Consider the following 72,089-nt stretch of genomic DNA (forward strand, 5'->3'; position numbering starts at 1 on the left):
TTCACCACAGTTTCAAAGCGAAGCTTACTTCTGTCATTCTTTTAAATTGTCTGCTTAGCTCACTAGATAGTGAGTGGAAGGAGAGTTAGACAATGTCTCCCCCACCTCCCCCTGCCTCACTCTCCCTTGTCACTGAGACTCTAGAACTAAAGACGGTGCTTAACAGCGGTCAAGTAAAACTTGTTGGATAAATGAACAAATGAATGAATAAGTGAAGCAATGAAACTGTGAACCCTGAAGATGGATCATGAACAATTAAGTCTTTCTACAGATCTTATAACCATAGAAAAACCTAACAGCTCATATGAAAGTGATCTCTCTTGGCCAACCCGTAATTTTACATGAAAGTTTTTCAGATGCCCAATGGCAAAGATTCTTTGTACATTGTCCTAGGCATTGATATCAGCTTATTATTTAAGATTTTACTATTAATTCTTGTCATAAACACTATGAGCATAATGTCCTCAATTACTCAAAAGGATTTCATTTTTAAGGAGTGTTCCAAGAAACATATCTCCCAAATGCTTATAGTGCTAATAATAAAATGAGATGTAAACAACCTTTGCTTGAAATGTGCATACAAGCTAATGGTAAAGATACTTTTAACACTGTCTATTTTTATCCAATGCAAATGAAGATTCTTCTTCATTAAGGTCCTAATATCTAAAAGTTGTGTTATCTTTGCGGTCTTCTTTCCTGGATGCTACTATGACTCTTAAAGAAGAGCAGAGTACCCTGCTGAAAGATCTAAAAATTCCATATATTTTAATGTGTGCTGCCACCTGATATTGTGGCATATTATACATCTTTAAAAAAATGTTTCATCTTCTTTCTCTACTAGGAGGTGATTTTTACCCTGGAGGGGACTGTTTCATGAATTCAATATCAAATATTACAGTAGGCCTAGAAGGGGCCTTGGAGGCTTTTCTTGATCTATTCTTGAATCTTCAAACAGGAGAATATCTTAACCATTACATAAACACGTACTGGCCCATGTGCTGATGCCTTAATGAATTCAGGACAGGACTAATGAGAGTTAAGCAGTAGATGTTAAATTTTAAGCACATCTAATGCTTTAATTCCTTTCATTTTGATTTTTCATTGGATGCTGAGTGAGGCAGAATGCCAACGTATGGGTTGAACTGATTTAGAGATACAGAGAACAGTATAAAGAAACATGAAAAGTTGTAACGGGAGCTTGAAGGTCCAGCAACCCCCCTTTACCTTGATAAGAACAGGATGCTGCAAGCCTACTAGGGAAGCCATTGTCTAAGTTCACAAATTTAAAAGAAGAGAGCGAGAGAAATAAATAATATATTCTCTTTCAAATATCATCAGAGTATAGACATCAGCCAAATGTTCAATCAAAATCTCATATTGCATTTTAATGTCATTTTCTTGTCTAGTCTTTATCTGCATTTCCTGGATATTTTTATCATTCTTTTCCATGAAGTGAAAGTGAAAGTTGCTCAGTCATGTCCGACTCTCTGTGACCCCATGGACTATACAGTCCATGGAATTCTCCAGGCTAGAATACTGGAGTGGGTAGCCATTCCCTTCTCCAGGGGATCTTTCCCCTGGAGAAAGATTTGCATTCCCGCCAACAGTGTAAGAGGGTACCCTTTTCTCCACACCCTCTCCAGCATTTATTACTTGTAGACTTTTGGATAGCAGCCATCCTGACCGGCGTGTAATGGTACCTCATTGTGGTTTTGATTTGCATTTCTCTGATAATGAGTGATGTTGAGCATCTTTTCATGTGTTTGTTAGCCATCTGTATGTCTTCTTTGGAGAAATGTCTGTTTAGTTCTTTAGCCCATTTTTTGATTGGGTCATTTATTTTTCTGGAATTGAGCTGCAGGAGTTGCTTGTACATTTTTGAGATTAATCCTTTGTCTGTTGCTTCGTTTGCTATTATTTTCTCCCATTCTGATGGCTGTCTTTTCACCTTGCTTATAGTTTCCTTTGCTGTGCAAAAGCTTTTAAGTTTCATTAGGTCCCATTTGTTTATTTTTGCTTTTATTTCCAATATTCTGGGTGGTGGGTCATAGAGGATCCTGCCGTGATTTATATCAGAGAGTGTTTTGCCTATGTTCTCCTCTAGGAGTTTTATAGTTTCTGGTCTTACATTTAGATCTTTAATCCATTTTGAGTTTATTTTTGTGTATGGTGTTAGAGTGTTCTAGTTTCATTCTTTTACAAGTGGTTGACCAGTTTTCCCAGCACCACTTGTTAAAGAGGTTGTCTTTTTTCCATTGTATATCCTTGCCTCCTTTGTTAAAGATAAAGTGTCCATAGGTACGTGGATTTATCTCTGGGCTTTCTATTCTGTTCCATTGATCTATATTTCTGTCTTTGTGCCAGTACCACTTCTGGGCATACAGACCGAGGAAACCAGTGTTTCTGAAAGAGACACATGCAGCCCAATGTTCATCGCAGCACTGTTTATAATAGCCAGGACATGGAAGCAACCTAGATGCCCATCAGCAGATGAATGGATAAGGAAGCTGTGGTACATATACACCATGGAATATTACTCAGCCATTAAAAAGAACTCATTTGAATCAGTTCTAATGAGATGGATGAAACTGGAGCCCATTATACAGAGTGAAGTAAGCCAGAAAGATAAAGACCAATACAGTATACTAATGCATATATATGGAATTTAGAAAGATGGTAACAATAACCCTATATGCAAAACAGAAAAAGAGACACAGATGGACAGAACAGACTTTTGGACTCTATGGGAGAAGGCGAGGCTGGGATGTTTTGAGAGAACAGCATCGAAACATGTATATCATCAAGGGTGAAACAGATCACCAGCCCAGGTTGGATGCATGAGACAAGTGCTCCGGGCTGGTGCACTGGGAAGACCCAGAGGGATGGGGTGGGGAGGGAGGCGGGAGGGGGGATCGGGATGGGGAATACATGTAAATCCATGGCTGATTCATGTTAATGTATGGCAAAAACCACTACAATATTGTAAAGTAATTAGCCTCCAACTAATAATAATAAATGAAAAAAAAAAAAATAAAGTGATGGAGTATCAGTGACTCTAAAGGAAATTCTTCTCTTTGGTTAAAGTTGGCCTTTATCTGTTTAATATTTAACCTGTTCAGATGATACTCGCTGTGTTAAAATAATATTTGATTACTATTAGTCAACTGAAACAAGCACAAAAAGTATTTTTTTAAAAGGCTTAATACATCATGCTTACAATCTTTCTCAGAGAAGATAATAAAATTCCAGAGAAGTTTGAGGCCTTATGATACTTGGAAATGTTTTACACTGATAGACTAAGATCATTCAAAGAATTAGTGGACAATAAAAGCATAGATTAATTTTTATTTTAACCTAAATAATGAATTTTGTAAGACCCGAAAATTATTTACGGCTAAATCTAAGTTGAAGCAAGGGAGGAAAAAAAAAAGAGTACAAATTTAAGTACAAATAAAAGTTAAGTCAGAAGCAAGGTGCCAATGTGTATTTAAGAAGTGGCTATTCTTCTCTGTTCTTGTTGGGCTTTGGGCTTTACACTTAAACATGAAGTTTGATCACTAATAGATTTGTTGCTTAAATAAACATAATAGTGGTATGAAGGTACTGAGTGATACAGCCCTGCTCTCTCTCCTATTTAATAATGACATGAATGGACCTGAGGCTACTGTGCTTCTTCACAGAGACATCACAAATCTGCTGCAGACTTCTGAAGGAAAGAAATGGTATTTCCAAAGTTAAAACTGGATCCTGGACCTTTCCTGAAAGCAGGATCTCAGAATTCCCACAATGATAAAGCTCACTGGGAGACTTACAGGAACGATGCACTTAAGGGTGCAGCATCTTAGAACTTCAGAAAGTGTGAGGTTAAAACCATTTGCCATTTATTTAGGATTTTTAAAATCATTTTATATAATAGATTTGACTTTCAATCAGAAGCATCTCAAAATTATATACAATAAAAGGTGCATTACTGCTTTAAATGAGAACTTGAGTATAAAACAAGCATAGCACATACCTAGGAGAAGGAATGAATCAATATATTTAATCCAGTTCTGGGAAAACTATGCTTAGAAGGGTGGGAGGAAGAAAGAAGTCTTATGAATTTTAACTGACTCCTTGAAATCCTTAAAACTGATTGGTAATAACTTTATCTAATAGAAGTAATAGGTTCTATTAGGGCTATTTACTAATAGGGCTCCATCTTCAAAGTTGTAAACTTCTGTGAGTCAGAAGATTCTTTTAATTACCATCCTCTCTCAATTTATTCATCTGACCAAGAAATTGAAGTTAAATTTATCAGTAATGTTCACTCACAAAACAGGTTGTGTTTCCAAAGATAGTAGTAAGACTGTGAATTAAAACTGGATGTATAGACTGCTGGTTTAGCAATTTATTCATTAAACCACTCACTACTAAATACAGTAATATCCTGCTCACATTAATTCAATTATCCAGTACAGTTACAATAGAAACAGTTAGAACTTCAATGAGTAACATGACATTTCAATAGTTACTATGTGATGACTAAAAGCTTCAACCCAGACTACATCTGGCCATTTTTTCTCTATATGCAGCTTTGCATTCTAGGGCTTCTGCATTTGCTGTTCATTCTGCCTCAGATGCTTTTCTCCAGGCTTTCAGTGGCTGACTTCCACTAGTCACTTTCCAACTGAAATGTTGCAGAAAAGATTAATTTGATGATGAATCCATCAAAACATACTTCTCTAAAGCAATGAAAAATTACCATGTCATCTTTGATCTACCACTCATCATATCTTCATTATTTCATTCTGTAAGTTATCTTATTTGTGTATTTGTTAGTTATTAACTTCCTTTTTTAAGGTCAGAGAACTTCCATATTGTGCATTTCTATGTAACTGGGACATAGGACAATTCCTGACACATATTTGTTGACTAAATGAATAAATGTATTAATTAAAACTTAACAGCAACCTTCAACCTTCAATACTTCAAACAGGTACTAACTTTATTTTTAGACGAGGGAAATTAAGTTCAAAGACATTAAGTAAGTTGCTCAAGTTCTCATAAACAGAAAATACTAGAGCTATGATTAAAAGCCACATCTGATTAAACTTGAGAGATTGTAGAGTTAACTTCTATTACTTCAAAATTATCCCTCCTTCTGTAAATCAGAGCTCAGTTTCTTTTCTTGTTCTCCACATAGAATCTACTTTCATCTGTTTTCAGTATTGAGAAATGGACTCAACAGAAGGATAGAGGAAGAACTTTTTCTCACTTACCCTATAGTAAATTAATCGAACATCATAGTAGACTTATAGTCTCCCATCTTCATTGGATGCAATTTCTCCTTCTTCTTCCCCTGCCTCTTCTCTTCTCCTTCCCTCTCTTCTTTCCTCTCCCTCCTCCTCCTCCGCTGCTTCTCTTAGCCATCCCCTCCCTCTCATGCTCCTTCTTCTTTCCTTCTTCAGAGAATTCAGGCCTTTTCAACATCTCTTCCAAATTAACATAAATATCCACTGAGGCAGTCAAGAAACAGCACTTATCCCAATTCAAGTCCATGTGAGAATTATAAAGGAAAAAAAAAAAAGTGCTTTCAATCATATCAGGTATGTCTTGCTTAGGCACCTTAATAAGTATATTAACTAATTCTTTTCAGTGTGGCTTTTTCATTCCAAAGTGTTCTGACTAAAATAATAAAAGAAAAGGAGTCCTCCCTTCAGATAGGCTCATAATATAGAAGCCAAGGGCAATACAAGTTTGGTGAGGTAATATCTTCAGTATCCAGGATAAAATTGTAGATATATTAAGAGGTTTTATGCTGAATATGCCCTAGCACATGCATCTTTTTGGCATAAGTGGCAAAATCAGGCTTTTAATGAAATCTTTCCAATGGGCCCCTGGAGAAGTCACCTTAACTAATATCACACTGTAGATGATTCCAAGAGTACTTTCTCTTGAATAATACACAGTTTAACTTATTTTGTCCTGTTTTTTATTCTTCATTACCCAAAGAGGACAGTGTCCATTGTGTGGCTGAAGCTATTTTGAATTAATAGTCATGGTTCTGAATCTTGCCTTCACATATAAATACTAAGAAATAGGATTCGTTTTAGAGAAAATGAAACTCAATAAGAAAAAAAAGAAAAGAAAATCAAGACCAACAAAATGATACATATATTTATAACTGCACAACCAGGCTTATGGCATAATGCATTACAGTTTCACAAACAATCGATACAAATTATTGGATATAAAATTACTTTTTGATGACCACTGTGAAAATACAAGCTGTTCAAGTCATTCCTCACACTATTATTGATTTTATTCTACTTTTTCTATTGCATTTTTAAAGTACTTGGTGTCAGTTTTTAAGTCTCTAGTCTCTAGTAAAATACTAAGCAAATTCATGTAGACTGGAATTTTCTAAGGAATATCAAGGAAGAAGAGATTCTTGAGAAAACTTTTGCTTTGAATTTTCCATTCCAACAAGTATCTCTTTTTTACATTAAAATTTCTTTTTTTTTTTTTTTTTTTTACTCTTTTTTTTTTTTTTTTTTTTTTATTTTTTTTTCCCAGTGGGTTTTGTCATACATTGATATGAATCAGCCATGGATTTACATGTATTCCCAATCCCGATCCCCCCTCCCACCTCCCTCTCCACCCGATTCCTCTGGGTCTTCCCAGTGCACCAGGCCCGAGCACTTGTCTCGTGCATCCCACCTGGGCTGGTGATCTGTTTCACCATAGATAGTATACATGCTGTTCTTTTCAAATATCCCACCCTCACATTCTCCCACAAAGTTCAAAAGTCTGTTCTGTGTTTCTGTGTCTCTTTTTCTGTTCTGCATATAGGGTTATCGTTATCACCTTTCTAAATTCCATATACATGTGTCAGTATGCTGTAATGTTCTTTATCTTTCTGGCTTACTTCACTCTGTATAATGGGCTCCAGCTTCATCCATCTCATTAGGACTGGTTCAAATGAATTCTTTTTAATGGTTGAGTAATATTCCATAGATAGGAAAAGAAGAAGTAAAACTCTCACTGTTTGCAGATGACATGATCCTCTACATAGAAAACCCTAAAGATTCTACCAGAAAATTACTAGAGCTAATCAATGAATATAGTAAAGTTGCAGGATATAAAATTAACACACAGAAATCCCTTGCATTCCTATATACTAACAATGAAAAAACAGACAGAGAAATTAAGGAAACAATACCATTCACCATTGCAACAAAAAGAATAAAATACTTAGGCGTATCTCTTTTTAAGATTCAAAAATGTCTTCAAAGTCACACTACCAATAAACATTTGAAACTGTTCCAACATTTTAAGGCTAGCAGTAATTCTATTTTTGTCATTTTTTTCCCATAGTGTAACACTTTGTTGTGATTGTTGTTGCTTTTTACTCCACTAGGTCATGTCTAACTCTTGGGTAACCCGGTGGACTGTAGCCCAAGTTGAATGGGACTTGTGTTTCCCGCATTGATAGGCAGATTCTTTGCCACTGAGTCACCAAATGGTTCCCATGAAGATGGTAATGCTTTCTGTCAAACATGAAATCACAGGCAATTATCATGTTTAAATGCAGGATTTTCTATATTTTAAATGCTTATTTATCAATTAGTATTTAATATTAATTTAGGATCATTGAAAATTAGATGTAGCTGCCTCTACGACCAAATTTTGATAATGCTAGTAAGTTTCCAACAAAATGTCTTAGGCTGGGGTCCCAGAAAACAGGGCTTCCTAGATGACTCAGTGGTAAAGAATCTGCCTGCCAATGCAGGAGAAGCAAGAGACTCAGATTCAATACCTGGGTCGGGAAGATCCCCTGGAATAGGAAATGACAACCCACTCCAGTATTCTTCCCTGGAAAATTCCATGGATAGAGGGGCCTGCTTGGCTACAGTCCATGGATTTCAAAGAGTTGGACACGACTGAGAGACAGCAAACACATACACATCTTTCAAGGAAACAGACTCAGATACACTTGCACAAATTTTATCAGGGAGGGCCCTTAATATCTTCAAAAGAATTAAATAGGCAGAATTGGGCAAAGAGAATTTTCCAGGTCAATGCTAATTCCTAATTCCAGGTCAATTAGGTCAACTAATCCTAGAGGGAGTTCGGCAACTGGAAAGACCCTCTAGACATGGCTAAGTTAAGAAAAGGGGAGTCCATGAATTTGTATCATTGCCTTAAATGACTCCTCAGATGCAAGCCAACCCAGGGAAGACTGAAGGTATGACCTCACGGAGGACAACTACTTTCAAACAAAGCCAGTTTCCTAGAATAGCCTGTAAAGGAATGAATGCCTTCCTCCTCAGAGATACCTGGATGCTACACCACAGTGTACACTCTAAGTAGTAAAGGGGTACTTTTATATTATGAGATGATGCAATCTAGAATTATTTGCATATGAGAGCTTGGCCGCTCACTAGCCATTCATATCTTGCCTCTCTAATGATGCCTACTTCTCTGAAAATAATTTTTACTTAGCTCTTCATTCTGCCCATTGTTTATCCTTCCTTCAGTTTCAGTTTCTACCTGAATTTCTGTGGTTTTTTTTCTACCTATTTCAGAATTTCAATTGAACAGTGGTCTTTGAATATTTTGCTTGAGTAATGCTAAAATAATTTTCAAAATAACCATGGGCCCCTCACACATTTTAAAGATGATTTTTATAATTTTATAATTTATTTAAAAGCATGTAAAGAATATAATGTGGTGAACTTTAAATATTGAATATTATAAAAATACATTCCATCATATTAAAAGTACTACATAGCATCTAAATATAAGAAATACTAATATAAGGCATAGTTCTTAGCCTATGGTATTGCAAATTATTCTTAGATAATTGAGACATATATTTGAAAAAAACAATAATGAAAGGAAGAATATGACACTAGGGAAATGAGTTAGCATGAATATCTAGTCTATTGTGAAATGAGATGGCCATTCCACTACCTAAAACCTTTCAGTTCCTTTCCAGTGTCCTTGGGAAAAGATGTAACTTTCAGGCCACACATACTATACTCACATTTCAGCTTTTATTTCTGCTGTTTATTTCCTTACTATTGAGAGACTAATCCTAGGCAGGTAGATAAGAAGTTTGGGGTTTTAGAAGAGATCAGTTCGGTTGTGTTCAGTAGCTCAGCTGTGTCTGACTCTTTGGACACCATGGACTGCAGAAAGCCAGGCCTCCCTGTCCATCACCAACTCCCACAGTTAACTCAAACTCATGTCCATTGAGTCAGTGATGCCTCCAACCATCTCATCCTCTGTCATCTTCGTCTCCCGCCTTCACTCTTTTCCAGGATGAGGGTCTTTTCCAATGAGTCAGTTCTTCACATCAGGTGGCCAAAGTATTGGAGTTTCAGCTTCTGCATCAGTCCTTCCAATGAATATTCAGCACTGATTTCCTTTAGGATGGACTAGTTGGATCTCCTTGCAGTCCAAGGGACACACAACTGTCTTCTCAAATACCACAGTTCAAAAGCATCAGTTCCTCCATGCTTACCTTTCTTTATAGTACAACTCTCACATCCATACATGACTACTGGAAAAACCACAGAGATGGTTTGATGAGATGGACCTTGTTGGCAAAGTAACGTCTCTGCTTTTTAATATGCTGTCTAGATTGGTCATAACTTTCCTTTAAAGAAGCAAGCGTCTTTTAATTTTATGGCTGCAGTCACATCTGCAGTGATTTTGGAGCCCCAAAAAATAAAGTCTCTCACTATTTCCATTGTTTCCCCATCTATTTGCCATGACGATGGGACGAGATGCTATGATCTTAGTTTTCTGAATGCTGAGCTTTAAGCCAATGTTTTCACTCTCTTCTTTCACTTTCATCAAGAGGCTATTTAGTTCTTCTTCACTTTATGCCATAAGGGTGGTGTCACCTGCATATCTGAGGTTATTGATATTTCTCCCGGCAATCTTGATTTCAGCTTGTGCTTCATCCAGTCCAGCATTTATCCTGATGTACTATGCATATAAGTTAAATAAGCAGGGTTAAAATATGCAGCCCTGACATATTCCTTTCCCGATTTGAAACCAATCTATTGTTCCATGTTCAGTCCTAACTATTCCTTCCTGACCTACAAACAGGTTTCTCAAGAGGCAGGTCAGGTGGTCTGATAATCCCATCTCTTTCAGAATTTTCCACAGTTTATTGTGATCCACACAATCAAAGCTTTCGGCAGTCAATAAAGCAGAAATAGATGTTTTGCTGGAACTCTCTTGCTTTTTTGATGACCCAATGGATATTGGCAATTTGATCTGGTTCCTCTGCCTTTTCTAAATTCAGTTGAACATTTGGAAGTTCACCGTTCATGGACTGTTGCAGCCTGGCTTGGAGAATTTTGAACATTACTTTAATAGCATGTGAGATGAGTGCAACTGTGCGGTAGTTTGAGCATTCTTTGGCATTGCCTTTCTTTGGGACTGGAATGAAAACTGACCTTTTCCAGTCCTGTGGCCACTGCTGAGTTTTGCAAATGAGCTGGCATATTGAGTGCAGCACCTTCACAGCATCATATTTCAGGACGTGAAATAGCTCAACTGGAATTCCATCACCTCCACTAGCTTTGTTCGTAGTGATACTTCCTAAGGCCCACTTGACTTCACATTCCAGAATGTCTGGCTCTAGGTGAGTGATCACACCATCGTGATTATCTAGGTCATGAAGATCTTTTTTGTACAGTTCTTCTGTGTATTCTTGCCACTTCTTCTTAATATCTTCTGCTTCTGTTAGGTCCATATCATTTCTGTCCTTTATCAAGCCCATCTTTGCATGAAATGTTCCCTTGGTATCTTTAATTTTCTTGAAGAGATCTCTTTATGGAAGAGGAGGTAAGGGTCTGGAATTCTCAAGGAGGAGGAAAGGACATTTTCTTTTCTACATTCCTTAGTATTGAATGAGTGAATGAAGTCGCTCAGTCATGTCAGACTCTTTGCGACCACATGGACTATAGCCTGCCAGGTTCCTCCATCCGTGGGGTTTTCCAGGGAAGAACATTTGAGTGGGTTGCCATGTCCAGAGGATCTTCCCCACCCAGGGATCAAACCTGGGTCTCCAGCATTACAGGCAGACTCCTTACCCTCTGAGCCACCAAGGAAGAACAGAGAAGAATCCTTCTTCCTAGTAAGGATTATATAACAACAATGTATTCTGCCTGAGAACATGTTTCTCCTTTTTGAGAACCTTTTCACTAATCCTGTTAGCTTAAATTTTGTATTATGGGAGTGGGTCCTGTGAGATCTTTCTATTGTTAGCTCTAATCCTGTCATCTTAAAATGTAAATTGTGGGAGTGGGTCTAGTAAGATCTTTACAACCTTGAGACATTCTTTTGATTTATTGTAGTAACCAATTAAAAACACTATAACTCTCTGGCTTACAGTGAAGACTGTATATTGTCACCCTGCTTATTTAACTTACATGCAGAGTACATCATGAGAAATGCTGGGCTGGATGAAGCACAAGCAGGAATCAAGATTGCCAGGAGAAGCAATAATAATCTTAGATATGCAGACGACACCACCCTTATGGCAGAAAGCAAAGAAGAACTAAAGAGCCTCATGATGACAGTGAAAGAGGAGAGTGAAAAAGTTGGCTTAAAGCTTAACATTCAGAAAACTAAGATCATGGCATCTTGTCCCATCACTTCATGGTTAATAGATGGGGAAACCATGGAAACAGTGACAGACTTTATTTTTCTGGGTTTTAATATCACTGCAGGTCGTGACTGTAGCCATGACATTAAAAGACGCTTGCTCCTTGGAAGAAAAGTTATGACCAACCTAGCCAGCATATTAAAAAGTAGAGACATTACTTTGCCAACAAAGGTCTGTCTAGTTAAGGCTATGGTTTTTCTAGTGGTCATGTATGGATGTGAGAGTTGGACTATAAAGAAAGCTGAGCATGGAAGAATTGATGCTTTTGAACTGCAGTGATTGAGAAGACTGTTGAGAGTTCCTTGGACTGCAAGGAGATCCAACCAGTCCATCCTAAAGGAAATCAGTGCTGAATATTCATTGGAAGGATTGATGCAGAAGCTGAAACTCCAATACTTAGGCCACCTGAAGCAAAGAACTGACTCACTGGAAAAGACCCTAATGTTGGGTTGAAGGCAGGAGGAGAAGGAGATTACAGAGGATGAGATGGTCGCATGACTTCACCAACTCGATGGACATGAATTTGGTAGGTTCTGGGTGTTGATGATGGCCAGGGAAGCCTTGCATGCTGCAGTCTGTGGGCTCGCAAAGAGTTGGACATGACTGAGAGACTGAACTGAAATGACATTCTTTTGATTTATTGTAATAACCAATTAAAAAGTATATAACTCTCTTGCTTAGAGTAGCAAGGCGGGCACTCTCCATCCCCCTTCTGATGTCTATGTCAGAAGCTTTCTCTGTCCCTTTCTATACTTTAATAAAACTCTGCAACACAAAAGCTCTTGAGTGATCGAGCCTGGTCCCTGGTCCTGAAGCTAAATCTTTGGAGATCAAGAATCTGACATAGTTCACCATAAGCTATCAGTATTTTAATCCTAATGTCATCAACTCCATTTGGTACCTCAACATTGCCTTTGACCTTTCAAAGTGTTTTTTCAGCTTCCATCTTTCCTCCCTCCCTCCTCTCTCTTTCTTTTTTCTCCTCTCTTTCTCCTCCATCTCTCTTGACTTGACTTTAACCATGACACCAAAGTTCCGTGAGATGCCACCTCTCTTGTTCCCCAGCATCCCATACGCTCTTCTGCCATGGTCCTTATCACACAGAGTGTCTTTACCTCCCTGGATCTCATGTCGATTGCCAGAATCTCTGAAGCTAAGAGCCTTCTAACTTGTTCACTGTTATATATCCAAGAATTAATACACCATCTGGGAAATAGTTCAAACATAATAAATATTAATTGAATAAATTAAATAGTTACTGAATGGTAAAATTAATAAAGTTAACTATTAGAGGAGGTAACCTTTACCTTTTAAAGAATGTATGAGAAGAACTGTACTGGAAGACAAAAAGTAAAGTATTCCTGGTTTCATTTCTTGAAAGATGACTGTTTCTTTAGAAGCAGGCTACTTTTCTAGGACTACATCCTAAAACATAACACAATATTAGTAGAAAAATAACAAGTTGTGCTCTTCTGGCAAATTTAAGTAATATATCTTTACTGACAAAATATAAAGATTACATTTCTGTATCTCATCCCCCTCTTATCCCTCCGAGTACAGGACTTTCAGAAGACGGAAATAAGTTTGCCTTCTAGGAATTAAAACTTAAAACAAATACTAGATAAATAATAGATCACAGTAGTGATAAGCAAATTCATTTTTAACTGAGTACTCTCTGTTAGAAGTAGGCTTGTTTCACACATTTATGCCACACTTAATCCTGTGGCTAAAAAAAAACAAAAATTCTAAATTTGCTCTATCTCTTGGGTTCTGTCTATAAAATGTAAATATGTCTGGTTGATTGAAGTGTCCAGATGTTTTGGTGTGATATAAAAACATCCTTAGACTACCAAGTACTTCACAGCAATAATTGTACTTTAAATAGCTGATAGAATTATTTTATTGTTGACAGTTTTTGAACCTAATTTCGGTGGAATATTGTTCTCTTGGAATAAAACTATTTTCAGATTCATTTTTCTTGCAGAATATAATAAAGTGCATTTGTGTCTCCAGCTGCTTCTTACTGAAACTGTTTTTAAGGTCTGCTGATATAAAACTTTCATATCTACACTGGCTATGAGACTATCAGCATTCTTTTTTATCTCTGCCACTGACCATCTGATTGACTCTGAACAAATCATACTATGATCCTGGTCTCAGTTCTTTCATCTATAAAATTAAGACATCAGTGAGGTGATCACCAAAGCCCTTTTCAGCTCTAGTATTCAATGACACTATAATTTCAAACCCTACCTAAAACAAGATATTGTGACATTCTTAACTGAGTTAAGAATCTATGGCTTGTGCCACAGATTTTGATTCTCCTACAGGTGAAGGGAGAGGCCTCTGTAATACCATATAATCTGTTCCAGTACATCTAGACTTTGCCTCTTATTTTCAGGAGTTTCTTAAATTTTATTACGTTTATGATAAAAAGGGTATGGATTATTTGAGCATAAAGCCCATTTATAGCTCATTTATTTCCTCATTTTTATTTCAGCCTGTATCATTTTCTTATAGGTATGACTGGTAAGCAAGAATGTAGTCACTCAAGGACACATATCTTAGCTATCATGTTGGTAACAAGAATAATGAAACAACAGCTGCAAGCATTTATGAAACAAATGATTATGTGTCAGACATTAGTAATGGAACAACCCTAAGAAATATGAACTATTATCTCCATTTTTAGTGATGAACAATCTAAGTCTCAGACATATTGACAAATACTGCTAAGCAACAGGGTCAGTATTAGAAACTATTTGAAGACTTTTAACATCTCTGCAACACCATTTCTAAGGAAAGCATAGAATTTAGGGCTAATGAACACTGATTATTCTGTGTGAACTCCATTCAATTTAACCCAGTTCCACAACAGAAGTCAGAAGTAAGAACAATTGCTCTTAATATGGAAAATTTTGGTGGTTCAGTCCACAAAGAGATCAAATTGCTAACATCCTCTGGATCATCGAAAAAGCGAGAGAGTTCCAGAAAAACATATATTCCTTCCTATTGACTGTGTGGATCACAATAAACTGTGAAAAATTCTGAGATGGGAATACCAGACCACCTGACCTGCTTCTTGAGAAACCTGTATGCAGATCAGGAAGCAACAGTTAGAATTGGACATGGAACAACAAACTGGTTCCAAATAGGAAAAGGAGTACGTCAAGGCTGCATATTGTCACCCTGCTTATTTAACTTATATGCAGAGTACATCATGAGAAACGCTGGACTGGATGAAGCACAAGCTAGAATCAAGATTGCTGAGAGAAATATCAATAACCTCAGATATGCAGATGATATCACACTTAAGGCAGAAAGCGAGGAAGAACTAAAGAGCGTCTTGATGAAAGTGAAAGAGGACAGGGAAAATGTTAGCTTAAAGCTCAACATTCAGAAAACTAATATCATAGCATCTGGTCCCATCTTCATGGCAAATAGATGGGGAAAGAGTGGAAACAGTGACAGACTATTTTTTGGGCTGCAAAATCACTGCAGATGGTGACTGCAGCCATGAAATTAAAAGACGCTTGCTCCTTGGAAGAAAAGTTATGACCAACCTAGATAGCATATTAAAAAGCAGAGACATTACTTTGCCAACAAAGGTCCGTCTCATCAAAGCTGTGGTTTTTCCAGTAGTCATGTATGGATGTGAGAGTTGGACTATAAAGAAAGCTAAGCATCGAAGAATTGATGCTTTTGAACTGTGGTGTTTGAGAAGACTATTTAGAGTCCCCTGGACTGCAAGGAGATCCAACCAGTCCATCTTAAAGGAAATCTGTGCTGAATATTCATTGGAAGGACTGATGCTGAAGCTGAAACTCCAATACTTAGGCCACCTGATGCAAAGAGCTGACTCATTGGAAACGACCCTGATGCTGGGAAAGATTGAAGGCAGGAGGAGAAGGGGATGACAGAGGATGAGATGGTTGGATGGCATTACCGACTCAAAGGACATGAGTTTGAGTAAACTCCAGGAGTTGGTGATGGACAGGGAGGTCTGGCATGCTGCAGTCCATGGGGTTGCAGAGTCAGACACAACTGAGCGACTGAACTGAACTGTTTCTTCACCTGCTTTCTTGATTTAAAAAAAAAAAAATAATGAATGAAAACAGATTCAGAATTCAAGGATTTTCTGATATCCTAGTTCCTTTAGAAATATTGCCTCTTCCTTTAGCTTCATAAACTCCATCTATCAATATGAAAACCTACAATGCTGATATTCTCTCTACTGATTCCTGATGTCTTGTTCTCTATCTCCATTTCAGTCATTTTCTTCAGGTCAAAAGTAAATGAATACTATAAGCTGCTAACATAATCACTCTTATATACCCAAATTATAGTATTAAATGACAGAAGAGAGGGCAGAAAATAACAGTGTTTTTAGATGACAGAATAGAATCTGTGTTCTCCAAAACTATGAAAAACTTGACTCATGGGTATAAACAATATAAGACCGTAGACTTGGAAAACAGCAAAAACAAATCAATAAAGAAAACAAAACATAAAACAGATCATTGCAGCTACCTACATCATTACTATTAACTTCTTGACTGAAACTCTTTCCAAAATATCAAAAACAATTTCTGTAAATATCTGTTCATTTCCATTACATTGAAATGTAGCATGCAAAATTTTATTCCAAATTGAAACTTATTTAGCATTGTGTAGATACATGCTTCACATACAAAAATCAGGTATGTTAAATTTTACTTTAAAATACAAATTCTAAATAATTATATTTATTTATAAATAAACCAATATGCAACTTGGGCTGAGACTTCATTTCATATTTATTGACAACCATATATCTCTCTGATGTTTAATTAGTGTTGTTATTTATCTTATAGTCACAGATGACTGAACCAAGCAAATAACTGAACCAAGCAAATAACTGAAAAGCATACCTTTTCATTTAGCTAGCTAGACAGTTACTTTAATATAAGCTTACCTCCCCTGCTTTGTAAAATGCAAAGATCTTTCTTTCTTGTTTTTCCTACCTGTTTCATTTCATACAAGGTTTCATGTTTGAATTCTAATTTGCTAACCTTGAGAGCTGGGGTCTTCCATATATTTAATGAAGTTGGTTAATAAATCTCAGTTCTCCTCGAGTAAGCAATCCTACTGCAGACTCAGCTCTCTCTCCCTTGACTTCTCTGGAGCCCAAATAAGATTTGTGCTCTGACAGGGTGAGCATTTACTTTATCAGAAAGCATATTAGGGTGGGCATGTCTCAGCATAATGTGCACCAGAATCAGAGAGGATGACTAATTTGTTCTGCTATTAAGCTGATAATAAAATGATTTAGGCATGTAGATATGAAACAGCCAGCACTTTAAGAATTATATGTAGCATATTTCATCTTATATCTGGCCAAGACTAAAAATATTTTATGTATTAAGTGACATTTACAGGAAAGACAAGGCTTACCCAGAACTTAGAAATGTTTACCTAAGATGAGTTAAGAAGATAATAACTAAGAATTAAAGTTAGGTTCAGCTATGTGCATTTTGCAAATTTTGTTTTATACTAGCTTAGCTTTGCCAATTTCTTCCATGCCTAAATGTTTTTTAAAAACAGCACAATGTCAGGAAATACAAATCAATGCACTATAAGAACATTACTTAGAATTTTATTTGAAATAGTAACCTGTTGATCACCAAGATAACTGCTAATGTGTATGCATGCATGTGGATTTCTGTATATACAGAAAACACTAATTATCTTTAAAAACCCAGCTTATGTTTATAAGACAGGTAGTCTCTGCTAGGACTGTAAACTGGGGTACTCCTTCTCAAAATAATTTGAAACTACACATGAAGAGCCTAAAAGATGCAAAAATTCTTTGAGATGGCAATTCTACAATGTCCAAGAAATATCTGAAAAATCATCAGTGATCTTAGAGTAAGATATTCATCACAGACTTTTATCATAATAATATTTATAGAAATACTCAAAATATTTCACTAAAGAGGAATGATTAAATTTTAACATGTTCATAAATTAGAGTATCATGTTATCACTAAAAATTATATTTTCAAAGTTTTAACTGTATATAGAGAAATATATACAGTAAAATTTTAAATAAAAATCTCAGATACAAACATATGTAATTTATGAGAGCAGTACAGAAACCAAAATATTTAAAATCATTACTTTGTTTATATCTGGTTGAGAAACTTATTCTCTTCTTCAAATATTTCAGTATTTCCTATGCTACAATGAAAACATGCTTCTTAGTAATTAAAAAACAACAATAAAAATAACCGTCACATAAGTTGATTAAACTATAAAACACTTTTTTGTTGGTCACATTTCATTAAATCAAAGTATCTATTAAAGCTCCCAAATACCTTTTTGAAAAGTGATCAATTATGTAGACTGTGAGAGCCATAACTGAAAAAAATGGTTTGAAAAATGCATACAGTTTACTTGTGGTGTTTATAAGAAATTTTATAAAGAGTTAACACTCAATGCTTTAAGAACAAACTATCTACACTCAATTTTTTCAATGATTTGTTTTTTCTTTAGTTTTCACACAGTTGTTCATCACTGTGCAAGTAGTCATCATCTTTTTTATGAAGTACAGTAGTTTCAAAGCAGTCTAAAGGGCCTATACATATAGGAATCAAACTTCATTCATAAGTCTAGCAAACTATGAAAAAGTGAAATCATGACTCTTGTACAAATATAAAAAGAAACTAGTCAAAGATTTTCTTCAGTGAACTAATAAGAAAACTAACAGGCTGCTGAAACTAGTTCATATGAGAATTTGACTTACAGAGATTAATATTCTATACTGGACAAAATTCATTTTCCTTGCTATGGTCAAGAATCATTTGCATTGCCCTCAGTTTTCCACAATTTACCCTCTACTCTTAAATAGTTTAAAATGAAGTGGACAATAGAAAGTCATTCAAAAAATCAGAATGTCCTATAGTCTCCTTTGTCCATTTCTAAGCCCTCTACAATTTATCCTGACAGCCTCAAGTATTATTTCTCATGAGTTCTGGCGAAACATTAAAAATTTTCAGTTAAAAAAAATATACTTTATATCAGAACCTAAATTTATCTCTCACACAAAAGCATTAGAGTTACCTTCCATAGATCATATACCTATGTGCTACCAGCATATGCCTCTAGGTGACTGTCGCCAAATGTGTTTCCTTTTTCCCTGTATTTAAGATTAATAGGGCATGATTTCAATAACTGCCTGAGATACATGGAAAGATCTTCCATAAGCATCTAGAATGAAAGCACAGACAGTGGTTTGGAGTGTGTCTGCTTTGTTTTTCGATGCCATGTAACTGCTATAGTGGCTGCAGCACAGAACGAGCCAAATGAACACTTGGGGAATGAAAAAGGGACGTCTAAGAAATCCTCTTTGTATCTGGACACCTTGATCCCTTAGGAAATAAAGTGTAGAGGTACTACACTTCCTAGAAACTGAGGACAATGCTCTTAATCTAAACTGGTGAGTAAAATACTATTCCAAAAAGATTAGTCAATTGTAGGGAAAGGCGCCGCTAAGAAAACAGAAAACCTCCCTGGAGATAAAGAGGAACCAAAGCAGGGTAATCAAATATCAAGGTTGGGATGGTTATCAGAAAGAATTCTGCTTATAAGACAAGTTTCCACTAACTCCCCCTACATCCTAAGCTGTGAAAAATCAGGAGCAATTTTCTCAAAAAAGGAACCATTAAAAAGAAAACAATTTAGGAAGGTTATGAGAAAGTGGTTTGAAAGTATGTCATCGGTAGTAAGACTATGTAGAATGGCAGAAAGCGCTAAGGGAAACAGTCTCCTTTTCTTTGGGAGCAAAAAGAACCGTGGCCCCCAGTGAAGGAGATGGTACACAGTCAGCGATCTCATGGCCACTGAGTAGAAAACTCATTACTGTAACATCAGACAGGAGCTTGGGCATAACATTAGTGTCCTAGGAGAGAGAGAAACGGCAAAACCAGCAGTACTGCCGCCCAGAAGCCATGGAAAAGTGGCATGTTTCTCCCTCCAAACATTCTAGATAGAAATATGAATACAAAACTGGACATATGGAAGATGCTGGCCCATAGAGAAGTGGCTAATACAATTTCATTTTAATTGTAGGGATCGTAGTCTCTATTATTAGGGCCAAATTTTGATTTTCCCAGTGTTGGGCAGTGTTGAGGGATATAAGAGCTATAAGCATTTTCTTAGATGCTGTGGCCTATTTACTTTAAGTGACTGGGCCTGAGGATGTATAGTGAACAGAGCAAAAATGCAGAGCAAGCCAGTGAACCTATGCTCACGGGCTTAAATGCTGCATAGGCAGCAGCCCGAGGGCCTTAGGTGCTTGTCTTTATTTCTATTTCCAAATCTAAAACTAGCTAATATCTCAGCATCACTAAGCCTCCTGAGCAGTGAAGGAAGGAAATTAGAGACTGGAAACCTGAAGAATTGCTGTTCAAAGTCTAATCATTTTGATAATGCATGAAAAACTGCATGTGTTGATTGTCGAGTGCTTTAAATGATAAATCATGTTCTCTGTATCCTTTTATTTTCATGGAGACAATCCCAGCAGATATGGGTTACACACTCTCCCTGCGTTAATCTCTCATCTTAAATTTGAAAACCATACTCTAGGAAGGAACTGTAAACCAAAATTATCTTTATTATCCTCCAGATATTGAGGCAGACTAATATTGGCTAAAACACTTGTCAATATGACCAACTTTATGCTTCCTCTAGCATATATAGGCTGTTTCTCCATAGAGTAAAATTGCTGCTAAATACAAAGACTTAACATTATAGGATTTTCACAAATTCCCAATAAACTGAAAATCACAATATCTTTTACTAATATGTATCAATTTCCAAAACATACATATACAAAGCCTATCAAATCAGACCTTATATTTTAACATCAGATGTTCAAAAATCTCTTCAAATTGTCTTTTAAAATCATTCCAATTTGTTCTAATTGAATTGTTTCAATTCAGTTCTAATTATGGTACTTTCCTTATAATTCTTATGGTTATGGTTGTTGAAAGAAAGATGGCAAGTCAAGGCATAAACAAGGCAGTCCTGATTAAAAATGCTGAATAGGTAAACCAGGAAGTCTAGGCAGGTCCTATAGGAAATTAACTGAAGCCAGAACCAGAATCAAGAATTAAAAAGAATGGGGCATGACTGCAGAGTAACAAGTAACCACAACAGAAATATTACTTACGATCAGAAGGAATGGAATAATAAATCTTTTAGGGATGGACATTTTTTAAAAACCTAGGCATCTCCCAATAATTATTTTCATGTCTTATAAATAAGGCATTATTCTAGCTATTATAAAAAATAATATAAAAGACTGATTATAGTTTTTCATTCAAAGATTTTATCATGTATTGTGGGGAAAAGAAAACAATAATCACTGAATTTTCAACAATGATAAAGCCTAAGTTTTAACCATGATTGTAACTTAAATTATGATTAAAGTCACAGAAATCAAATTTCTATAAATTCAGCAGCTGGGAAATAAATGGCTGGTAAAACAGGATATTTGAGATCTTTCATAGCTCTGTTTCTCTTTAACATCTACTCTGAACTCAGGTGGTTACCAGAAACAATAAAATGGACAATGATATTGATTACAGATAGCAAGTTGGAAGACTGAAAAGAAGACACTGGGGTACTGACGGGGCAAATGATTTGGACTAAGACCAGTAAAAGCAGATTATAGGGAAGAAATAAAGAAGATGCTTAGACATGGTGACCAGAGAGAGGGAAGTTTAGGAGAATCACCTGATGGAATAAATCACAGGATTCAGATTTAAGGACAGAAATTCAGATCTTGATCCCATTACTACAATCTAGGTCTGCAGCTGTACGTGATAGTTATTTCGCTGAACTTAACTGGCGCTTGGACCTGCCTTACAGTGTGCTGTGTGCTAAGCTGCTTCAGTTGTATCTGACTCTTTGTAGCCCCATGGACCATAGCTGGCCAGGCTCCTCTATCCATGGGATTCTCCAGGACAGAATACTGGAGTGGGTTGCCCTTTCCTTCTCCAGGGGATCTTTCGCAACCCAGAGATCAAACCTGAGTCTCTTACATTTCCTGCATTGGCAGGTAGGTTCTTTTTTTTTTTTTTTAAGTGCACTAAATCACATTTTTTTTTCATTTATTTTTATTAGTTGGAGGCTAATTACTTTACAATATTGTAGTGGTTTTTGCCATACATTGACATGAGTCAGCCATGGATTTACATGTGTTCCCCATCCTGATCCCCCCTCCCACCTCCCTCCCCATCCCATCCCTCTGGGTCATCCCAGTGCACCAGCCCTGAGCACTTGTCTCATGCATCCAACCTAGACTGGTGATCTGTTCCACAATTGATAATATACATGTTTCAATGCTATTCTTTCAGATCATCCCCCTCTCGCCTTCTCCCACAGAGTCCAAAAGTCTGTTCTATATATGTGTATAGATGGGTTCTTTACCACTAGCACCACCTGGGAAGTTATTTTCACAAAGTTCTATAGCTCCACCTTATAGAAGTTTTTGAAAATAAAATATATGAAAATAAATATATATTAGTTACACTTGTGAAAGGGTGTTTTAATTAAATTTCTTACTTACTAAGATAATTGTATATTTTCCTCAAGAATAAAAAATCAATTTCTTTAAGAAGAAGATTCAACTTATTGAATTTATTCAATTCATTTTATCATCATTTTATTTGTCTACATATATATGTGTGTGTGTGTATACATATATATGTATATATGTATTTTATAACTAGAAATATCTGCTTGTTAAAAATGCTGATTCCAGCTCATCACCACCAAATATTCTGATTCAAAACATTTAAGATTTGAGACTCAGTCCAGAAACTTATTTATTAACATCTGAGGTGATTCTAATGTAGGAACTCTGAGTACCACACTTTGAGAATTACTGCTTTAGTGACTTTATTGCAAATGTGATCATATACTGGAATCATGTGGAGAACTTTAAAAAATACCAAAGACTGACTCTATACAGAAGGGTTCTTAAAAGGCTGGGGTGTGGCTTGGGCATTGGAATTCCAAAATCTCCCCATGTGATCAATGGGAAGCCAATACTGAGATCCACTAATTTTTAGAGCCTAATAATTGTTTTCAAAACTTAACATAGCAGATTTTGAATAATACTTAATAGTATATAGAATCTAGAATTTAACAGTCCTCTAGGTTTTAGTATGATATGGACTATAGAAAATATAACTCATTTTCACCCTTTAAATAAGAAACTTGCCAAGGAAATCAGCTTTTAATAGTCTTATTTGATTTTCTTTCCTTCCTATATGTCTCTTATGTTGCAATTTACTATCTATTTTCTCTCTTCTATTCATTTTCTATAGACTTGTGCTGCATCCAATGCTTTCTTCACTATCCCAGATGCATTATTTTACATTAATATTCATTAAGTTTAACCCCAAGACTCCATTGAACTTCCTCCATTCTCCAAATCTTCCTGTTTCTTATAGTTCTTACAACCTATTGTGGTAGAAGTGGTAAACTAAAAACTTTAGATTATTTATAAGAAAGCAAAATAAAAATAACTTTCCAAAATACACTTTCTCTTCAGAAGTTACATTCCTCAATTTTCACTCCAAATAGTCAAATGAAATTCCTAAGAGACTAGATTTATAAAGCCAATATTAAAAATATCTACTGTAATAAGAATATCCAGTTATGCAAAAAGGTCAACAACAAATTGCATTATTCAAAAAGTTTTCCTTCCAGCATGTTGAACTCCCTTTGAGGTTAATAGTTCTACATTCACAAATATACACAATTACATTAAATGAACTATCACTCTCTCATTAATACAACTAGTCAACCAAATGATTTGTTCTGGATCCATCTTTTTAACTTCCAAGATTACTGGCAAACCACAAAAGCTGACTAGCTAAGATACAAAGCATTTAGGTTCTATCACAAAGGAAACAGTTCCAACTATGTGAATTTTCATAGAACCTAGTCATTACGAGCATTGAACAATTAATTAATAGAAACACATCTCACCTAATGGGCTTCCCTGGTGGCTCAGCAGTAAAGAATCCACCTGAAATGCAGGAGATGCAAGAGACATGTGTTTGATCCCTGAGTAGGGAAGATTCCCTGGAGAAGGAAACAGCAACCCACTCCAATATTCTTGCTTAGGATACCCCATGGACAGAAGAGCCTGGTGGGCTACAGTACATGGGGTCGAAAAGAGTCAGGCACAACTTAATGACTAAACAACAAAACCATCTCATCCAACAGAAAATTACATCATCTAAGTAAATTATGTACACATATATGAATATACATGACACAAAAAATATGTCCTCTTAAAAGGAGCAATCAATCCTAACAAACAAGTTTTAAAAGACAAGGCCCCTGCTTTCTCTAAGTTTTCACTAATATCATTTCAACCATTCTGACTGAACTAAATCATATAGCTTTGAATTGAGCTTCTAAATAACTGATGAAACCAATCTTTGGCTAACTGCTATTTCTAAGCACGCAGGCATATTATCAATTAAGAAATTATTTTGCTTCTAAAAAACTTTAAGACTATCACCTAAATTTGAACTGATGTCTTCTGTAGGTAACTGAATAAGCAATTTTAACTGCTTTACTTTATGATATTTATTTTTTGTTTCACAAACTGCCTAGAATACTATGTGTTATTTTGCAAAAGAAAAATATAAATGTTACTCTTTAAAAAAAGAAAACAAAGTAATTTTACTTTCTAAAATATAAATTAAATTAGTAGGAATACTGGCAATAAAGACACCCTACACCTAATCACAAATAAGATCCTTTTTTTATACCTATCTATATAAAATTTTCACTAAGAATATATTTTTGAAAAATCCAGGAATACAACATGCCTTTTTATTTAAGGTTCTGAACATTTATAAAAATAATGCATTAAAATTAGTTACAAGTTAAATTTTCATAATAACTACATAGTCTTTTCACTTATTTCAAATATTAATTTTCATCAACAATAAATAATGAGATTCAGATATGAAAATTAATCTACATAATAGATTAATAAAGTCATCTCCAATCACTTTTTTAACTTGAAATTTTATACCCTTAAAATTTCATTTTATAACTTATTTTTACAGATGAGAGACAAAACATTTAACCTAAAGGAGAGATCTATATTAAAACAAATATACACTCAAAATTTTTTCTAACTTTATAAAATATGATTTTTATCAATTTGTCTGTAAGAAATCAAGATTTTTATGAACCTAGTACTTTTTTATGGCATAATATTTGACTTTCGAGTGATCATGTCTATTGAGTGAAGACAGTGATGATAGTGATGAAGTAAATATGTATTTTATGATACTGAATAACAGACCCAGATGGCTTCTTAAAACTTAGGTACTAGAAGTTCTTATACACAAAATCAATCTTGATATGTTAAGATAATCAGATCATGTAGTTTAATCTTGATTTCAAGGAAATTCACAGTTCTAGATTTGCAAGTCCCTCATCTTGATTTCAGCATCCTGGTAATCCTGGATGTGAGGCTTGGACCACAAAGAAAGCAGAGCGCCAAAGAATTGATGCTTTTGAACTGTGCTGTTGGAGAAGACTCTTGAGAGTCCCTTGGACTGCAAGAAGATCCAACCAGTCCATCCTAAAGAAAATCAGTCCTGAATATTCATTGGAAGGACTGAGGCTGAAGCTGAAACTCCAATACTTTGGCCACCTGATGCAAAGAACTGACTCATTGGAAAAGACCCTGATGCTGGGAAAGATTGAAGGTGGGAGAAGGGGAAAACAGAGGATGAGATGGTTGGATGGTATCACCAACTCAAAGGACATGAGTTTGAGTAAACTCTGGGAGTTGGTGATGGACAGGAAGGCCTGGCATGCTGCAGTTTATTGGGTTGCAAAGAATCAGACACGACTGACTGACTGAACTAAATTGAGAATGGAACCATGAAGTATATAAACTTTTGAGACTGGTGGTTATCATTCTAAAGAAAGACCTTGAGATCCATCTAAATGGTAATGTGTTTATCAATAGTTTGTTCCTTTTACCATACGGGTGTACCACAGTTTATCCATTCATCTATTAATAGTGATCTGAAGGCGAATTAAGTTCCTACTGGGCAATTTTGTATAGATTTGCCACCACCATCAATGTATAAGTTTTAGTGTAATCAGTTTTCATGTTTTTTGGATAAACACACAGGATTAAGATTATTGGATCATTGAGTAGTTGTGAGAAACTACTGGGTCATAGCTCAGTTGGGAAAGAATCGCCTGCAATGCAGGAGACTCTGGTTTGATGATTGTGTTGGGAAGATCTGCTAGAGAAGGGATAGGCTACCCACTCCAGTATTCTTGGGCTTCCATTGTGGCTTAGCTGGTAAAAAATCTGCCTGCAGTGTGGGAGACCTGGGTTTGATCCCTGGGTTGGGAAGATTCCCTGGAGAAGGGAAAAACTACCCCTCCAATATTCCGGCCTGGAGAATTCCTGGACTGAAGAGTCCATGGGGTCGCAAAGAGTCAGACACGACTGAGAGACTTTCACTTTCATCGTGTCACTGAAGCATACTGCTTTCTCATAAACAAAAGAGTTGCACATATTCCATACTCTAATCAGTCCTTAGTATACTCAATATTTTTTATTTTATCCCTTTTAGAAGGTGTGCAGTAATATCTTACTGTAGTTTTAATTTCCATTTTCTGATAGCTTATGACATTATACTTTTTCTTTTGTGAATATGCCATCCTTTTGTACTCTTGTAAAGTACATATTTGGCTTTAGCTTCCTTGGGATTTTCTACAGATACTTTGTGTCTGAGAACAAACAATATGTATTTCTTTTAAATTGCTTTTTCCTTCCCTCATTGCACTGGCTAAAACTTCTAGTAAAGGAGTAGTGAGAATACTATTGCCTTATTTCCAATTTGGGGGGGAAACTTCACGTATATATGGTTTTAAATAGTTTCACTTCCCCTAGTTTCCTATAGTTTCCTTTACTTTGAAGTTGTTTATGGAGTGATAATTGCTCTGACTTTTCATATGGATTCCTTTCTTAGAAAATCAAATGAATTTATGTGTTATTATCATTAGACATCAAGATTACTACCAGGGATTATATGGACCCAAGTTTAAAAACTTTTAGTTCCAGACATAAGCTAGAAGGGAAAAGGCATGGTTTCCTGTGGAAATTGGACTGCTATTTACTGTTATGATGGACCAAAATTAGCAAGTGTGTGTATGCTAAGTCACTTCAGTCATATCCAACTCTTTGCAACCTTATGGATTATAACCCGCAAGGCTCCACTGTCCATGGGATTCTTCAAGCAAGAATACTGGAGTGGGCTGCCATGCCCTCCTCCAGGTTATATTCCTGACTCAGGGATCGAACCCTCATACCTTATGTCTCCTGCACTGGCAGGCATGTTCTTTACCACTAGTGCCACCTAGGAAGTCCAATATTAGCAAGGGTCAGTGCCAGTCACCTAAGTTGATTAACATACATGGACATTAACTATTTGTTTGCAGCAATCAAATCAAAACAGCCACTGGAAAGCCACCAGGAAGAACTATGCCAAATTTAACCCATACCATAATCCATACCTATTTATTATAAGACTACACCCAAATGGATATGAGAAACCACATCTGAGAGATACTTCTATTGATATCTGATCAGATATGAAAATTAAAAAGAATGAGAACTATGTTATTTTGTATGAGTATCACTATACAATTCACAGTTAGACAAGGCCATAGGATAAACATTACTTTGTGTTATTTTGCTTCAATGGTCAGCTCATCACAACACATGCAATTAATTTTTATAGACCTCTTAATAGAAATGAGAATGACATGCTAATGAGAATTTTCTTAGTATCACACCTGATACTATACTATAAATATAAATTTATATTTATGTGATGTGCAATTTTTAAAATGTATTCCTTGAAAAAAAAAAAACAAAATGACAATTGGTTGTCATAGCTGTGCGTTGAATACAAAAGTTGATTATTTTATTCCCTTTACTTTGTGTATATTTGCTAATTTTCAAAATAAATTAAAAAACAATTTTCATGAAATCCCAAGATCCCAATAAAATCTTTCCATAAACACCATATGTGTAGACTTTTATGAAATTCTAATATGCTTGTGGAAGTGGAATAATAAAATGTTACTCAAGAAATAATTAAGGCCTCATAGAAATCAAGACTGAAATTAAGAATTTCACATGATGCAGCCTTGAAAGATTTGGCTCAAAAATGGGACAAATGAAAAATCATCCACCAGAAAAATAAGTAAAAATGAGATTGACATAAAATTTTTAAAAAGCATGAAAGTGATAAATTAAAAATTTGTAAACAAAGAGCAATATTTGAGTTGTAGTATTTTAAAGTCAGATGTTTGTTTTCTATGTTATTCACTTTATAAATGCATGTGGATGAACAAACGTGAAAGTGTTAGTCACTCAGTCATGCCCAAATCTCTCTGATCCCATGGACTATAGGCCACCAGGCTTCTCTGTTCATGGAATTCTCCAGGCAAGAATACTAGAGTAGGTAGCCATTCACTTCTCCAGGGGATCTTCCTAACTCAGGGATCGAACCCTGGACTCTCGCATTGCAGGCAGATTTCCACCATCTGAGTCACCAAGGAAGCAATCGCATGTGGGTTGTAGAGACTTAAGTAACTAAAATGGCTAGAGTCTGCTTTTAATTCATAAAAAGAGCCAAACAACTTTTCGATGGTATTATTTGTTAAGTTTCACACTCAACCAACTGCTTTTTTGGCACAATTCACTGTAATGACCTATTTATTTACAAGGGGATTTGACATATAAATTGGTGATCAATCTCCAAATAGCCAATCTAACAAACAATATAGATCATTGTCTGTGTTTAGAGTCACTGTCTAATAATAACAACCAAAATGTATTGAATACTTGTTCTAAGTCAGGAACTCTAATACATGACAGGAGCTGGAATTCCATTTAATGCTCACCACAGAAACAGCAATGTAGGTGCTATTATTCTCATTTATAGCATAAATGAGAAAATCCAGGTTTAGATATTTTGCCTTCCATGTAGTTTTAGAAGTTTTTTTTTTTTTTTTTTTTTTTAGTTTTAGAAATTTGTGTGAGTGTGTGCTAAATTGCTTCAGTCATGTCTGACTCTTTGTGATCCTAGAGATTGTAGCCAATTAAGCTCCATGTCCATAGGATTCTCCAGGCAAGAATACTGGATTGGGTTGCCATTTCCTCCTTCAGGGGATCTTCCCAACCCAGGAATCAAACGGGCATCGCTTACATCTCCTACATTGTCAGGAAGATTCTTTTCAACTGAGCCCTTCAGAAGCTTGCTGCTACTAAGTCGCTTCAGTTGTGTCTGACTCTGTACGACCCCATAGACGGCAGCCCACCAGGCTCCCCCGTCCCTGGGATTCTCCAGGCAAGATCACTGGAGTGGGTTGCCATTTCCTTCTCCAATGCATAAAAGTGAAAAGAGAAAGTGAAGTCACTCAGTCATGTCTGACTCCTAGCGACCCCATGGACTGCAGCCTTCCAGGCTCCTCCGTCCATGGGATTTTCCAGGCAAGAGTATTGGAGTGGGGCTTCAGAAGCTTACCTATGCTTAAACACATACAGAAATTAAAGTATGGAAGACTGACAAAGGAATGTAATGATAGTTTAACACTTATTGGTAAAAACACTAATATTTTCTCATTCCTAAAGTCTACTGTAATCTTTGAAAGCATTGCAGTAAAAAGCAAAATTCTAAGGAAGTTATTAAAAATTGAGTACTCTCTGCTCATGTGGGAGTATAGATTCCACCTTCTTAAGGGAGTATTATGCATATCCCTAAAATAAAATGCAAATATTACACAGAGTGGGCTGGATATCCCAGTTGGGTTTCCCTAAAAGTTATTGCCTTGAAATCTTACAATACAAGAGTAAATGTATATTCAAGCAAATGTACAATTTTAAAGGAACATCTTAATGCAAGTTAGCAGAATTATGAAACTAAGTAATTTGCTGGATATGGAAAAACAAAGTGAGATGAGTGCAAGGTGGTAGAAAGATAAGTATGAAAAATGGAGGAGAGATAACTAACAAAACAGAAAAGGACAACATTCTTTGAGTATAGGATTTATCTGGAAAATGCTGAGGTCTTTCGTTATGCAGGAAACTGACTCTTTTCACTTAAATTTATATTTTAAATGGAAGAGTAGATAATTTCTAATTTTTATATACTCCAAAACCTACCTTCATTTAAGACCTACTTTGATCTAAGAACTTTAGTGCTAAGTTACATTAAGCAGCTTAAAGCATATCATGTCTGGTATTCAAGTGCATTTTTTTCTGAAATTTTAACTCAGGAAATAATTTCAAAGATAAAAATTGATGACACAAATCAATTGCCTAAGAATAGCAAAAAATGAATTATTTGTACTTATATAAGTCATATGTGTACTATACAAATATGTTTGCATTTTTGCAAAGCGACTAATGTTATAATCATGATTTTCATATAGTTTGACAAATTCTTTACCTAATTAGATAAAGTGAGCAATTATCAATATTAATTTATCTCTTAGTTAATTTCAATTTAAAGAAAATTTACCCAGCAGAATCAGTAGCAACTCGAAACATTAAGAATTTAAAACAACTTAAGATTAAAATCAAGAATTTTACATATAATGCTCAAGCATTATGTACAAATTATATGATAAATTATTTCCATAAAACATTTTAATGTTATCAGCATAAAATCACTATCAATTATATTATGGCTCACTCACCCTTGAAGAAAGTTTTGCCATGTGCAAACAGTATTTCTTAATTTTAGTTTTCTCTTCCATTTTTCAATGCTGAAAGATTATATAAAGAAAACTGAAAAATAGCACAATATTGCTCAGTTTGTTTAAAAGGTCCACTCAATTTAAACTATATCTGCAATCTATAATGAAAATAAATGAGACTATATTAATATTATAGAAGTATTTTAATATGCTTAATTAAATGTTCTTCTCAGTTATGCTTCCTTGTTATGATTTTCTTGTATGAATTTAATGTCATATTTTATATTCATATACAATTAGGTTTAGATTTAACAAATCTCTAAAATGTATATGCATGCAATCATTTAATACTTCAAAAAGTAGAACAGTAAATCAATTTTTTAACTGTTTGGTCTACTTTAGTTGAAGAGAAATTACTCCTTATTTTATGTATAATTTCTTTCACAAATTACTACCTAGAAATTAATGTATATTTTGAGCTTATACCTTTTATAGCAATTATTTTATCATTTCTATTTTATTTTCCAAGTCAAGTTACTCAATGATATCTACTTTATCTATAAATCTGAAACACTGTGTTAATACCATGAATATGAAAACACATTTGGTGAAAAATGCTTGAAACAAAGAATATACTGAGAATAAATAAGGCTATTAAATAGTGACAATAAAGTTATTTCATCAATTGGACATAATTATAAACATTTTGAACCAAATAGCAGGACTTCAAGTACAAAGAGTCAAAAACATTAAAAATTTTGAGGGAAAGTAGACAAATTCACAGTTTTAGTTGAAAATTGCTCTCAGTAATAGAGAAAACATACAAAATCAGTAAGAATCTAGAACACATCAGTAAGAATGAAGAACTCTAGAAAGTAACTTGACCTAATTCGACATTTATAGAAAACTTTAGTCAAATGTAACAGAACACACATTCTTTTCAAGAGTACATGAAATATCTACTAAGGCAAAACATACTATGGACTATAAAACAAGAATCGTTAAATTCAAAAGGATTCAAGTCACATCAAGTATGTTCTTTGGCCACAGTGGAATTAACAAAGTCAGTTAGAGAAAGGTCACAGGAAAATCTTCCAAATGGTTCGAAACAGGGTTCTAAAAATACATATGAGTCAATGAAGGAACCACTATCGTACCCTAGATACTAGAAGTATAAAACAAATTTCCTTAAGCACACCTGGGCACCGGCGTCACTGTGGATCCTGCGCCTAACTCCACAAAACTCCACCCATATCCTAAAATTTCTATTACTGCAGAAAGCAATACTCAGGCATCTATAGAATTCTGCTCCACCTCATTTGTTCCTTGTCCTCAAAGCAAAAGATAACTGGACTAAAATATCGTATTCGGCTTGTAGTTTGCTGTAGTTTAAATTGGAGAATACTGCACAGTGCACCTTCCTTAAGACTACATCATGATATATTATTTTCTGGTGTTGTTCTGTATCCATTTACTTGCTTCTTTCTGGATTTCTATTTATTCATGGTTCTGGAGCTACATATGCATTAACAGAAGACCTAAACAGACATTTCTCTAAAGAACACACACAGATGCCCAACAAATACATGAAAGTATGATCAATATCGCACATTATTAGAGAAATGCAAGTCAAAACTACAATGCGATATCACTTCACACTGGTCAGAATGGCCATGATTAAAAAAATCTACCAACAATCAATGCTGGAGAGGATGAGGAGAAAAGGGAATCCTCTTGCACTATTAAAGTGGGAATGTACATTGATACAGCCACTATGGAGAAGAGTGTGACAGTTCTTTAAAAAACTAGGAATAGAATTACCATAAGACCCAGCATCCCACTACTGGGCAAACACCCTGATTAAACCATAACTGAAAGAGACACAAGTACCCTCAGTGTTCCAATGTCTGCTGCAGCCCTGTTTTACAATCGCTAGGACACGGAAGCAGCCTAAATGTCCACTGAAGTGAATGGACACAGAAATTGTGGTACATATATACAATGCAATGTTACTCAGCTTTAAAAAAAGAATGCATTTGAGACAGTCCTAATGAGGTGGATGAACCTAGAGTCTATTGTACAGAGGGAAGTCAGAAAGGGAAAGACAAATATTATGTATTAACGCATGTGTATGGAATCTAGAAAGATGGTACTGATGAACCTATTTGCAGGGCAGCAGTGGAGATGCAGATAGAGAGAACAGATTTGTGGACACAGTTTGGGAGGAAGAGGGTGGGACAAAGTGAAAGAATAGCATGGAAATATATATTACCATATGTAAAATAGATGGTGGGAATTTGCTGTGTAACATAGGGAGCTCAACTCAGTGCTCTGTGACAACCTAGAGTTGTGGCATGGGGACGGAGGTGGGAGGGAGGTTCAAGGAGGGGACATATGTATACCAGTGGCTAATTCATGTTGATATATGGCAGAAACCAGCACAATATTATACAGGAAATATCTGTAGTAAAAATTTTTTTAATGTACCTTGTATAGTGTTCCAGTTTCTTTAATGACTATCAGTATTGTATATCCTTTTCCATCACTTTACATTTTAATGCATTTGAGTCTTCATTTAAAGAGCATTTCTTATAGACACTATCTAGTTGTCCCACTTTTTATCTACTCACAAAATCTGGCTTTCACTTTAACTTACTTTTACATTTCGTATGATTGATATGTTTTGGTTTATGTCTGTTATCTTACTGTTGTATATTTGTCACATTTATTTCTTTGTTCCCTCTGATTATTTTTATGATTCCATAATATCTTCTTTGTTAGCTAATTAGATATAACTCTTGGCTTTTTACTGCTTTTGCTCTATTTTTTTTTTTTTTTAATTTTGGCCTTACCACCAGAATGTTCCTTGACCAGGGACTGAAGCCAGTCACAGCAGTGAAAGACGGAATCCTAATCACTAGACCTCTAGGAAACTCCCTCTATCTGTTCTGTTTTTTATTGTTGGGGTACATCTTACTTATCATTATCTTTAAGCAATATTATACCACTTCACATATAGTATGAGGAACTTAAAATAATATATTTCCATTCCCCCACCAACTGTTATACTCTAATTGTCATTCATTATATTACATGTGTACATAAGTACATAATATGTTGCCAATATTTCATATTTAAATAGTTATTTTTAAAAGAGATTGAAATAGGAAAAAGTTGGCTTTACTGTAGATTTTCAATATAAAACAACAGTGGGGAAAATAAACCTAGCTACCTATAGAAATGGCATGTTTGACTGACTATACAGTAAGCATATTAAAGAAACTCAGATAACTTCTCATTATTAAAGGATGTCATTAGTTCTTTGCTTCCTGAAATCATAATTTCCTGCATATTATTATTTTAATAAAAATTCATATTTCTGTTTGTTTCCAATTTTCAATAGCTTGATCCCAAATTTCACACTTTTATTTTCAAGTTGTCAGATGGTTCACACCTCCAGATTTAATATTCAGTTTTATCCAATAGCTCTTCTAATGTTGATAAGTATGCAAACTGAAAAAAGAAAAATTCATCCATATGCTCTTATTTTAATTGTCTTAATGGGTTGGTTAATACAGCTTTTCCATTCATTTATTTTGATGTTTCCTGCCAGATTCTCAATAACTCTCGAATAAATCATTAAGACATCAGGATCAAGAACATAATATGAGATAAACCACTTATTTTTTAAAAACTGTGATAAAGATTTGTTGTCAGCTTTCCAGATACACATTTCACGTTTTAAAAGCCTGCAATATAATGCAATTTTTAACTCTGTAAAGGTGAAGTATCAACTCAAGCTATAATTATAGCTTTGAGGAGATAAAAGAGGTTCACATTTCATAAGGAGAGACTCCTAGACATAGACACTATAAAGATTTATTCATAAGTGTCAATAAATTGAGATGGTCAAGATATTCCTTATAGTTAGAAGTCAAGCCTATATCAGAAAATATTAAAATTTTGAACTATACAAATTGCATATTATCAATTAATTAATATAACATTTACTAAAAAAAAAAAGATATAACAAGACCAAGAAATTAAATACTACAGTAGGAAATGGGGTAAAAATTTAAAATCATTAAAATCTCAGTGATGTGTTTATGTATGTTGGTATATTTAATTATCCATTACATAATTCTTTGGAATTTTGCATAAAGATTGAAATATTTAATAATTTAAAATGCAAAAACAAAAATACCTTGCTTTATGGAAAGAATAATACTAATAGGAATCCCAAAAAAGTATTCTCATTATTAAACTCTCTGTCTTTTTGCAGATTTATCATGATGAGATTGAAGATGTTGCTTTGGAAAATGTAACTTTGCTTCAGTAAAACTCTTATGGTATATGGGATATTAACCATTGGTTCCTATGATAATTAAAACACCAATTAAAAATAATCAAAAGTTGAAGGGCAGCAACTTAATTGCCAAATTAGGTCTTACCCTACAGAAGAATATCTGCAATAGTTAAGGCAAAGGAAGAGAGAAGTGCTTTTCATTTAGACCTGATTCAAAAAATAAAAAGAACACTCTATTCTAGACCTAGACATGGAGTATGCTCCTCTCTTAACATGGAACCTTAAGCAAAGTAGCCATTGTTCAAGTCCCAGAAATGCTCTTTCAAACTGTCTTTTCCATCCACAACTTCAGGTCCTATCTTGTTCCTTGACTCTTTCTCATAAGTTAGGTATCCGGACCCACAGTGTTAACAGGATTATATTCTTTACCTGTGACTAAAAGGAAAAATCTTTATTTTTTTCTTAATGGATCCAAGTTTATAACTATTAACTCTTGCAAAAATCTAGTTATGGTAGGTGATATAAAGGTTTTCCAACACTTTAAGATAGGATATTTTAAGATGCTACTATTATGACATAAAGATTGCATGCTTTTGTAATGAGAAAACAAAATGACTATGTTACATTTGTTTAGAACTATAGTTTTATAAAATATAGTCACACATTTTAGTTTTTTTCATTTTACCCTGGAAACAAGAGTATGAGATTAGAAAAAAGCAATACATTTTATTCATATTTTACAGAAGAGAAATGTGTCATTTAATAGAGGTTAAAGGCTTTGGCTGAACAAAATTCATAAAAGAATAAAATAAACTTGAATGTGAAGATTTTGGCTCACTGACAGAGGGGGACAGTAGAATCCAGAAAATATAGGTCAGGCAGTGTCACTAAGCTCTTTGAAGCAAGGTAGACTCAAATGTTACAAAGGAGCCACAAGTTTTGAATGATATTCATAGGAATCTGACCTATCTATGGGGATAAATACAAGAAATCAACATCCTTAGGGACAAGAGAGATGGACAGCCAACAGGGTACTGTTCATTCTATACAATCAAAAGAAATCAAGGACAGACAGTCAAGAAAGTAAGGCAGCAGTCTCAATATAAACATAATCCTTGACTATTTTCCAGTTCCTAGCTAGAAACTATCGACTGAGAAGACAGTCCAAGGAAGGAACAGCCCTGCAAAACCTCAGAAGGTGTATGATAGGGACTCCCCTACTCCTTTCCCAAAAGGACCCATGGCCATTTCCTTGGCTAAATATACAAGTTATATTTTATGGCTAAAGGGGAATACATAGATGTTTTGAGTGTGTGACTGCATATTTTAATTCAAGAAAACTCAGAGAGGCCATCCTAGTACCTAAACCTGGGGAATCATCTCATAGTTCAGTTGTCACTTATTGTGTCTGACTCTGCAACACTATGAACTGCAGAACCCGTAGGCTTCCCTGTCCTCGCCATTTCCCGGAGCTTGCTCAAACTCATGTCCAATCATCTCATACCCTCACCTTCAACATTGAAGTTCCACTCCCTCTATCCAGCTCTACCCACTCCCTTACAGTTGCTTCTATAGGCACTCCCCAATAAACTTTCTGCATGCAAGGCATCTCAGAGTCTATTTCCCAACTTAAGACAGATGCTAAACTTGGGTATTATTACAATGACTTCATGAAAATACAAAAGCACTACTGTTTGTTTCTATCAGACTGTCAAGGTAAAAGGTTAATGTGAACTAGTATTGTAAAGAATATGAAAACAGCCATCAAGTTAAGGTGAGCTTAAATTGACACTAAATTTCTAAAGGCCCAGTTAGAAAAACACATCTATTCCAAGTGTATACACATTGATTCTAGGAATTCTTCTTTTAAGAATATGTTCAGAAAACTATGAGTAAGAGTACAGATATTATGCATATAGTTTTTCATGTCAGCACTGTTCATAAAAATAGATTATAATTCTATATAAAAAATTAAAGTTTTGTTATATCAATATTCTTATACTGATTAGTAAGAATTACATTGTCACATGGTGTACATGTATATATATTTAAATAGTATAAATATATTAAGTAACTGGCTATACATATTTGGATATACTATGAACCCAAATGTATCTATAACACAGAAAATAAATACATGTTATAATATCATTTATAGTCTGACCATGCTTATGTGTTCTAGTCTACATTTTATGCATTTCACAATTTTTAAAGTAAAAATTAATAATAAATTTATCTTATTTAAAATAATAACAAACTTTGGGTCAGAATTTGGTTCTAAGTGAACTGATCTAAGTGACAAATTATGTTTATCCTTATTTTTTTATGTGAGATAACTTCCTAGCTTTGATGGAGTAGAAGAAAATAATCAAAGCAAGTATAAATGCATTATCCTTAGAGAGAACAATAAATTAAGATGTTGTTTACATTGTCTTCATCCATAATTTTTTTCCCAATTGAGTTGTATAAGTTACAGGTAACAATAAATACCAAAATGGGCACATCTCTCTCTTTTCATAGTCTTTCTCTTGTTCTCATTAAGGGAAAGGCCCTTTAATCTTTTTTTTTTTCCCTTCAACTTGAATTTGGACTTTTGCCTATCATTATCAGATCAAAGCTGCTACACTGATAAATTGAGACAATTAGTATTAGCACAAAAGTGGCACATAGGAAAGTTGTAATATATACTAATTATGTGGATTACAGGTATCATTAGCATTGTTTAACCTGGTTGGTGGGAAACAGGGTAGTCTTTTTGCCAGTAACATTTCCATGTCACTGTCCAATTATTTCTTCAGATATAGAAGTGCAATAGAGGGCTTGATGTTCTCAGAATAATACTCTCCTAAATCTTCCTGGCACTAACAACATAAGTGCATACTATAAAAGTCCCAGGCACTGCCCACAGCAGTCCAGCAAGAAAATTGCTTATTGCATATATCCTTTATGTATGTTGCTTGCCATGACAGATGGGAACAAGAAAAAAAGGGAGTTTCAACTACATCAAATTATGGCAGATACTGACAGTATAGAATACACACATATAGTAAGGGTGATGAAAAAAATGCCTCAGCAGTTTTAGAAGGAAATTCACCCTTAGTCAGACAAGCAGAGGGAGAATGTGAGCCCCCAGAGGTTATAAGACCTGAGAAGAAATGGATAGCTTAAAGAGAAAAGAGTAGTGACATAAGAAAATAAAGAATATTTCAGTCTCAGAAAGAAAATCAATGAAAATGATGAACTGCTATTCAAAGGAAATAAACTGATTATTCCAGTTTCCACAAGAAGGAAGGTGCTGTAGGTAATCCATCAGGATGAGCAGGATTTTGGAAGGTGAGGGAGAAAGCCTACATGCAATCATCTACCTATTTCTATTCTCATCTCCCTGAAAAGAGAAAGAGTTAGATGTTGGAAGCAATTTAAAATTAATTTCTTTAGTTCAATGAAGCTCATATTGGTAAATATATATTTTTTAATTCTTTTCTATTCTTTTCTTTTATACTTTTAAAATAAAATGTTGCAAAAGTATTAAAGATACAGTAATATTCATGAAAAGTTTAAGAAATAATAATAAAACAAAGAACCCAAGAACCTACCAAACAACTTAAGAGAACTTATACCTATATTTTAGAAGATGCCCGGATTTCCCATCCTGGCAATGTTTCTCCTTTATGCCACCAAGAGAAAATAACCACTGTCCTGAGTTCTGATTTAATTATGTGTTTGATTCTGCATCAACTGTAAATACACACATAACCAACATATCAGCCAATGAAACAAAATCATATACATATACACTTACTTTGCTATTTTCATTCAACTTTATAGTTTGGGATCTAATTATGTTTATTGTATTTAGTATTACTGGAGCTTCCCTGGTGGCTCAGTTGTAAAGAATCTGCCTGCCAATGCAGCAGACACAGGTTCAATCCCTGGGTCAGGAAGACTCTGGAGAAAGAAATGGCAACCCACTCCGGTAGTTTTGTCTGGAAAACCCCATGGACAGAGGAGCCAAGTGGGCTACAGCCATGGGGTCACAAAAGAGTAAGACATGACTTAGCAACTAAACAACAAATACAGTCTCATTGTATGATATACCATAGTTTATCTATTTAATTGATTTTTGAAAGCTTGTTGCATTGCTTCAATGTTATTACAAATGAGGATACCTTTGAACACAGGGATCCAGAGTATGTACATGTTCAAATGCATTACATAATAAAAGTTCTTTATGGAGTTTTTTTTTTTTAATCAAAATTTGAACCCTATTACACTGCATCATATGAGAGTTCTCTGGTTTTCATCCTTGGCAAAACTAGTGTCATTCTATCTTTTAACTTTTGCCAATTAAGTATTCTCCAATATGGTTTTTATTTATATTTTCTTGAAGATTAATAAGGATGGACACTTCCTCATGAGATATTCAATATCTATATTATCTCTTTTGTGAACTTCCCTCTCATGACTTTGCCACTATTTTGATATGAAGGTTAGCTTTTGCTTACATTTTTGAGCAAATCCTTTACATATTCTGGATATTAAAACTGTAAGTTGCTATAACTTTTTTTTAGATTCTAACTTATTTTTTAATTCTTTTTTTCTGGTTTTCCTGTATGCAGAGACATCTTTAATTTTAAGGTCATCAAATTCATCAACTGTTTCCCATATGGGTTTGTATTTGGTGGTCTTGTTTTATTTTAAGAGACATTTTTTTAAAAACACTTCTAACATAAGATTAAAAAAATAAATCTCCACTATTAACTTTTAAAATTTTAGATTCTTTACTTTTACATTAAAATTTTTAAGCCAGGTACAAACCAGGAAGAGTTCCCCAGTAGACTGGATCTGCCAAAGACTTGTTCTTGAACTTCTCAGTCAAGAGAACTTTGACAAACATACGTGTACTGTCTAAGCCACTCAGTCTGTGATGTTCTGTTATAGCAAATCAAACTGAGTAGAGAAATTTTTAAATAAACTCTGCACTTTCTGCTTATACTCAAATGCACGTTTATGCTAGTAAGGAATACAACACTTCCTCCTTTATTTACTTAAACAAAAATTAGCTAGTACTTCTAAGTTGAGTACTAAGTCTCCTGAAAGCAAATTGGACGTTTACTCTTTCAGCTGCACATATTAATGTATAATAATAATTCATTTTAGGAGGTATAACAAAGTAAAAAAAGATATTTCAAATCTGAAAAACCTACAGATTCATTGCTGCTTTTTGAAAGAAGTCCCAGAAATCCAAGACAATGTACAGAAAATGTCTTAGATGTCAAAGTACTTTGCATGTTTAGAATTAAATAACCTAGATTGCCCTAGCATTACTCTCTGTAAGACAGGTTTGAGGCAAATATTTTATAGAGCAGGGACCATGGGTGAAGGGTACCTCTGAGATTCGCTCGTTCAGTGCAGGAAATTTGGTTAATATACTTGCTGTCCATTTGGCTTAATTCCCCAAATAATAACATAACAACATCAATAATGATAATAACGGCTAAAATTTAACCACTTTCTATGTGTCAAGCACTGTTTTAAATGTTTTATGTTTATCAGCATGCTTAATACTTAAAACTATATTGCAGACTATTAGCAAAGTGCATGCTTTCTTATCAAAATAATCTATAAATATTTCTGAGTTTTAAAATACACATAAACAATATTTAAGAATAATTGCTTCCGAACTCCTGAGTTACTTACTTATTTTTTCAGCCCAAAGGCCATATATATATTGAAAACTAGGAAGTAATAAAGCATTCAAATTAGAACAATTCAGACACGACTTAGTGGCTAATAATAACAATAAACATATTTAAAACTTTAGAAATTAGTATTAAACTACCTTTAGTATAGCTTAAAATATAAGTAAAAATGCTTTTATCCAAGACTAGAGTCAGAACAGAGACAGCTGATTAAAAAAAGTGAAAGATTCAGCACTCCCCTAGTCACCAGTTATCAATTATGACCTCACGGGGATGCAAAGACCCTAATCCATTGATCCTACTTGGTGTCTACAACTTACAGACACACTCAATTCTAAGTTCACATTTCTAAAATCAAAGGTTGAGGAAACTGGTATGACTAATAATTCCTCATCTGATTTGTTAGCTTCTCTATATTTAATCAATAAAAGCAAATATCATCAAAGTATTCACTTAAGGAATCAACTTTAAAAACAGAATAAAAAAATAAAAATGTTCAGAAAAAGGAGACTGTATAGTCAATGTGATTATAAATCATACCAATGAAACAATAATTTGGAATAAATCTTCAGTCTTTACTAATTTGCTAGGATCATTAAAAGAAACACTATAAAAGGGTATCTGGTGGGAAAGGGTGAATTGGGTATTGTTTAATATGTACAGATTTTCAGTTTTGCAAGATAAAAAGAGCTCTGGATACTGGCTGTACAGCAGTGTAAATTATCTAACACTACTAAAGTGTACACTTAAGATTGATTAAGATGGTAACTTTTATATGTGCATTTTACCATTTTTTTAAGTGAAAAAAAAAATTAAAGAAAAAAGTTGCCTTTTACCTCCACTGCTAGTAAGAATTACTTTCACACAACATTCAAGAGTAAAAGATAAGCAAAGTAAGACAGAAGAATAGAAACTGGAAAACTAAATCAACATTTGTTGACTGACTAATCAGAGCTTGCAATGGCAAGTACTATTAGCCTCTCATTTTTAGATATAAATTTAAAGTCAATAACATTTGTCCAATCTAATGTAACAAGTGTTAAAACTAATACATAAACACAATTCTGGGAAGATCAAGTTCTTTTTCATTCTAGAATATTCTTCAGAATATCACACCAAATGCAATTCTATCAGGCCAACAAAGGCTTTTATTGAGTAAGTGCTCAAAAAGAAACTAATGCATAATACCTAGTTGGAAATTCAGTGAACTTCAGATAACATTGATCTTACTGGCAGTAATTATAAACACCATAAATTTAAAGTCTATAAAGAGCTTATCAGTTCAGTTCAGTTCAGTTGCTCAGTCATGTCCGACTTTGCGACCCCATGAATCGCAGCACGCCAGGCCTCCCTGTCCATCACCAACTGGCGGGGTTTACTCAACCTCATGTCCATCAAGTCAATGATGCCATCCTGCCATCTCATCCTCTGTCATTCCCTTCTCCTCCTAACCCCAATCCCTCCCAGCATCAGGGTCTTTTTCCAATGAGTCAACTCTTTGCATCAGGTGGCCAGGTATTTGAGTTTCAGGTTCAGCATCAGTCCTTCCAATGAACACCCAGGACTGATCTAGTTTAGGATGGACTGGATGGATCTCCTTGCAGTCCAAGGGACTCTCAAGAGTTTTCTCCAACACTACAGTTCAAAAGCATCAGTTTTTCTGCACTCAGCTTTCTTCACAGTCCAACTCTCACATCCATACATGACCACTGGAAAAACCATAGCCTTGACTAGACAGACCTTTGTTGGCAAAGTAATATCTCTGCTTTTTAATATGCTATCTAGGTTGGTCATAACTTTCCTTCCAAGGAGTAAGTGTCTTTTAATTTCGTGGCTGCCATCACCATATGCAGTGATATTGGAGCCCCCAAAAATAAGGTCTGACCCTGTTTCCACTGTTTCCCCATCTATCTGCCATGAAGTGAAGGGACCAGATAACATTGATCTTCGTTTTCTGAATGTTGAGCTTTAAGCCAACTTTTTCACTCTCCTCCTTCACTTTCATCTAGAGGCTTTTTAGTTCCTTTTCACTCTCTGCCATAAGGGTGGTGTCATCTGCATATCTGAGGTTATTGATATTTCTCCCAGCAATCCTGATTCCAGCTTGTGCTTCCTCCAGCCCAGCGTTTCTCATGATGTACTCTGCATATAAGTTAAATAAGCAGGGTGACAATATACAGACTTGACGTACTCCTTTTCCTACTGGGAACCAGTCTGTTGTTCCATGTGCAGTTCTAACTGTTGCTTCCTGACCTGCATACAGGTTTCTCAAGAGGCAGGTCAGGTGGTCTGGTATTCCCATCTCTTTCAGAATTTTCCACAGTTTACTGTGATCCACACAGTCGAAGGCTTTGGTATAGTCAATAAAGCAGAAATAGATGCTTTTCTGGAACTCTCTTGCTTTTTTGATGATACAGCAAATGTTGGCAGTTTGATCTACGGTTCCCCTGCCTTTTCTAAAACCAGCTTGAACATCTGGAAGTTCATGGTTCACATATTGCTGAGGCCTGGCTTGGAGAATTTTGAGCATAACTTTACTAGCGTGTGAGATGAGTGCAATTGTGCGGTAGTTTGCGCATTCTTTGGCATTGCCTTTCTTTGGGATTGGAAGGAAAACTGACTTTTCCAGTCCTGTGGCCACTGCTGAGTTTTCCAAATGAGCTGGCATATTGAGTGCAGCACTTTCACAGCATCATCTTTCAGGATTTGAAATAGCTCAACTGGAATTCCACCACCTCCACTAGCTTTGTTCGTAGTGATGCTTTCTAAGGCCCCCTTGACTTCACATTCCAGGATGTCTGGCTCTAGATGAGTGATCACTCCATCGTGGTTACCTGGGTCATGAAGATCTTTCTTGTATTGTTCTTCTGTGTATTCTTGCCATCTCTTCTTAATATCTTCTGCGTCTGTTAGGTCCATACCATTTCTGTCCTTTTTTTAACCCATCTTTACATGAAATGTTCCCTTGGTATCTCTAATTTTCTTGAAGAGATCTCTAGTCTTTCCCATTCTGTTGTTTTCCTCTATTTCTTTGCATTAATCACTGAGGAAGGCTTTCTTATCTCTCCTTGTTATTCTTTGGAACTCTGCATTCAAATGGGAATATCTTTCCTTTTCTCCTTTGCTTTTCACTTTTCTTCTTTTCACAGCTGTTTGTAAGGCGTCCTCAGACAACCATTTTTCCTTTTTGCATTTCTTTTTCTTGGGGATGGTCTTGATCCCTGTCTCCTGTACAATGTCACAAACCTCCATCCGTAGTTCATCAGGCTCTCTATCAGATCTAGTCCCTTAAATCTATTTCTCATTTCCACTATATAGTCATAAGGGATTTGATTTAGGTCATACCTGAATGGTCTAATGGTTTTCCCTACTTTCTTCAGTTTAAGTCTAAATTTGGCAATAAGGAGTTCATGACGAGCCACAGTCAGCTCCCGGTCTTGTTTTTGCTGACTGTACAAGAGCTTTTCCATCTTTGCTTGCAAAGAATACAATCAATCTGATTTTGGTGTCAGCCATCTGGTGATGTCCATGTGTAGAGTCTTCTCTTGTGTTGTTGGAAGAGGGTGTTTGCTATGACCAGTGCGTTCTCTTGGCAAAACTCTATTAGCCTTTGCCCTGCATCATTCTGTACTCCAAGGCCAAATTTGCCTGTTACTCCAGGTGTTTCTTGACTTCCTACTTTTGCATTCCAGTCCCCTATATTGAAAAGGACATCTTTTTTGGGTGTTAGTTCTAAAAGGTCTTGTAGGTCTTTATAGAACTGTTCAACTTCAGCTTCTTTAGCATTACTGGTTGGGGCATAGGCTTGGATTACCATGATATTGAATGGTTTGCCTTGGAAACGAACAGAGATCATTCTGTCATTTTTGAGATTGCATCCAAGTACTGCATTTTGGACTTTTGTTGACTATGATGGCTACTCCATTTCTTCTAAGGGATTCCTGCCCACAGTAGAAGATATAATGGTCATCTGAGCTATATTCACCCATTCTAGTCCATTTTAGAGCTTATACATATCTATATCTTTATACATATTTATATATATAGATATATATGTGTATACATAGATATATGTATACAGCCTTCCTTTATTTTCCAGGTTAACAATTTAATTCAATTCATACTAATAAAAAGATATCCCACACCAAGAATAGGAAACAAATCATGACAAATTAAAACCTTCACTTCAGAGATGATAGGTTTAAAATAAAGATAGTCTTCTCAGAGAAGACTGGCTTTGTTTTATATATTGGGTTAGCCAAAAGATTCATTTGGGCTATGCCATAACATTTTACAGGAAAACCTGAATGAACCTTTTTGCCAACCCAATACATGTAACATGATAAGAATGACATAGAAAACTGATAACACCTTCAATGAAATAAAATGGGGAGAAAAAAATCAAAGAGGGATATATATACATATGTCTTATTACCGTGTTCCCTTTGTAGTTGGGTCAAAGACTGGCCAGAGAGAATGATTGAGATGACTGCTGTTTTCTAATGTTTACCAAGGGGAGAACAATAAACTACAGGGAACTTTTCACTGAGTAAAACAGCAAGGGAGAAGTCACTCTTTATCCAGCCCCAGAATGGAGCTAAGGAGATAGACATGTGACTGATGAAGTGAAGAATTAATCATGGAACTCAAGATAGCTCTAGAAGCTAAAATACCCCACAGTTTCTCACACTGCAGTGGGAAAAAAAATTCTTGATTAACAATGACGTTTCTCTTGCAAGGAACCTTTAGGATTATGAATATATCAGATCTAGCTTGTGAAATACAGACTGGTTCCAAATTGGGAAAGGAGTACATCAAAGCTGTAACTGTCACCCTGCTTATTTAACTTATATGCAGAGGGCATCATGTGAAATGCTGGGATACATGAAACACAAGCTGGAATCAAGATTGCTGGGAGAAATATCAATAACCTCAGAGATGCAGATGGCACCACCCTTATGGCAAAAAGTGAAGAAGAACTAAAGAGCCTCTTGATGAAAGTGAAAGAGCAAAGTGAAAAAGTTGGCTTAAAACTCAACATTCATAAAACTAAGATCATGGCATCTGGTCCCATCACTTCATGGCAAATAGATGGGGAAACAATGAAAATGGTGAGATACATTTTGGAGGGCTCCAAAATCACTGCAGACAGTGACTGCAGCCATGAAATTAAAAGACACTTGCTCCTTGGAAGAAAAGTTATGATCAAACTCAACAGCATATTAAAAAGCAGAGACATCATTTTACCAACAAAGATCCATCTAGTCAAAGCTATGGTTTTCCAAGTAGTCATGTACGGATGTGAGAGTTGGACTATAAGGAAAGCTGAGTGCCGAAGAATGGATGCTTTTGAACTGTGGTGTTGGAGAAGACTCTTGAAAGTCCCTTGGACTGCAAGGAGATCCAATCTGTCAATACTAAAGGAAATCAGTCCTGAATAGATGTTGAACTTGAAACTCCAATACTTTGGCCTCCTGATGTGAAGAACTGACTCATTTGAAAAAGACCCTGATGCTGGGAAAGATTGAGAGCAGGAGGAGAAGGGGACGACAAAGGATGAGATGGTTGGATGGCATCACCTACTCAATGGACACGAGTTGGAGTAAACTCTGGGAGTTGGTGATGGACAGGGAAGCCTAGCATGCTGAAGTCCATGGGGTCACAGAGCTAGACATGACTGAGTGACTGAACTGAGTCTGTGAAAGTTAATAAAGAAAAAAATTTCACTAAAATAGTCAGGAGGCCAGAGGGGGACCTCTCATGCATATGACACTTGAGGTCAATACAGATCCAAAGAGGAAGAGGTGTACCCTTCTATTTCAGCAGGAAGTGACACTACTTTACTAATACCATTAGGAGAAAGATTTTCTCCCTGCTCTGTAACAGTTCAGCCAACAAAAGACTATCATAAGTTAGCCAATGAAAAGCCACTGTACTTTGAACTCCTAGTTTCCTCCAATGGGACTTTGTTTATAACAGTCTCTCCCAACTTCCCTTTCTCCTCTCAAGAGTTTTCTGTCCTTTGTTTTACCCACACTTGCATGTCCTCCACCATAATCACACAAAGAATTGAGTTGCAATTCTTTGCTGCTCCCAGATAAATCTGTTTTACTGATAAAATCATGAGTCATTTTATTGTTTTAGGTTAAGTAATTTACATTTTAATTATATATATGTATATAGACTAATTATTAAAACTGTAGATCAAAAATACCCTTGATTAAATACACAGAAGTTTGATAATACTGAAGTAAAGCTAACAGTAGTTAAAATTTAAAAATCAAAACTAATAGAAATGAGATGACAATTTTAAGTAAAACTGAGTATAAATTCACAAAATAGCCTTGAAATTTAATCTAGCTCTCATTTCCATTCTGGAAAAGAGAAAGACCATACATTTAGAAAAGTGTATGTGTGCATGCATATGTATTTAGCAAATTTAGGAAAATATAAATTTCTAGATGTGGATTTACATTGGGGTATAGAGTATCTCTTAATAAATCAGCCAGAATAAATAATTATTTGTCTAAGTTAAAGCCACAATAAAAGCAATTATTTAACTAAGTTAAAGTCCCAGCAAGAAACATGACACATTCAAAATAGATAATGTGCTGAAGGGACTATTTAGAAGAGGTTGGGGGTTGGGGGGGATCAAAGTAGAGTACCATGAAGTACCCTTGGGCCATGATCAGCAGGAAGAAACCAACTCTCTTGGGCGTAAAGGGGCCAGGGAGGGGCTATACCCATTAGGACCAACAGCTATAGACAAAGGAACATTCAAAGGGGTTGTAGATATTTGCAGAGAAAAAAGAGTGGAAAATAGAGTTGGTGGTAAACTGCAGACAGTCAAGGAGGAAGCTTGGAGAAAGATCCCTTGACATTTCCACCCTCCCTCTCTCTTACCTGTGACTGGTGTTTCCACCAGCTGGCTGGGCATCACAGGGCAAAAGCGCCTTGTTAAAGCAGTGCCCGTGACTCAGCTCCGCTGGCACAAAGCAGGGTGGAGAAAGGCAGATTATGCATCTGGAGGGGCAAAAGCAGGACATTCAGCACAAATTTACATACCAATTTCAGATTTTCAACAGCCATTTCCAGAAGACCATTTAACTCAAACCATTTTCAAAGATAAGTAGAGTGTTTTGTTTTGTTTTTTAAGTTGAAGATTTTTAGAGTTTCTCAACACCGTCCATTTATATGGGTAACAGAGTAAGTAATTAAACTGTCTTCCAATTCCATACCCAGTATTTCTCAGGGTACTTGGATAAATCTGGATGTAAAAGAATCTAAAGGGCTTAGAGAGATGCTTTTAACTCTCTTTTCTTCCAAGCTGGGTCTTGAAAATGTTCATGTATAGCTGGAGTATGGAATAGAGATATGGAGTTCCAATAAATCTTCACAGTTATGCACATTTTTTTAATGGCCTAGAAGAATCATACAGATGCACAGGGAGTTCTGTGTTAATCTTTAAAGAGACCCATTACTGAAGTTCATGCATATGGTAAAGAATACAGCACAAGATCTAATGAAACCCTTTCACAAAGAAACAGCAGAAGCTGCAGTGGAATGTCAAAACCGACATTTTGCTAGGTTAAGGAGAAATAATTGAGGAAGTTTACAGGACCAGAAAGCAAGCCCTCTGTTTACACACAGTGGGAATTCGAGCTTCCTGTACAAACTGTGCCCTTATAAGGTTTAGAGAGCTCTTTGATTCCAAAGAATTACATTGCCTAAAGAAAGAAAGCAAAATTAACAGATCAATGGGAAACAAAATAGCCAGTACTTCTAAATTAGGCTGTGCTGTATGTTTTTAAAACAGCATTAGGAGAAAGAAATGGTAATACCAGAAAGATAACAGAGTTCAAATAAACCAAGTCCTTCAAAATGAGTTCTGATTTAAGAAAGCATGGTGTGTGTGATGTATAATGCTCTGAGGTGTGCATTTGAGACAAAAAGTGTGAGGAGTTTGAGGCAGACACAGAGAGTTTGAATGATAAGACAAGGCTACTTCATAAATAACAGGAAATGAAAATTACCCTCCCCCGATATATTCTAAAACTGCATCCTAAGAGTAAATCTCTTCCGAGACAGTTCTGCAAGCATTTTGCAACCTTAGAAACACTGAGCAGCATATACATTGCATTAACAGAGGTAGAGAACTGCTGTTTTTTAACTGTACAAGCTGCATGCCATAAAGGTGCTGTATCATTCATATGATTTGTAATAAATCTTTTGTATTCTTTCCTCACAATAATTTATCTGAAATAGAAGCCAACACCTTCCAGGTTACTAAGCCTAGCTATTGAATTAATTCATGAGCTGGACTGAAAAAACAGGCCATTCTTCACCACCAGGATCATGAATATTTTAATGTCTGAATAAAGTTAAAGCAACTCAACTTTGTGGAGATGCCACCAGGAAAGAAACACCTGTACCTCTAAGCTCAGAATTCCACCAATTTAATAACAAAAAATATGTTTAGAACAATTCCCCAGACTAGAATTAGACTTCTTTAGTATACAGGACCAGAACTGGATATGTGAAGAAATAAGTGAAAAACCCCAGAAAAAACAATGACTTTTCAAAACTTTTGGGCTTCTGCCAACCAAAATGATCTGACAGCATAAAGAGGAAATTGGAGAGTAGTTGATATAATTTTTCTCTGTTCTCCAACAACTTTCTCAGTTTATTTTTACCAAAATCAGAAAACATAAAGGAAAATAAACATTCACGGAAGATTAATGAGAAAAATGTATATGTGAAAGTGTATATAATATTTTCATAACTATTGTTTGCATCATTGTTTTCCTTGGTCAATGAAGCAAATGGGCAATTGTATCTAACCTAATCTGAACGTGGCAGTAAACAATCCTTATTTCTCACAAATATTATTCTCTACAAATCCTCCCATCACCACTGCCAGAAAGGAATTAAGTTAACCCTCTAACTTTGTGATTCTCAACACTGGCTGCATATTAGAGTTACCTGAAGCAGTCTGAATCAGAATTTCTGGGGATAGGAATGGGCCATCAGCATTTTTTAAAGGTTCCTGCAACAGTTAACTGTTATCCTAGGGGAATGTGAATTTCTTTGCAGTACTTTTACAACTTGAACATCATCATTGTTAACTGAGTTTCCTTACTTTGTTTGATCACTAGTATAAATCATGCTTTTCTTATAATTATATCATAGGAACTTGCTGAGAATTCTTTAGTGAAAATGAACAAATAAAAATTTTACCATTTTGGTATTTTAAAGAAAATTTCTATTCCTATGTGACCATAAGCACACTAATTCTTAGTGCTTGTTAACACGCTTGTAAAATGAGGATGACTGCATCTACTTTCTGGGTTTATGAAAGTAGAAACCTATCATGAAACAAAATGGGTTACTACATCAGAAAAAAACTAATAAAATCTTTGCACAAAATAGATATTCATTATATAGTAGCTATCAACAAATAACTATAAATTTGCAAGTCTGAATATGTTATTTTAGTCATAATTGTGATTATAAGCTTAACTTTTTATAAATTTTGAAATTTATGCAACAAATATTTATTAAACACTTACCACGGCTAGACACTGCAGGCATATATACAGGAAAACAAACTAAAATCCCTAGTTTTCATTAAATTTACTTTTAAAGGAGATATCAACAATATATTATGTAATATAATAATAAGGACCAAGAAGAAAAAAAAGCATGTAGTGTGTTGGAGAAACATTGTGTTACATAGGATAACAGGGGTAGTTCTCACTGAGATAGTTACATTTGAGCAGACTGGAGGAAAGTGGTAAGGAAGCTAACCATGGAGATAGCTAGGGGAAAGGCATTTTAGGATGAGGTAAGAACATATTTGGGGTGTTCACATAGCAGCAAGTAAGCTATTGTGGCAGAATTAAAATCAAGCAGGGGGAAAGTAATAGGTGATGAGGTCAGAGAGGTAATGTGGATATGGGTGATGACTTGACTGGATAAGGCCTTATCGATTGTGATTCTACCTCCCTTCCAATAGTCTTTTAGGTAGATTTCCATTTCCTGCTCCCCATGAAATCCCATGGACAGAGGAGCCTGGTGGGCTTCAGCCTATGGGGTTGCAAAAGAATCAGACATGACTTGCCAGCTAAACAACAACATTTCAATGTAACCAACAAAGAGTTGTGATGAAAATGTGAGATGCAGGTCTTGTAGACAAGAGCATACAGTTGCCTCAGCATGGTAATAAGCATATTTGAGGTCTGTTCCACTGGTGTTTGTCCTTGGATACCCATGAAGGGTAGAACTCACAGCCTCCACAATGAACAGAAGGCAGAAATGAACTGTGGTTGTTTAAATCATTAGGATCCTGAGTTGTCTGTCACAGCATATAAAGTATCCTGACTCATACATAACTCATACTAAGGACTTTTGCTTTCATCCTGAGTAAAATGGAAAATGTGGTAATTTTTAAGACAGGTGTGAAATTATTTGACTTATTTTAGACAAGATCACTCCCATCTACTTTGGAAGAGGCTGCAAGACTTGGGCAAGGGTAGAAGCTCTAACTGGGTTTCCCAGGTGGTGCTAGTGGCAGAAAACCACCTGCCAGTTCAGGACACAAGAGACATGGGCTCATTCCCTGGGTTGGGAAGATTCCCTGGAGGAGGGCATGGCAACCCACTCCAGTATTCTTACCTGGAGAATCTCATGAACACGGGAGCCTGGCAGGCTGCAGTCCATGGGGTTGTATACAGAGTTGGACATGACTGAAGTGATTTAATATGTATGCAGAAGCTCTAGATAAAAAGAGAACATTCATGTTTGGAGGAGATAGGGTAGCACAGACATCTCTTTAATCAAAACAAAGGTGAAGTGAGGCAGCTATCTCGCTTTAGTGCCCACACTGTTTCCACCAGTTTACATTCTATTCTCTTTTGGGATGCTATCTTCTCAGTTTTTTCCTATGTTCAACTGCCTACAGTTTAATCCTTACACAAATATTAATTACAACTAAAAGTAAATGATTCATTTCAAAATACAGTAACATATATTCACATCTTCTTTGTGATAGAGAATAGAGATTTAAACAGATACAAATCCTTTTTCTTGCCCTTGAAGTCTCTTAATCTATTTGGAACCTCAAGACAAATACAATGAGAGTGCATATAATATTAATAGTACAAGTACACAAATGATTTTTAAGAATATGTGTGTCATGCTAGTTTAAGAAAAAAATAAATCAGATTAGTGTTGATTTCATAAGGCATACAATATGGGCTTTAGACAAAACATGAGACTTTCATGGATGAAAAGTTGGGAAGTCATTTTAATAAAAAATAAATACATAAATATCAGTTAGGAAGTGGTATATTATGGCAGTCATTTTCTGAATATATATGTAGACCATTTATAAAGGAATAAAAAAATTTTTAAGGAAAAAATGGTAATTTAGAGAAGTAAAGAAGTAACAAATTATAAAAGGTCTTTATTAACAGAATGAAGAAAGAACAGGATAGCCAAAGAGATTTTCTTTTTAGTATTAATATAGATTCAACATGACCAAAGGGTGTTTATAATTTTAATATACATAGATGAAAAGACTGGTTTAAAACATGATTATGACCACATTCCTGATTCAATTATTCAACATACCAGATACAATTTTGCCCTCCCTTTTAAAAAAAACAAACAGAAGTTTGACTATTTACTATACACTATTTTATGTTACTCTCAATCCAGGAATTACAGTGAATGCCTAAAGCAATGAAACAGTTAAACAAGTTATTATATATTTGCTAGTCAGGGAGAAAAATTAAAGTAAATAAGAAATTGTATTGAGGGTTAACAAAAATAATTTACTCTTAAAATAGTACAAATAATGCTTACAAAACATTACATTATTCATTTAGCTAAAAGTAACTCAGTGTAAGAAAAGAACTTTTGAATATTTACTAATACACTACCATTTTCAAGCAAATTTCTAAAGTCTTAGAACAAATCTTATCATTTTTATTGGCATAATGTTCAGTTATAATTGCAGTCCTCAGTAAAGGTCAAAGAATTTCTAGGGGGAAGAAAAGATTTGATCTAGTAAATAATTATTCAAAGGAAAATTAAATTAGAGGATATTTTAGAAAGGAGTCCATATGACCTACCAGTGCACAAAAGGATGTAAATAAAAGGTTTCATGTGTCCTTTGGGACCTGATACACTGCCACTGTGAAATATAAAACATTGTAATTGTGTTAGTATAGTCATCAATGATAGATAATATAAAAGATTATGTTTCTCAGGCAAGCACTCATATTTCAACCTGATCAATGACAGTCTGGATTTTTTAATTGTTTATATTTGAGGGTGTTTCATTCTGATGGGAAAAAAATATATTTAATTTCTTTTAACATTTAAAAAAGTTCTAGTTACTAATGATAAAATTTCAAGCCTCAAGACAAATTTAGAATCAACCAAAGCCTTGTTTAAAGATGAGTAGTGATTTCAGTTTCATGTGGAAGTATTTTAAAATAATTGTTTTACCAAAAAAAATGTAGTTTTATGCTGAGAATTCAAAACTTGTATATTTTTATATGGGTTCCAATTAGAAAACATTAATTAGGAAAAAAAATGGCACTGAATAACAGGAGAGAGAAATTAAGAGATACCATGTGTATAAGTCTGCATTTTTACTTATCATTTAGGACTTGATAGTGGAACTGTTACTTGATTCTCTAATAAGGGTAGAAGGATAGACAGGAAGGGTAGGTAGGGTGGGGAATACAAAGAATCATCCAATGCTGATCACCAAAGGAGAAAGTTTACTGTTACATCAAGACCAGAATGATTCCAGCTCTTTGGAAGACATAGATAACATATAAAATGAGTCAAGCAAAAGCCAATTATATAGCTTGATATGTAAAGGTACTGAGGGTTCACACTTGGACTACAACGTCAGAATGGGTGCCACCTTTGTACAGTTCATCCAACTCCACTCTTTTCTACTCAAATAATCCATTGCGCCAGATTGGTGATTTGTTTTCTAATATAAATTCTTACCCTAGGCCAGTCTGTCTTCCTATAACTAATACCATCTAGTGACTTTCTTTTATCATTCTTGGTGAATACCCTACAATATACAGTAATGAAGCCTCCTCAGGCATCACCAAGGAGTAAAGGAATGCACATCCCCCAAAATATTTCCTATGGTACACAGTCTACTTATGTGCGCATGCACATGTGCTCACTGGCTTCAGTTTTGTCTAACTCTTTGTAACCCTATGTACTCCTTTCATGGGATTCTCTGGGCAAGAATGCTGGGATGGGTTGCCATGTCCTCCTCCAGGGAATCTTCCCAATCTAGGGATCAAACTCATCTCCTGCATTTCCTGCATTGCAGGCGGATTCTTTACCATTGAGCCACCTGGGAAGCCCACACATTCTATTTAGGACTTTTCAACTATAGTTAGTTTTCTCTTTCCTCATATATGTTCAAGGAATCATATTCTAACTTCCTTCTATCTCCCACATCAAGACAGAGGTTTTATAGTAAGCACAAAATAACCAACGCAATTTAGTTTTTTAAAAAAACACTGGCTTGTGCATTTGCTTTGTTTTCTCCTGTCCCCTTTTACTAGGTCAGATAAAACAGAAGCCTTATGTGTGTACAATCTTATACTCAGTTTTTAAACCCACATTCCAGAATAGGTGAAGATGGTTTTGAATACAGGTCATTATGAGTTAGAGGTCAGTAAACTTTTTTCATAAATGGTCATATATTAAATATTTTAAGCTTTCCAGCCACACAGGCCTCTTTCTCATATTCTCCTTTGTTTTCTTTAACAATACTTTAAAATGTAACAAAAATTCTTAGCACAGTCATGAAAGTAGGGACTGGGATGGATATGGTCTCTAAGCAGGAGTGGATATGTGTTTCAATTGCCAAATGTTACTTAGGAAAAAAAATGACATTGGATGAAGCTCACAACAACAATTTACTTCATCTATGAGACAAGTAAGAGAATTGAATAAGATATATAAAAAGCCTTGGCCCTGGTAAGTGCTTACAAATTGCTGGCTATTATTGATGGTAATATTCTTATTAGGATGCCTAGAAGTACTGAGTTAGTTAGGAAATAATATTGTACTTACTGCCATTTGAAGGATTTGAATGTTTACAGATACAGATTACAGATATTCTGAGAAAGAATTAGACCCCTATAAAAGTGTATCTTTTGCCATTACTGAAATGCAAAATGAAACCACATAAGATACCAACCACTTTACACCACTAGGGTTGCTATAGTCAAGAAGATAATAACAAATGGCAACATTTAATAGCAATGAGTGTTTACAGTTCAGTTAAGTTCAGTTCAGTCGCTCAGTCGTGTCCAACTCTTTGCGACCCCATGAACCACAGCATGCCAGGCCTCCCTGTCCATCACCAACTCCCAGAGTTTTATCAATACCAGTAATGAAAGAGGTGATACCATTGGATATTCTATAGCTCTTAAAAGGATAATAAGAGAATATTATGAAAAACTTCATGCCAATATTGTTGACATCAAGGGTGAAATGAACAAATGCATTTAAATACTAAAATTACCAAAGCTCACTCAAGAAGACCTATATTAACTGAGCAGTCCATGTCTATTTTAAAATTTTGATTTTGTACTTAAAAATCTTCACAAAGAATATCTGACACCTATGTGACTTTATCAATAAATATTAGCAAATATCACATAAAAAATAATAATAACATCAATTCCATAAAAATTCTTTCTGAAAAATTAAGAGAATGAAGTACTTTCCATCTCATTCTACGAGGTAAAGCATCCTGATACCAAAAGCAAACAAATTATTACAGGAAAATTACTGATCAATATCTATGAACAAAGATATAAATATTCTGAATAAAATTTAGCAAGCAGAAACCAGCAGTATATAACTTGTAATTATCCTGTTAAAGTAAAACAGGATGGGGAATACATGTAAATCCATGGCTGATTCATGTCAATGTATGACAAAAACCACTACAATATTGTAAAGTAATTAGCCTCCAACTAATAAAAATAAATGAAAAAAAAAAGTAAAATGGAAAAATTTTGTCAATAAATTAAAAAACAATCTGACATTATCCAACATCCACTGATGACCAAAAAAAAAAAAAAATCAAAATCTCAATCAAAGCATCAGTGATTTTTTTCATATAGAAACTGACAAGCTTACTGTATAAAATTTATATGCAAATGCAAAGGATCTAGAACAGCAAAAACAACTTTGAAAACAGAACTAAGGCAGAAGACATAAACTGACCAATTTCAATACTCACTTTGAAGCTACAATGGTCAAATAATGCAGTTGGCATTACACAGGCAAATAGATCAGTGAAATACATAACAGAGTCTAGAAATAGATCCAAATGGTCAATTGATCTTTTTTTCCAATATGTAAAGTGCAGAGTGTTGAAATGTTTATCTCTTCAACAGACGCCACAGGAACAACTGGATACCTATCTTACAAAATAATTTCTTTGATAGATAACTCACAAAACAAAACAAACAAACAAACAAATATATATATACACACACCTCAAAGTGGATCACAGTACAAAGTACAAATCCTAAATTTCTAAAAAAATATCTAGAATATAGGAGGAAGTCTTTGTCACCTCAAGTTAGGTAAAGATTTCTTAAATATGACTCCTAAACCCTTCAAATAGTATACATTAGATCTCAGAAAATTTAGTAATTTCTGCTCTTTCAAAGGTATTGCTAACACCTATCTTACTCAAACTCTTCCAGAAAATTGCAGAAGAAGGTAAGCTTCCAAACTCATTCTATGAGGCCACCATCACCCTAATTCCAAAACCAGACAAAGATGCCACAAAAAAAGAAAACTACAGGCCAATATCACTGATGAACATAGATGCAAAAATCCTTAACAAAATTCTAGCAAACAGAATCCAACAACATATTAAAAAAATCATACACCATGACCAAGTGGGCTTTATCCCAGGAATGCAAGGATTCTTTAATATCCGCAAATCAATCAATGTAATACACCACATTAACAAATTGAAAGATAAAAACCATATGATTATCTCAATAGATGCAGAGAAAGCCTTTGACAAAATTCAACACTCATTTATGATTAAAACTCTCCAAAAAGCAGGAATAGAAGGAACATACCTCAACATAATAAAAGCTATATATGACAAACCCACAGCAAGCATCACCCTCAATGGTGAAAAATTGAAGGCATTTCCCCTGAAATCAGGAACAAGACAAGGGTGCCCACTCTCACCACTACTATTCAACATAGTGTTGGAAGTGCTGGCCACAGCAATCAGAGCAGAAAAAGAAGTAAAAGGAATCCAGATAGGAAAAGAAGAGGTAAAACTTTCACTGTTTGCAGATGACATGATCCTCTACATAGAAAACCCTAAAGATTCTACCAGAAAATTACTAGAGCTAATCAATGAATATAGTAAAGTTGCAGGATATAAAATTAACACACAGAAATCCCTTGCATTCCTATATACTAACAATGAAAAAACAGAAAGAGAAATTAAGGAAACAATACCATTCACCATTGCAACAAAAAGAATAAAATACTTAGGAGTATATCTACCTAAAGAAACAAAGGACCTATACATAGAAAACTATAAAACACTGATGAAAGAAATCAAAGAGGACACAAACAGATGGAGAAACATACCGTGTTCATGGATTGGAAGAATTAATATTGTCAAAATGGCTATTCTACCCAAAGCAGTCTATAGATTCAATGCAATCCCTATCAAGCTACCAACGGTATTTTTCACAGAACTAGACCAAAGAATTTCACAATTTGTATGGAAATACAAAAAACCTCGAATAGCCAAAGTAATCTTGAGAAAGAAGAATGGAACTGGAGGAATCAACCTGCCTGACTTCAGACTCTACTACAAAGCCACAGTCATCAAGACAGTATGGTACTGGCACAAAGACAGAAATATAGATCAATGGAACAGAATAGAAAGCCCAGAGATAAATCCACGAACCTATGGACACCTTATCTTTGACAAAGGAGGCAAGGATATACAATGGAAAAAAGACAACCTCTTTAACAAGTGGTGCTGGGAAAACTGGTCAACCACTTGTAAAAGAATGAAACTAGAACACTTTCTAACACCATACACAAAAATAAACTCAAAATGGATTAAAGATCTAAATGTAAGACCAGAAACTATAAAACTCCTAGAGGAGAACATAGGCAAAACACTCTCCGACATAAATCAAAGCAAGATCCTCTATGACCCACCTCCCAGAATATTGGAAATAAAAGCAAAACTAAACAAATGGGACCTAATGAAACTTAAAAGCTTTTGCACTACAAAGGAAACTATAAGTAAGGTGAAAAGACAGCCCTCAGATTGGGAGAAAATAATAGCAAATGAAGAAACAGACAAAGGATTAATCTCAAAAATATACAAGCAACTCCTGCAGCTCAATTCCAGAAAAATAAATGACCCAATCAAAAAATGGGCCAAAGAACTAAACAGACATTTCTCCAAAGAAGACATACAGATGGCTAACAAACACATGAAAAGATGCTCAACATCACTCATTATTAGAGAAATGCAAATCAAAACCACAATGAGGTACCATTACACGCCAGTCAGGATGGCTGCTATCCAAAAGTCTACAAGCAATAAATGCTGGAGAGGGTGTGGAGAAAAGGGAACCCTCTTACACTGTTGGTGGGAATGCAAACTAGTACAGCCGCTATGGAAAACAGTGTGGAGATTTCTTAAAAAACTGGACATAGAACTGCCATATGACCCAGCAATCCCACTTCTGGGCATACACACTGAGGAAACCAGATCTGAAAGAGACACGTGCACCCCAGTGTTCATCGCAGCACTGTTTATAATAGCCAGGACATGGAAGCAACCTAGATGCCCATCAGCAGATGAATGGATAAGGAAGCTGTGGTACATATACACCATGGAATATTACTCAGCCGTTAAAAAGAATTCATTTGAACCAGTCCTAATGAGATGGATGAAGCTGGAGCCCATTATACAGAGTGAAGTAAGCCAGAAAGATAAAGAACATTATAGCATACTGACACATGTATATGGAATTTAGAAAGGTGATAACGATAACCCTATATGCAGAACAGAAAAAGAGACACAGAAATACAGAACAGACTTGTGAACTCTCTGGGAGAATGTGAGGGTGGGATATTTCAAAAGAACAGCATGTATACTAACTATGGTGAAACAGATCACCAGCCCAGGTGGGATGCACGAGACAAGTGCTCCGGCCTGGTGCACTGGGAAGACCCAGAGGAATCGGGTGGAGAGGGAGGTGGGAGGGGGGATCGGGATTGGGAATACATGTAAATCCATGGCTGATTCATAGCAATGTATGACAAAACCCACTGGAAAAAAAAAATAATAATAAAAATTAAAAAAAAAAAAAAAAAAATAAAAGAATAAGAAACACAGTGAAAATACTTATAGATCCTATATCTGATGAAATGGATAAAAGGTTTATATCCAGAGTATCTAAACACGTTTCAAAACTCAATAAGAAAACAAACAACCTAAACTTAAAAATTAGTCATAAACTGATATTTTAGCCTAGAAATCACAGACTAATTTTGGAGCTAAACTTGGATTTGAAACTTATGTGAGAATTAAAACAACTTTTTTGTACTTGTTTACAAATTGCTATCAAATTTGTGTTGTTTGTTTGTTTGTTTTTTTGCCCATACCTACTTCTTTCTAAAACCTGTTCCAGGAGAGACAAAAGTTAAAGCCAAATAATAAAAAGCTACGACACATTAATTTACTTTATTATATCTGTGTACATACATGAATATGTATATTTCCTCTTTGTAATACATTACATTGGGGTTCATCAGATGAAAAGACAGAATTTACATGCTTTTTATTTAGAATATGAAAATAAGAAGTTTATAACTATTAAGGAATTTTTAAGAGATAAGTACATTTCAGTAGGAAATTGATAGTTGGATTTGTTTGAGAATATATAAGGAATGATTCCTGATAGAAGATGATTACATCATATAAAGTTATGTACATTTTTTCTAGATTTTACAATACTTGATTATGCCCTCAGACATACATGGGCAATTATACTTTCTTCTGAAGAGTACAGGTAATTCACTGAAAGAAATGTGTGTGTGTGTATGTACATAATCTGTCACTTTCTGACTTTCTGTTTTTTCCTTTTTTTTTCTTTAGCAAAGAAAATAATGGAATGAACTTAGAGCAAAGAAGATCTAGGATCATATTCAAGATTAAATGACCTTATAAAATAATGGGTAAGTTTCTTCATCTATTAAAAAAACTTCTTCAAAAGTGGCATGGGGATATTAATCCCTAACATCTTCATGAAAATTAAATTAGTGTATGTAAAGCACAAACACACACCTGACACTTGATAAATGTTAATTATATTCCTACTTTTACCCCTTTACTTAACTCTATTGTTTACACCTACTTACATATGTTTAGACAAATATAAAGGAAATGAATGCAAATTAATATTTATAAAAATAAAAATACTTCCTAAAATTGTTCCATTTATGCTTTCTTAGCATTTATTAGTTGAGACACTAAGGATACCTAATTTCTTTCCATAATACCTGACACCATGAGTATGTATTTTAATAATATGTACCTGATCCATTCTCAAAGATTTTTATGCTGGAAATGAAAAAAATAGGGTGACTTGTATTTAATCAATTATTTGGGAAAAATAGAAAAGTATTCAAAGTTATTAATAGAGATCTATATTATTTTAACATAATTAATTATGGCACCAATAACAGCAATCTGAGGAGAAATAAAAGATATCCAAATTGGAAAAGAAGTACAATTGTCATTGTTTGCAGATTCAGATCAATTCAGTCGCTCAGTCGTGTCCAACTCTTTGCGACCCCATGAATCACAGCACATCAGGCCTCCCTGTCCATCACAAACTCCCGGAGTTTACTCAAACTCATGTCCATCGAGTCGGTGATGCCGTCCAGCCATCTCATCCTCTGTCGTCCCCTTCTCCTGCCCCCAGCCCCTCCCAGCATCAGGGTCTTTTCCAACAAGTCAGCTCTTTGCATGAGGTGGCCAAAGTATTAGAGTTTCAGCTTCAGCATCAGTCCTTCCAATGAACACCCAGGACTGATCTCCTTTAGGATAGACTGGTTGGATCTCCTTGCAGTCCAAGGAACTCTCAAGAGTCTTCTCTAACACCATAGTTCAAATTGCAGATTACATGATACTATACATAGAAAATCCTAAAGATGTCACCAGAAAACTATTTGAGCTCATCAATGAATTTGATAAAGTTGCAGGATGCAAAATTTAATGCACAGAAATCTCCTGCATTCTAATACAACAACAATGAAAGATCAGAAAGAAAAATCAAGGAAAAAATCCCATTCACCAAGACAATAAAAAGTATAAAATATCTAGGATAAACCTACCTAAGGAAGTAAAAGACCTGTACTCAGAAAACTGTAAGAACCTGATGAAAAAAATCAAAAACAACACAGATGGAGATATATACCTCGTTCTTGGATTGGAAGAATCAATATTCTGAAAATGACTATACAACCCAAAGCAATCTACAGATTCAGTGCAGTTCCTATCAAACTACCAATAGCATTCTTTACAGATTTAAAACAAAATTTTTTACAGTTTGTGGAAACACAAAGACTCTGAATAACCAAAGCAATCTTGAAAAAGAAAAATGGAGCTGGAGGAATCAGGCTCCCTGACATCAGAATAAACTATAAGGCTACAGTAATCAAGACAGTATGGTACTGGCACAAAAACAGAAATATAGATCAGTGGAAAGGGGTAGAAAGCTCAGAGATAAACTCATGCACCTATGGTCACCTAATCTATACCAGAGGAGTCAAGAATATACAATGGCGAAAAGACAGTCTCTTCAATAAGTGATGCTGGGGAAATGGAACAGCTACATGTAAAAGAATGAAATTAGAAATTTTCCTAACACCATATATAAAATTAAACTCAAACAGATTGAAGACCTAAATGTAAGACTGGACACAATAAAACTCTTTGAGGGAAACATAGCCAGAACACTCTTTGACATAAATTGCAGGAAGATCCTTTTTGACCTCCTAGAGTAGTGAATATAAAAACAAACAAATGGGATATAATTAAGCTTAAAAGTTTCACACAGCTAAGAAAACCATAAACGAAATGAAAACACAACCCTCAGAATGGGAGAAAATATTTGCAAATGAAGCAACTGATAGGGATTAATCTCCAAAACATACAAATAGTTCACACAGCTCAATATCAAAAACAAACAAACAAGCAAGCAAACAACCCAATAAAAAGAGGGCAGAAGACCTAAATAAACTTTTTTCCAGAGATTTACAGATAGCCAATAGACACACAAAAAGATGCTCAACATCATTATTTACTAGAGAAATGCAGATCAAAACTACAATGAGGTTTCATTTCAGACCAGTCAGAATGACCATCATCAATCTACAAACAATAAATGATGGAGATGGTGCAGTGAAAAGGGTACCTTCTTGTACTGTTGCTGGGAATGTAAATTGATACAGCTATTATAGAGAATAGCATGGAGACTCCTTAAAAAAAAAAAAAAAAGACTAAACTAAAAACAGAACTACCATATGACCCAGCAATGCCAGTACTGGGCATATATCCTGAGGTAAACATAATTCAAAAAGATAAATGCACCCCGATGCTCATTGTAGCACCATTTACAATATCCAGGACATGAAACAATCTAAATATCCATCAACAGATGAATGGATAAAAACTGTGGTACATATATACAAGGAAATATTACCCAGCCATAAAAAGGAAAGAAATTGGGTCACTTGTAGAGATGTGGTTGGACCCAGAGTCTGTCATTAAGAGTGAAGAAAGTCAGAAAGAGAAAAACAAATATTGTATTTTAATGCATATACAGGGAATCTAGAAAAATAGTACAGATGAACCTACTCACAGGACAGGAATAGAGACACAGATGTAGAGAACAAATGTATGGAGATGGCGAGAGCGAAGCGGGGTCAGCAGTGAGAGGTGGGATGAATTTGGGAGATGGGAATTGATATATAAAATAGATAACTACTGGGAACCTACTGTATAGCAGAGGAAGCTCAGCTTGGTGCTCTATGATGACCTCGAACGGGTGGGAGGGAGGCTCAAGACGGAGGGGATATTTGCATACATGTGGCTGATTCACTTTGTTGTAAGGCAGAAACTAACACATCATAGCAAAGCATATCACAATAAATATAAATAAATAAATATAGAAAAAACGTATTGCTGGTCTAACAATAGACTTTTGTTGATGTCATTCTATTCATCTCAGCCTACATAAAATAGCCTATGTTGTTGTTAAATTGTGTGTATATATATATATAGAGAGAGAGAGAGACAGATAGAGAGTGCGAGAGAGCAAGAGAGAACAGCTTGAAATAAAATAATCAGGTTTTGAGTAGGAAGTAGTTTTGTGGAAAAGAGTCAAGGAAGAGACATCAGCATTTCTATGGTCTCAGGGCCACATCTAACTAGGATGAAACAAACCTCGAAATGAATATAACATACAAAACATACCTAACTAAGTGGATGTGCATAGCGATACAGAGAAAATGGAGGAAGAAAGAAGAAATTAAAAGTTCCTCTGCATTGTTTCTCATGTAACATCACCCTATAACTCACATTAGGGGATGTAAGTATATTTTTTGTCATTTGAAAATTACTTCAAACTGGATAAAAAGAGGTAAACATTTAGCTGGTGTATTCAGAGTAAAGATGATCTTTAAAAACAACTCTGGAAGATAGTGATTTCTCATTTTCTCATCTGTTTACTAATAAGTATGGATTAGCAGACTACACAGTATAACCTATTTCCAGCTCACTCTGAAGCATTGTAAGCCAGTAACATTTACCGACAGAATAGCAATTACAGCCTACACAATTCATTCCTCTGTTAACAGAGTTCCTTGGTTTCGTAGCAAAAAGGAAAAAGAAACCATGAATTGGTACCTAGTCCTGTATTGCTAAAGCTATAAATTCTGTAGAATTATATACCAAGCCACCATTTGGTGCTTCTACTTGAGGGTTCTGTTTATTTGTTTGCTTCTCTGTTTTGACTAAGGGAATAAGGACTCCTCCAGAGAAACAGCTTGCCTGCCTCCCCCTAAAGCTTACTTTGTTCTTTGAAACCACAGGCTGATTTTTGTTTGGTCATGTTTTAGAAACCATGTCAAATCTGACTTTAAATTTGGAACTAAATATGAATTTTCAAGTTTTTTTTTTTTCCTTCTCTTGATTCTTGGTGAAATAAATTGTTCTTTAAGAATAATACAAATATAAAAGGCTTTCCCAATATCTAATTTTTAAAACATTTAAATAAATCAATACCATATGGATTTTCTTTCCCTTACAATATATGTTTTAAGAAATTTGTAGAAGAAAATGTCTTACATTTTTACCTAAAACAAAATCTGTCAAGAAACGTCCTCAGCTGCTCAATACAGCACATTTATGCCCCTCTCCAGGTGTCTAAGAGCTCTTTTTGCCCTGCTATAAATCATTTATTACGGATGGTTGACTACTTACTCCAGGTTAGAGAAACTTGGCAGCTGTGACAATGACTCTAGAGCTACCAACTACTTTGAATAAAGTTTCTGAAATACTAGAGAGAGAACATGTGGATAAAAATCAATGGCCTCTACACTACACTATTTTTTTTTTATAAAGACTGGAAAAATGCTTTAATCAGCATGCTTCTCTTAGGTGTTCAACATAAATTTAAACATGATGCGCAGCCAGGAAGACCGCACGGGAACCAGCCTTTTGAGAAATGTTTTGAAATAGAGCGGCAATGGGGATCTTGACAAAATTCACCTATGCTCTCTTTCCTTTTTAGTTTTACAGAAAAAGAGAATTATGTTGATGGTACTTTCTTGGTTACATGAGACAGCCTCCTGCATTATTTCCAAAATTATGCTTCTGCTAAAAATAATTGCACTGACTATATTTATGTATTGTACTTATATGTCTTTTTTATTTCCATTTTATTCATTGCATCTTCTATTAATTGAAAAACAAAGGTAGGAAAACTTCCCTCTACAGCAGAAAACTTCACTGTGTACAACTGGTGATGGAGATAGAAATGACAACTTCAAAAATTGTCCAATTTTAGCCCTCCTGGCTCTGTCATTCTAAACTCTATTACGGACACTAAATATACCTTAATTTTTTTGATATTTAAATCAGATAATTCATGAAAAATCCTTAGCGTAATGTCTGACCCACAATGACCATACACCATCATTAAATGGTGCTGTGCTTAGTCACGGAGTCATGTCTGACTCTTTGCAGCTCCACAGACTGCAGCCCGCCAGGCTCCTCTGCCCAGAAGGTTTCTCCAGGCAAGAATACTGGAGTAGATGCCATGCCCTCCTCCAGGGGATCTTCCCAACCAGGGATCGAACCCAGGTCTCCCGACTGCAGGCAGACTCTTTACTGTCTGAGCCACCAGGGAATTGTCATTGTTAATTTGTGTTCATTGATACTTTTATTATTTCAGTTACAAAATCACTCTCTGCTGAAGTGAAATATGTAAACACCATCTAATATTCCACTAAAAGTATCAATATAGTAGTATAATAAAATGTACATTAGGAAAAGAGCATTCAAGAGCATCTGGTGCAATTCTGTTATTTTATACCTCAGGCAGCTAAGAATCGGAGTGAGTTAGTGTGTTGATTAATCTCATTCACACATAGTTTGCAATAGGGATAGTCTACATGGAATGCTGGTGTGAGGTATGCGTGCATCTCTCTTTTGCTTTATTCTACCTGAGGCTGCAGTATGTGAGAGTCTTAAAGCTTTACCGGCTCTCCAAATTGAGAATTCTTGGTTTTCTGAGTGCTCTAGTTTGAGGACGTGTCAACAATGTGTTTTCCTAAATATTCCCACATTGACACGTGGTAAACAATGACACCATGGTTCCACCATCATTCTGAACTTTCCAAACCAGCTGCTCTCAACATCTGAGAATACAGTCTGTTGGCACAGATCCAGTAAAAGAGCAGTTATAGTCTTGAACCAAAACACAGAATTCCTGAACTCCTTTAGATCCTGCTTATGTCCCTGCTGTACCAAGTATAACCATATTTCCTGTGTCACAACAGTCTAAGGCAAAATCTAAACATGAAAATAAGACTTGTAAAGTAATGTTTCTGACCTCAAGTATCTGCTCTGCAGGAGCCACTGAATATTTCAGAGAAACCTGACCTTTCATTCATGGGTTAGTCTTCCAGGGCACTTTTTGAGATTCGTTTTGCTTCTCTCTTCCTCCAGCAGCTAGCTTTTACTAGAAGCTCCATGTCCATTGCCAGCACTCAGCAGAAGTAAGTGCTGCATGCAACGCCACCAGTGGATCCGAAACAAGTATTCAGGAACACCAGTCTGTGCTGACTAGCAGGATCTCTTGTGACCGACCACAAGTGCTCACACCCCAAGAAGCAGGTTGGCTGGTATCTTAAATGACTTCAAGATTCTTATACCAAACAGCTCATTAGTTGAAATAAAAGAAATTATAAATTCCTGATCATTTATGACCAACTATGTATGGTTCAACCTAATGGAGATTAGGCCAAAATACAATCTGAATGAAGTTCTGAGCTCAGAAGTCACCTCTGCCTCCAGTTCTGACCCATTGTCTGAAGTGCCCTCAGTCCCTGCACTTAGGAAGAATTCTTTTTCAGAACATTGCTTGTTTCCTTATAATTTTTGTTGTTGTTTAGCCACTCAGTAATGTCTTACTCTTTGCAACCACAAGGACTGTAGCATGCCTAGCTTCCCTGTCCTTCAATGTCTCCCAGAGTTTGCTCAAACTCATGTCCATTGAATCAATGATGCCATCCAGTCACCTCATACTCTGTCACCCCCTTCTCCTCTTGCCCTCAATCTTTCCCAGCATAAGGGCATTTTCCAATGAGTCAGCTCTTTGCATCAGGTGGCCAAAGTATTGGAGCTTCAGCTTCTGCGTCAGTCCTTCCAGTGAATATTCAGGGTTAATTTCCTTTAGGATTGACTGGCTTCCTCATATGGGCCACCCCCATTTAATATCCTGACACGTATTTAAATACAAATCTAATTATAGTTTAGAAATAAGAATTGTCTTTTGCTACACATAGGATCTCTGTGATGGGTTATTGTACATAATGGCAGTGGTTGAGCCACTCATGATGCAGATGAGTCAGAATTCAGCCACAAGATATTATTCTCCAAACATTATCAATGCTAACATCAAACATATATCAACATCACAGAGAACTGTTTAAATATGCCTCACATATTTAAATCTGAATTTGTCTTACAGATGAAACTCTTAACAGTCCCTCTATTCTGACACCTCTAAATCCTTTTTTTTTTTTCCTTCTCTGGTGTCACTGGCACCTCCCAATTTAGTAAACCAGTGAATTTAACTAATGAACTTCTCACTCTTCTTTCTAGATCATTAACAAAGGCATTAAATAAAAACAAACATCACACCTATCTCCACATCTTCTCACTGGTGGCCTCCTCCCAACAGTACACACTGTTGTACATTATCACTAATAACTTAAAATTGTTTAGCCAAAAGTAGTCACAAATGGGCCCACTGATATGAATTTACTTCAGCACACAATCCATGTATTAGTAAACTTCCATCATTATGTTCTTCATCCTATACTGATATATGAAACTAGAGAAAATATGCCTTATATTTAAGAACCATACAAAAATTACAAACCAATATTCTTATCAATAAAAACCTAAGAAAAATTATGGGGAAAAATATCTCTTCCAGTTACCCTCTCTTTTGTTTATAAAATCCTAAACTTAACCTTATTATTTATCTTTCTTCTCCCTTTTCAATACTAGCACGATCTCATATCTTCCCTATCAAAATTCAGTCCTGGGAAAAGATTCTGAAATCTTGTTTATCCACTCAACAAATTTTATGCCACTTCGAATGTATCTAGCACTGGTATAGGCACTGGACATACAAAAAGTGATCAAGAGTCAAAATACCTATAGCAAAAGAACTTATGTTCCCGAAATAAACTTAGCTAGTAAACAGATAAATATATAGTACATCCGATCATGATAAGAGCTATGTAGAAAACTAAGGCAGGTTAAGAAATAAATGGAGCATTAGGTTAGAGAGGAGAACTACCGTCATCAGATATTCGGTAAAAGGGTCCTCGCTGATGATGAGGCTTTCGAGCAGAGCGGCAAAGGAAGTGAGAAAATAAGCCACGTGGTTACTGGGGAAAGAGCATTCCAGGCTGGGAGAAAGTTAAGTATCAAGGCGCTGAGTCAGACCATAGCTGAGGTTTATGGAAGAGCAAGGAGACCACTGCAGTGGGAAGGCAGTGAAACCCATGCATGGTAAGAGAGGAAGTCAGAGGGTTTCACAGGAGGTGAGATGAGGCAGAATTTTCTAAACCTGGTTAGTATTTACAGCTGTATGTCTATTGAGATAGAAATCCATTTTCTTTTTTTACTTTTTTTTCCCCTTATTTTTATTAGTTGGAGGCTAATTACTTTACAACATTGTAGTGGTTTTTGTCATACATTGACATGAATCAGCCATGGATTTACATTTTTGAGTAAAGGAGTAATATGTGACTTGAAATGTAAAAAGAATATTTTTCATCAGTGTTTTCATGACTGTCATATATAGAAGAATCACCCTGGTATCATGTTAATACGAGCATTCTGATTCTGTGGGTCTAAGTGGAGCCTGAAATTCTGCATTTCTGACAGGCTCTCCAGTCATATTGATATTGTTGGTCAGCGGATGATACCTTAAGTTCTAGATCATAGGCTCTCAAGGAATGGTCCTCAAAAATCAGCAGTCAATACCACCTGGGGACTTACGGGAATAACAATTTTTGTGACCCTACTAACTGAATCATAAGTTCCAGAAGAGGAGCCCTAAAATCTATACTTGAAGACTTTAAGGTAATTTTAATTCATAGTGAAGTTTGAGAACCAAAACTGAATGATATACTAAAATTGATGTAATGAGAAGGGGTTGAGTTGTGGATGTAATTTGAAAGTAGAGCAGATAAGATAGGTAGAGTATATGAGACTGGAAATAATATAGGGTGACCCTGAGGCTACAGTTTCAATAACTGGAAAAGTAGAATTGCCATTTACTGACTAAACAGATTGAAGACGGAATGGATCTAAGATAGGATAGAGTCAGGGGTGTGGTTTGGGCTTCTTAATTTTGAGATATACTTGACATATGCAAGCTGAGATGATGATTACGTACTGAAGATACAATTCTAGAGGTCAAGGGAGAAGAGTAGGCAAGAGATGTGAAATTGACAATTAATTTGAGATTTGATGGCATTACAGCCATTGGAATGAATGAGATGACCTGGTAGTTGACACAAAGAGAAAAGAGAAAAGGCCCAGTTTTAGGGGTCTGGCAGATATGGAGCAACCAGGCAAATGAGGCTCAGAAGAAGTAATCTACAAATTAGGAGGAGAAATCAAGAAAGATAAATGAGGATGGCCATGCCTAAGCTGAGAGTTGTTCCACTCTGAAAAGTACAAAAGCTTTTTGGACTATAAGGCAACGTTTCTCAGACTGTGCACTTCAGATGAAGAGGTATGAGGCTCAGGTCAGTGGACAGAGTTCCGGAGGTGATTACCACATAAGTCACTGCTTGACTGTGGTCAGCGCTATGCTTTGTTCTAATAATCTTTTAGATGTTATAATTAAACATGAAGAAGAGGACAAAACTTATATATCTCCACTGCTGAAATTAGATCATCCATTCAGAAGGATTGCCAGTCCCAGGTGTCCTCCTTTTAATGTACTGAGAAATTTATTGCCAGAATATACCAGGATCAGTGGACTCATCATTAATATCTACTTCTTATATAGATTCACCATATGTACACAGCCTTCTCTATACAAGTCCTTCATGTGTCAGTCATGTGTGCTCTCTGTGGTAAAAGACACTCAGTAAATACATTTTAATACATTTAATATTAAATAAATTGATTAAAGGGCAAGTCCACCAAACTATTTCTATCACAAGGATATGCTTTTATACATTATCTTTAGCTTCATAATTATATAATTGATACTTGAAAAATGCTTTAAAGTAATAGTTTCACATATATTGTCACATATGTTGTGTGTTTGTCACAACCCTCAAACATCCCTGTGATAAAGGCCAGGCATGCAACATTATTGCTACCTTATAACTGAGAAAAGTAAGTTTCAAGGTCAGACATATATTTAATGAAAAAACTAAGGCTACAATTCAGGGTCCCTCGGTCTGGGCCAAGATGTTCTCCAGCATAATACTCTACTGTTTCACATATTTTCCATAAACAAATGGGAAAATCAAAGTTCAAGTCTGATTTCCTTCTAAAATATCAACAGATACGATTTTAAATATTTTCTCATTTTACATTATTTTTTCACCAAAGTTATGCAATTTGCATTAGTTGAAGCTACAGATTTAAAAAATAAGATACAACTGTGTTTTCAATATATATGTATATAATCATATTAGTTATATCAGGATGGGGGAACAGTTCTAGCAAATTTGCCCCCTCAAACGGTGTTTTAAAGATTAAGTAGAATTAACTAGGTGAGCTATTTGAATGCAAAAAAGCATTGTAGAAGTACTAAACTTTGCTATCACTTCCCTTTATGATGAGTTTTGAGTTAAAAGGCAATCATGGTCAGTAAAACATTTCTGAAAATAATTCACTCTATAGATATATGCATTTCAGATTTGTTTGTAAAGAAGATTTTAAATAGTGATCTCTTTGGTTTGATCAAATACAGTGAATGAAAAAACATTTGCTATGGTAACATATTATAGATGACTCATTTATACTGCTAAAGGATATATTTGCATGCTATATGTTTCATCATTTTCCACTTCCAATATGCAAGCATTTAATTCATATTATTATTCTCAGTATAAATTTTTCTTGTAATATACAGTCCCTTGACAAAATCCCTATCTGTAAGAAAAACAAACAAGCAAAAAACACATTCACCACTTTAGGCAGCATTTAAAATGTTTAAGCACTTTTCTTGAATGTGGTTTTGTTAAAATAACTTTCATTTTAAAATGTCAAAACTTATCAAAAAACATTTAGCATGACTATAGATATTTCACTAGAGATAAGGAAAGCTGCTTTTATGTAACACATTTCTTAATGCATGTTGTTACCAGTTAAGGCAAATCTATATAAATACTTCCAGATATCTTCTTCCTTTGGCTAAATTGGTTTTCAAATCTACATACCTTACTTATCTGTAAGAATTAATTTTAATGAGAAAAAGAGATGTTAGTGAAGAATAAACTTGATGTTAGTGACTGTAAGATATTGACAATGGCAACTTTTGAAGTGGTTGTGGTGGTTTAGTCACCAAGTCATGTCTGACACTTGAGACCTGCCAGGCTCCTCTGTCCATGCGATTCTCCAAGCAAGAATGCTGGAGTGGGTTGCCATTTCCTTCTCCAGGGGATCTTCCCTACCCAAGAATCAAACCCAGGTCTCCTACATTTTAGGAAGATTCTTTACCAATTGAGCTACAAGGGAAGCCCCCCTCCTAATTTTTATTAATAACAGGGCTGTAAGAAAATAGTCAATAATTTCAAACACAAATCCCCAAAAGTATAATTCTATACATAACTGATATGGAAGGCACAATCAATTTCATTGAATACAGTAAATGGAACTTGAATCAAGAACTTTCTTGGGTAAAGAAGAGTTCTGTATTTCTCTGATGTCAGAATCCTCAGTTTAGTTCACCAGCTCATCACACTCTATGAGATACTAATCAATGGTGAGTTAATTTGTTTAATAGATTTTGAATAAATGGTTTGCTGACTGATTATCTTACTTCTAAAAGGCAAAGCAGAGCAGTTTTTGTGAAATATTAAATGTATTCTCTACTTTCTTTCCTTAAAAAAAAAATGCTTTAATAGGACATTTCTGGAAAAGACAGTGCCAACTAGTGTTTGTTTATATAGATCAAATCATTTTGGAAGGTGATACAATATCTGGCAGTCCTTACATATGTATAATTTTTTTAATCAATTCATTCCTTATCTTCTGTAATATTTAAAATCATTGCTCACCATTGCTTAACTGGTTTTCTGAGAACTAAGAAAAGCTCAAAAACTGGAAATCTTGCTCATGTGTATTAGTTTCCATTAAGTGCTATTAAAAAATTATGATTCTTTGCATATAAATGTAACTCTATGGGAGAGTATTAACTGATATGGAAATGGATCATTCCACTCTCCCCCTTACTTTATTTTTAAAACATGCTTTCCATGTTTAGGAAGTGCCAGGCAATAGAAAGACTGCAGACTGTGAAATCATTCAACCCAATAAACAAAATTGAGCTTTATCGCTTACAGATTTTGTAACTGAATATAACTCTTGGAGCTTCAGTTTCTAGGTTTTTAAAGGACAATAATCAAACTCACCTTACAAAGTTGCTTTGCAGAATATGTGCAAAGCTCTTACTAAAGTACAACA

The sequence above is a fragment of the Dama dama genome, chromosome 29, assembly GCF_033118175.1.
Source record: "Dama dama isolate Ldn47 chromosome 29, ASM3311817v1, whole genome shotgun sequence".
In the NCBI taxonomy this organism is placed as follows: domain Eukaryota; kingdom Metazoa; phylum Chordata; class Mammalia; order Artiodactyla; family Cervidae; genus Dama; species Dama dama.